This window comes from Dasypus novemcinctus, chromosome 18, assembly GCF_030445035.2.
Source record: "Dasypus novemcinctus isolate mDasNov1 chromosome 18, mDasNov1.1.hap2, whole genome shotgun sequence".
Classification (NCBI taxonomy): Eukaryota; Metazoa; Chordata; class Mammalia; order Cingulata; family Dasypodidae; genus Dasypus; species Dasypus novemcinctus.
Window position 1 is genome coordinate 80,387,620 of NC_080690.1, and position 61,863 is coordinate 80,449,482.

A 61,863-nucleotide genomic window follows, 5' to 3' on the forward strand; every position below is an offset into this window, starting at 1 on the left:
AACGTGGGAAGTGGTTGTGGCTCAACTGATAGAGCGTCTGCTTACCATATGGAGGGTCCAGGGTTCAAACCCAGGGCCTCCTGACCCGTGTGGAGCTGGCCCATGCACAATGCTGCTGTGTGCAAGGAGTGCCCTGCCACACAGGGGTGACCCTGTGTAGGGGAGCCCCATGCTCCAGGAGTGTGCCCCGCACGGAGAGCCGCCCTGTGCAAATAAAGCGCAGCTTGCCCAGAAGTGGCGCTGCACCCATGGAGAGCTGATGCATCAAGACAATGCAACAAAAAAAAGACAGGGTTTCCTGGTGTCACATGACAAGAATGCAAGCAGACACAGAAGAACACACAGCAAATGGACACACAGAGCAGACAACCGCGGGGGAATGGGAGAGAGATAAATGCAATAAATCTTAAAAAAAAAAATTCAGGTGTAGGGAGCTGACGTCTGGAAGCTGCAGACACATGCTTAAATGCCCCAGGGGCAGGGCTTTCCTAGCCATCAGCCCAAGATTATAGAAACCCCACCATGCACCCCAGTCTCTGGGTCCCCAACTTAGTGACCGACAGCTCAGGGCATGAGGGCAGGGAGGCCCCTTTAGCCACCTGCCAACCAACGGCCTTGGTTACACTCGCCAGGCTGCGGCCCGGAGCCCCACCCCACAGCTGGGGGCCCTGCCAAGTCCCAGCTCCCGTCCCTGCCAACGAATGTGGCCTTATCTGGCAGGAGGGTCCCTAACGTGATTAGGTAAGGTGGGCGGTGCTGGGCGGGGGTCCTGGTCCAGGGGGCGGGGTGTCCTGGTCCAGGGGGCAGTGGTCCTGGTCCACGGCTGGGGGTCCTGGTCCAATGGGTGGGGGTCCTGGTCCAATGGGCGGGGGTCCTGGTCCAAGGGTGGGGGCCCTGGTCCAGTGGGCAGGGGTCCTGGTCCACGGCTGGGGGTCCTGGTCCAAGGGTGGGGGCCCTGGTCCAAGGGTGGGGCCCTGGTCCAGTGGGCAGGGGTCCTGGTCCACGGCTGGGGGTCCTGGTCCATGGCGAGGGTCCTGATCCAATGGGTGGGGGTCCTGGTCCAGTAGGCAGGGGTCATCGTCCAGTGGGCGGGGTCCTGGTCCATGGCAGGGGTCCTGGTCCAGTGGGTGGGGGTCCTGGTCCAGTGGGCGGAGGTCCTGGTCCACGGCTGGGGGTCCTGGTCCAGTGGGCGGGGGTCCTAGTCCAGTGGGTGGGGGTCCTGGTCCAGTGGGCAGGGGTCCTGGTGCAGTGGGCGGGGGTCCTTGTATACGGCGGGGGTCCTGGTCCATGGCCCGTGGCCTCATGAGCAGACGGAAATCGGGACCCAGACCCGCAGGGAAAAGGCAGCGGAGACGTGACAGAGGAGGCCACAGGCCCCGAGCGCCAAGGCCGGCCTAGGAGCGGGGCGGGAGCCGGCGCCGCCGACCCCCTGATCTCAGACGGCGCCCGCAGCGCTGTAGACCCGGAGCCCCCGCTCACTCATGGGCTTCTTAGGGCACCCTGGGCAGCTAAGACCCCGTCCTCCCCGACAGTAGACCTTGAGACCCGGAATCAGGAAAACATCTGTTTATTCCAAAAAATACCCAGTTCCAGCTCCTCTGGCTGTCCTCACCGCGAGGGGGTGGGGTGGGGGTGGGGGTAGAGGGGTGGGGGGGGGTGGGGGAGGGGCGGGGAGGGGCTGAGGGGCGGCCGCGGGCGTCTGCGCGCGGCACGGGGGCGGCGTGGGAGCGCGCGTGCTTGTGCGTTGGGGCGGCGCGCCCTCGGCGAGGCCCCGCGCTGGGTGGGACCTGGCAGGCCGCGCAGCTGCGCCCTGGCCGCCCCCCACTATGGCTTCTTTGCGGGGAGGCCGAGGCCCCAGGGTCGGGCGCCTGGGGGCGAGGCGGGCGAGCACACGAAAGCGGAAAGGCCCTGCGCCCGTACGCTCAGGGATCCCAGAAAGCGAAGTGTTTCGCGCGGGGGAGTGGAGGGGCGGCCCGGCGTCCTGGGGCTGTCGCGGCGGCCTGAGGGGCGGGGCGGGAGGCGGGAGCAGCTAGAGCGCGGGATCGGGGACCTGGCCACGCGCGGCGAGTGCGGCCAGCTGCCTGCCCCAGGCTCCTGACAAGGGGCGAGCCGAGGGGCCGGTATTGGGGGGAGACGCACGAGGGAGGGGGACGGCCCAGGGGAAGGAGAAGAGGCCCCCCTCACACCTCGCCCCGGGGGCGAGGGGAGGGGGGCACGTAGCCCTTTAAGAGTAGGGGATGGCCGTCCCCCAACATGGCTATGTACAAAGAGGAGTGGGCGAGTTGTGCGTTGGGAGCTGGGGCCTCCCCAGAACCCTGAGGGCTCCCCAGTGAGTTAGGGAGACAGACGAAGGCGAGGACGCTTCTCGGCCACCGTGGGGAGAGGCGGAGCCCCTCTGCAGAGGGCGCCAACGGGGACTTTGCTCTCCTGGAGCCCCTGCCCTGCCACCAGGCCAGCAGGCATCATGGCAGACCCCAGGGGGTCGTCAGCTGTCAGCCCAGCCCACTGGGGTCAGGGGTCTCTGAGAAGAGTTTGGCACAAGCCAGTGGCGGTGTCCAGGGAGCAGGGACTGGGCAAGGGGCAGTGACATCACCAGCGGGCCGAGAGCCCCACCGGCAGGCATGGTGAGGCCGCTGTGCTGGCCATGTCACTGGTCAGACAGCTGGGCGAGGGGCAGTGACATCATCAGCGGGCCGAGAGCCCCACCGGCAGGCATGGTGAGGCCGCTGTGCTGGCCATGTCACTGGTCAGACAGCTGGGCGAGGGGCAGTGACATCATCAGCGGGCCGAGAGCCCCACCGGCAGGCATGGTGAGGCCGCTGTGCTGGCCATGTCACTGGTCAGACAGCTGGGCGAGGGGCAGTGATGTTTTCAGGAGGGCCAGGATGCCCCCACCATGGGGGTGACGGAAGGTTGGCCAATGGGAGGTTGGCCAAGGCCAAGTCTGGTGGGGTTGGCGCAGGCATTGCTGTAAGTCAGGAGTGAGGCAGTGACGCTGCCAAGAGGGCTAGAACAGAGACGCTATCATCGGCCAGGGAGGAGCTGCTCCCATCCCCTTCTGTTCTGAGGTTACAGGAAAATGGTGTGTTGTGCTGGTTCCCCTCAAGGGAACAACTGTAGGTACCACGTGACTCCACAAGACAACCGAAATACTGGTGCAGTAGGGCTTGGCCCCTAAAGATGATGGATCCTGGGAGGTGATGACACAGTGATTGAAGAGGGTTCTGATGACACCATGGTTGGTGGGGTCCTAGGAGGTGATGACACTACTGCTTCTCAAGGGTCCTGGAAAGTGATGACACCATGGTTGCAGTGGATCCTGGGAGGTGATGATACTATTGGCTGTCATGGGTCACAGGAGTGATGACACCATGGTTGGTGAGGTCCTGAGAGGTGATGACACCATTGGTTCTCAAGGATCCTGGGAGATGATGACACAATGATTGAAGTGGTCCTAGGAAGTGATGACACCACTGGTTCTCATGGATTCTGTGAGATGATGACACCATGGTTGAAGTGGATCCTGGGAGGTGATGACAGAATGATGGAAGTGGTTTCTGGGAAGTGAGGACACCACTGGTTCTCATGGATCCTGGCATGTGATGAAACAATGACTGAAGTGGGTCCTGGGAGGTGATGACACCATGGCTGTCGTGAGTCATAGGAGGTGATGACACCATGGTTGAAGTGGATCCTGGGAGGTGATGAAAGAATGATGGAAATGGTTTCTGGGAAGTGATGACACCACTGGTTCTCGTGGACCCTGGGATGTGCTGAAACAATGATTGAAGTGGGTCCTGGGAGGTGATGACACCATGGCTGTCATGGGTCATAGGAGGTGATGACACCATGGTTAAAGTGGATCCTGGGAGGTGATAATGCAATGATTGAAGTGGGTCCTGAGAAGTGAGGACATCACTGGTTCTCATGGACCCTGGGATGTGCTGAAACAATGATTGAAGTGGTCCTAGGAAGTGATGACACCACTGGTTCTCATGGATTCTGTGAAATGATGACACCATGGTTGAAGTGGATCCTGGGAGGTGATGACAGAATGATGAAAGTAGTTTCTGGGAAGTGATGACACCACTGGTTCTCATGGACCCTGGGATGTGCTGAAACAACGATTGAAGTGGGTCCTGGGAGGTGATGATACCATGGCTGTCATGGGTCATAGGGGGTGATGACATCATGGTTGAAGTGGATCCTGGGAGGTGATGACACTAATGGTTTTTATGGATACTGGGAGGTGATGACACCATCGTTGATGTGGGTCCTGGGAGGATACGACACTACTGGTTCTCAAGGGTCCTGGACGGTGATGACACCATGGTTGAAGTGGATTCTGGGAGGTGATAACACTATTGGCTGTCATGGCTCATAGGAGGTGAAGACACCATTAGTTCTAAAGGATCCTGGGAAGTGATGATACAATGATTGAAGTGGGTCCTGGGAAGTGATGATTCCACTGGTTCTCATGGATCCTAGGATGTGATGAAACAATGACTGCAGTAAGTCCTGGGAGTTGATGACACCATGGCTGAAGTGGATCCTGGGAGGTGATGACACCACAATTATGGGGATTATGGAAAATGAAAGCATCATCAATCCTAATGGGTGCTTGTAGAGGATGTCACCACATGGATTTTGGAAGATAATGGCATCATTGTTCATGGTGGGACCCAGAAGATGATGCCGCCATCAGCTATGGCGGATCACGGGACACGATGATACAACAGTTTTGGTGGGTCCTAGGAGATGATGTCACCCTCAGTGTTAGCAGGTCCCGGGAGAGGGCACCATCACTGTGGGGTACCATGGAAGATAGTGACAGCATTGGCTGTGGGGGTCATGGGGATGAAGACATGTTGGTCACAGGGGGTCCCAGGAGACGATGCCATCACCGGGCATGGCTGACATTTGACCCCAGGTGCCAGCCATCGTGAGCAGTGGAAGCGTGGCGTTGCTGATGACATCATCAGCAAGATCAATAAGGAGGCACCTCCCACCCCCACAGCAGGAGGACAGGACTTAGTTGACAGAGTGCTAATGTCTCTAGGTATGGCCAAAGAAGTGACCCCGATGCCAGGACTCTGGGAACCTGGTGACTCAGTCTGGAAGTGACATCACTGTCCAAGGGTGGGACCCAAGGAATCTGACAAGATCCTGTCCAGCATGTCCCTTGGGCCAGGGGAAGGAGGGGCCGAGTTAATGAGGGTGGACGAGGCCGGAACTCCGGTGACATCACCAGCGACGGCCCCCTGGGGGGGAGTGCGGTCTCTGGGGAGGGGACTCTTGGCGGTGACGTCCCAGCACTGGGGCCGAGCCTTGGGGTGGGGCAGCACTGCCAACAGCCTGCCCACAGACTGTCGTCCCTGAGAGCCGCCTCCCCTCAGGTGGCACCTCTGAACAGGACGCTTTCCACAGCGACGCCCCGACTTCTCACGCCCCGCGTGGCAGGGGCACCTCATGGCCCGATGGTGACACTGCAGAAGGGGCCTCATCCTGGAGACCTCTGATGGTGACATCACAGTCCCTCTGATGATGCCATAGAGCAAGGCACCTTCTCTGGTGACGGCATCACGGGAAGGAGACAGAGTCCCCATGACGGTGTCATGGAAAGAGGCATTGTCTCTCTGGGGGCGCAGCAGGTGAACTGTCCCCCCTGCCGCGCGCCCCGGGAGGGTGGCTTAGTCTGTGGAGGTGACGGCACAGGATGGAGGCACGTCCTCCATGGTGAAGGTACAGGAAGGGCGTCTGCTCCCCGCGGTGGCGATGTGAGAAGCCGCCTTGTTGCTGGAGCTGACATCATCAGGGGAGGCCAGTCTCTGCTGTGACATCACAGGACTGTCGCCAGCGACGATGTCATAGGACAAGGCGTTGCCTCTGCTCTGACATCACAGGGAGGAAGAAGACTTGGTGGTGACCTCACTGGCAGGCATCTTCCTCTGTGGTGGCATCATGGGAAGGGGGCCTTGCCTCGGACAGTGACGGCGCCCGGGCGGGAGACCGGTCTCCGGGGGCCAAGTTCAACCAAAGCGGCGACCTCAGAGGCAGGCCCTGGGCCGCGGGCGGCGGGGTGCCAGGCCCCTGCGGCCTCAGACCGTCACCTCGTTCTTGCTGGCCGTGCGCAGGTGCTGCGGCAGGTGGTGGCCGGGGATGAACTGCAGCTGCTCCAGGGTGCCCTGGCGCTGGAAGGGCGGCCGGTGCGCCAGCGCGCCCCCGCCCCCGCCCGCGTCGGACATCCAGGCGTGGTGGTGGTGCGCGTGCAGGCCCGCCGGCGGCGGCAGCCCGTGCAGCGGCGTGGGCGGCCCCCCGGGCCCCAGCAGCAGGTTGGAGTGGGAGGCGGCCAGGCCGGCGCGCGCGGCGGGCTCGGGGGGCAGCGCGGGGCTGCGCGGCGGCGACAGCAGGTGCTCGCGGCTCTGGCGCAGCGCCTCGGGCGACGACAGCAGCAGGTGCTCCTGCGACACGAGGCGCGCGCGCGGCAGCGTGAACTCGTAGCGCGAGGCGCGGCCGCCGTCGCCCAGCAGGTGCTCCTGCGACATGACGCGGCGCGGGTGCGGCGCGGGCGCCAGGCCCAGCTCCTCGGGGCCGCCCCAGGCGTCCAGGCGGTAGCCGCCGCCCGTGCCCGGGCGCCGCAGCGCGTGCAGGGGCAGCGTCCCGCGGGGCATGTCCGCGCCGTGCCGCCGCTTCAGGTAGGCCTCGTCCAGGTCCTTCTCGGCTGCGGGGGGAAGCCGCAGGCGTGGGGTCCCGCCCCCACTTCCCCCGGCCCTCGCCCGCCCCCACCCCCGCGCTGCACCCCTGTCCCCCCACGGGGACCCCCTCCCTGGCCACTAGCCCGGGCGGAGGAGTGGGTCCCAGGTTTTAATGCAGATTCCCAGGCCCCCATGGCAGGCGGGCGGGGGCGCCACGCCCCCTTTTCTCCTGTTCCTTTCCTTCATGTAGCAGTGTTTTTCAGACTCAGAAATGCAACCCGTTAGTGGGCCGTCTAGTCTGTTTTGCGGGTAGCGACCCCCAGTTTGAGAATAGAATAGACACTTTCAAAGGGTCCACAGAATAAAGGGGGCGAGGACTGGCTTGGCAAGCCTGCGCACCTCAGGTGTGCGTGTGGAACAACACACGGACTGGGATGTGTTTCAAGTGGTCCACCAAACCCGGGTGCAGGAAGGGCAGGCTGACAAGACGCTGCTCCTTGCTAAAGTGGGCGATGGGAACGCAGCGGTTCATTTCACACTTTTCTCTACTCCTGGGCACGTTTGAAAATGCCCAAAAGGGCATTCAAAATGCCTTTGTGATGATCATTTAAAAATGTGTATATGTTTGTGTCTCCCAGGTCGTCATAAACACCTAAAGGGTCTCTGGCTGAGTGCTCAGTTCAAAGTGTTCGAACATCACTCCACTGCCACAGGCGGCCGCTGCCCAGAAATGCCCGCCCCAGCCCAGTGATTGGCTCAGGGTCGCCGGCATGAGACCCGTCGGCGCCAAGGGCGTCAGGCCTGGGATTTTGCTGTAATCACTGAGAAGGAGACTCTTTTTTGCCAAGGCGCTAAACCGGTAGGACGCAGCCTGGCAATGCCGGCGGAGCTGAGAGATGTCCAGTCCTGGCCACAGGTTTGAGCTCCCGGACCCAGCCTCACCTGAAGCTCAGGACCTAAAGACTCTGTGTTAGCCAGCTTTTTTTTTTTTTCTTTTCTTTTCTTTGCATTTGCAAGTAATTCTGATATAAACTCGCCCCAGGTCATTCTGGAACAAATCTGGAGAAAAGCCTGAGGGAGGCTCTCCAGTGGGTGTGGCAGGCCCCTGTGCCCACCCTGCCCCCGCCCCAGGACTTACCCAACCTCTTGAGCGAGGAGTAGCGGTTGAGTTCCGACTTCACAGCGGCCTCATAGGAAGGCGGGAGATGCGAGAGATTGTGGAAGGACCGGGAACAGGAGAGGGTCGAGTAGTGCAGGGACGGGCTGGGCGGTGGCGCGGCCCTCCAGTCTGGGGAGAGGCGGCAGGCCGGGTCAGTGCAACTCTGCGCCCCCAGACCCGGCGTCCAGGCCCCCGGCCCCTCCTCCCTCACACCCCGGGGGGGCCTGGTGCCTCCTCCCTCAGACCCAGTCCTGGCTCCCGGGCGCCTCCTCCCTCAGACCCAGCAGTCCCCGCGGGAGCGCTTCGGGGAGTTGGAAGTCTGGATTGGCAGCCCTGTCCAAGCGCCAGCGGTCCCGGCTCCCCTGCTCCCGGCTCCCGGCTCCCTCTCCGCCCCGGGGGCGGTACCCAGCGTGGCTGCGTGGTGCTTGGGGCTGCTGACGCCGAGGTGCAGGTAGTTGTGGTGCAGGTTCTCTGCGGGGCAGAGAGGGGAGGCGCGTTACCGCCGTTGCCCGCGCGGCGTCCGGGCCCCGGGGCGCGTCCCGGCCCCGAGCTCGGCCCCCCAGCACCTCCTCGGGTCCCCACGCGCAGCCCGTGCCCTTGGACACGCAGGCACACAGGCACAGAGTGGGGGCACAGGTTCCGGGCTCCCGTCCGGCCATCCGCACCGAGCCCTCCTCGCCCGTGTCTGCTTGCTGCCCGGCTCGGTCCCTCCCACCTCCCGGGCCTCTGTCCCAGCCTGTCCTCTCCCTCCCGAATCACAAGACAAGCCTCTGGCCACCCGGCAGGTCCATCTCTTGTAACCGCCTCACCGGCCCCTGGGCCGGGCCCCAGCTGACCTCTGCAGCCTCATCTCCCCTCTGTCCCTCAAGCCAAACCGCTCCCAGGTCTCTGGACGAACTAAGGAGCCCAGCACCTGCCGCAGGGCCTTTGCACCTGCTGCTATGCTGCTCTCTGTCTTGAAGCCCTTCCTCACCTTCTTTGCCTGGAGGACTCCTACTCATGCCTCAAAACCCAGCTAAAACCTCTCTTCCTTGTTACTACACAAATCCCACCCCAGCCGCAGCTCAGGTCTTGTCCTCAGCCGCCTGCTGCATCAGCCCAGCCTCTCCATCCTCCCCCTTCCCCCAGGCTCCAGAGAGAAAGATCTTCCACTACTCCCCACCCTCTGCTCCGCTCTCCAACCCCCTCCATGGTCCCTCACGCCCTGGGGACAAAGGCAGCTCCCTCAGCCCAGTCTGGTGCTCAAGGCCCTTCTGGAGAGCCCTGCCCACCCTCCCCGCCGGCCCTGGCTCTCTCCAGCCCTCTGGAGGCGCATCCCCCAGACCCAGTGGCTCCTCCCGTCACCCTCCAGGCCTGTGCTCAGGCACTTCCTGGGAGAAGCCCTCCCCCTCTAAAGCAGGCAGGTCCCTTTACCAACCCCCTACAGCTCCCACCTCCCAGCAAGCAGGCCGCACTGGCTCCATGCTGCAGGCTCGCTCTGCGCTCTTGCCCTGGGGTTCCTGAGAGTCTCACAACCACCCGTTTTGCTCCCATTTGACGGGTGGGGAAGCCGAGGCCCAGAGAGGAAGCCCCTTGCCCCACGACCTCAGCCGCGGAGTCGGGAGTCCCAGCCAGGTGTGTGGCTCCTGGACAGCCCTGACTGAGGAGGAAGTGCCTCCTCAGGGGCCTGTGCTGCCCTGCAGGACATCCGAATCACCGCGCCACCCAGAGGCCCACAGGACGCCTGAGGGGTCCCCGCCTTGCCCAGGGGGCCCCCCTCCCTCCCCCGCCCCTGGCGCTGCGGGCGATGGATGCTCAGGGGGACGGAAGGGGGGCTGTGGGAGGGGGCCTCTCACCGAGGTTGGAGGGCTTCACGGTGTTGTAGAGGCTCTTGGGCGTCCTCGGGGGCAGGCTGTCGGGACCCCCGACTCCCGGGGTCAGGGAGCTGCTCCTGGCACGGTCGGGGCGGGTGCCTGGCCCGGCCTGGTGCCTCAGGATGTCCACCAGAGCCCTGGAGGAGGCAGAGGGGCGGTCAGCGGCCAGGGAGCGGGGGCGGGGGGGGGGGGCCGGTCTCTCACCTTTGTGGGAGATCTGTCAGCTGGGGCGGCACCTCGCCGGGGCCCCCCATTCTTTCTGAACCCCCACCCTTCTGAGGTCCCTCCACAGCTGGGGCCCCACCCCCAGCCATTCGTCCAGTTTGCAGGCCCCCAACCTGGGACCCACCCCATCGCCCTTCTCCCTGTCCTCAGCCGTCCTGTGCTTCTGCTGCGGGACCCCTTCCAGCCGCCCCGCCTCTCACCTGGGTCCCCGCAGCGGCCTCCCACCTGGTCCCCGCTTCCGCCCCCCTACGGTGGAACGCCACACGCACAGCCTGAGGGGCCTTTCAGAGCTGTCAGATGGCCTCACGACCCTGCTCGAGGGCCCGCAGCGGTCCCTGCCTGCTGCTCCGGCCGCCTCCTCGCCCGCGCTCCGGCCGCAGCGGCCCCTTCGCTGTCCTGCACACCCCCCGCCGCAGGGCCTTTGCGCGCCCTCCCCGGAACGCCCTGCCCGCGCAGGTCTGCGGCCGCTTCCTCCTGGTTTTCAAACGCCTCGGTTCAGCCAGACCGTCTCCATCTAAGCAGCCTCTGCCCCCTTCTCCGCTCTACACTGCTTTATTTTCTTCACAGCAGTTACCAATTCCCAAACTTCTATTGCCTATTTATAAAATAATTGCAGCCCGAATGGGTGGGGGCTATGATTAGTCCCATTGCACAGACGACGAAACTGAGGCACAGAGAGCTTAAGCAGCTCGTCCAGGGTGACACGGCTGGCAGGTAAGGCCCTTGCTCTGCCCACTGGGGTATCCTTGGCTCCCGGTCCCAGGAGGGGCGCCAAGGCCTGACCCTCACCTGGTGCCTGCAATTGGGGTCTCCGAGGGCGGGTTGGAGGCTCTCGGCCCCGCCCATCTCGCCCCGCCCCCGCGGCCCCTCCCAACCACGCCCCTGCCTCGAGGCCCCGCCCCGGCCCCGCCCCCGCCCTGCACGCACCTGGGCACGTTGATCTCCCGGTGCGCCCTGGGCGCGCGCGACGCCTTGCTGAAGGCCACTTTGGCGCCGACGCCCACGGCCAGGGCGAAGCTGATGACCCCGCACACCACGTAGGCCGTGCTGCCCCCCGGGCCCTCTCCGCCCCGGGCCCCGGCGCCCCCCGCCCGGCCCCCCTCCAGCCACCCGGCCTGGCCCGGCCCCAGCCCCCCGCCCGCGCCCCCGGCGCCCCCGGCGCCCCCGGCCAGCGGCGGCGGCGTGGTGGCCCAGCGCGGGGTGTCGTAGTTGGAGCAGGAGGCCTGCGCCAGGCGCATGTGGCGGTGCTCGCAGCAGAAGCGGTAGTGGCAGGTGCCGCAGCAGAAGCGGTAGGAGCCGGTGCTGCAGTTGAAGGTGGCGTCGTACTGGCCCATGACGTCGTAGTAGCCGTGGCAGAGCTCGGCCGGCGGCGGCGCCCGCGCCGCGCCCGCCCTGGAGCCGTTGGCCCCCGCGCCCCGCTGCGCCCGCGCCCGCGCCCAGCGCCCCGGTCAGGCGCCGCAGGTGCGCCAGCAGGGCGGGCAGCGGGCCCGCGGGCTCCGGGCTCGAGGCGTTGGCCGGGCGCGCCCCGCTCCGGCCGGCCGCGGCCAGCAGCAGCAGCAGGGTCCCGAGGAGCAGCGGGGCCGGCATGGGGGCGCGGGCGGGGGCGCGGGGCCGCCCGGGCTGCAGGGGGGGCCGAGGGGAGCGGCTGGGGCGGGGGGCGGGGAGAGGGAGATGGAGAGGCGCGTCGGGCAGGGGGCGGCGGAGAGGGGGCAGTGGGAAGGTGGCGGTGCCATGGGGGGGGCGGTGGCGAGGGGGGAACGGAAGTGATGACGGGCAGACAGCGAAGTCAAGGTGAGCGAGGAGTGGGGCAGAGTCCACGGCCAAGGTGGATGGGGCATGGGAAGCAGCGGAGAGGCGGGAGGGGAGGCGAGGGGGGAGAGGAGGGAGTGAAGGAGACAGATGTGGGGTGGGCGAGAGGGGCGGAGGCAGGGGTGGGGAAGGAGAGAAAGAAATGGGGGCGGGAGGGAGGAGAGAGAGAGAGACTGAAATTGAGAACTGAAGTGCACAGAGCAGGCGCGCTCCACCCCAGCCCGTTGGCAGTTTGGACATCTGGGGTGGGATAACTTCGCTGGCGGGGGCGCCAGGAGCATCTTCCCCGTCCCACCTGGGACCATTCAAAATATCTCTGGACACTGACAGATGCCCCTCCCCCCCGCCCCCAGTTGGGAACCTCGGGGTCGGTCTGCCCCTCCAACGCCTGTTTCTCACTGGCTCACACGCACGCACCACACTCCCGCGAATCGGACTGAAACGGTACCAGGCGCGGCCTGCACCGGCGGCCCGACACGCAAGCTCTCACCCAAGCCCCTCGGTGCCTCGGTGGCCCCATCTGTAAAGTGGGGGGAGCGACAGTTCTCACCGGGTGGCTGGGCGGACGAAGGCGGTTACAACGCGCCAGGCCCTTGGAAGAGCGCGATGGGGCGTCGGAAGGAGAGACGGCCGGGCCCCCACGGGACCCAGCAGATGGGGACACCGCCCGGCGCGAGGGCCTGGGCTCAGCGCGGTGGTCGAGGGCTCCAGGCGCCCCTCTGAGCCCACTTCTCAGCCCCAGACAGCTGGGGCGCTGGCTGAGAGCCACCGTGTCCACGGGCGAGCCCAGGGCCCGCCTGCTGAGCTGGGGGTCGCCGAGCAGAAGCAGATGTCAGCCCCCCGATGTGCACTGAGCCCCTTGGCGGTGCCTAAGCCCGTGCTGGGAGCTGGGACCGCCGTGGAGGGTTCCCCGCCCGCGTGGCCCTTCCGTTCTAGGTGACGGCAATGTGGTGCTGCGTTTTGAGGGCTGACTGGGAAATTACGAGGGAGGCCACGAGGAAATGAAAGGGGTGGAGAGGGATGGTGGGACAACGGAATATCCTTGGCATGTGTTGTTCTTTCCCATTTGGTGTGTGTCCAGGGACCACACAGCTTGTCAACAAAATCGCTGGGGTTGGGATGAGGAGAGGATGGGGGGCCTGAGTTTCCCCAAGCTTCAGTCAACCTCCACCCCTCCCCTAAGGGGCCTCAACTTCCCTTTTTTGGCTCCAGCTCGGCCCCTTCCCCTGAACTCCGGGTTGGAACAGCCCCTGCCTACCACACGGGCGTCCTAGAAGTGGCTTGTCCACACGGGGGAAAAGCTTGGTAGTTTCTCAGAGAGTTAAACACAGAGCGACACATGACCTGCCAGTTCCGTTTCTGGGAACATCCCCGGAGAAGTGAAAGCAGGGGCTGGGGCAGGCCCCCGCGCAGCTGAACAGTGCTCACTGCGGCATCGCGCACCGTCCCCACGGACGGCGGCAACCCGAGGTCCGTAGTGATGGACGGCCAAGAACGTGGTCTGTCCACACAGCGGGGTGTTACTCAGCCGCGAAAGGAAGGGAGTTCTGCTGCGTGGAACAGCGTGGATGAGCCCTGGAGGCACGGCCTGAGCGAGTGAGGCCAGGCGCAATCACGCCAACATCACGCGGCGCGATGCCGCTGATAGGACAGCTTCAGAACAGGCAAATCGGGCAGGGGCAGAGAACAGAGGCGCGGTTGCCAGGGGTTTGCCTGTTGAGGGGAGACGGGAAGTGACCGCTTCGCAGGCCGGGTCTCCTCCCGGGGGGCTGGATGGAGGCGGCGGCCGCGCCACATTGTGAATGAACGAAATGCCACTGATGTGGTACTCTCCCAAGTGGTAAATCTACTGTGTATTCTACCACAGGGGAAAACACACACGAGGTCAGATGCCGCCAGCCCTGCCCCTGCTCGCACCACCCACTGGCTTCCCATGGCATCCAGGAGCTTCGGGCCCTGTCCTTTTCCCTCCGCCCCCTTCCAGGCTCCAGGCCCAGGCAGTCGCCGCCCCAGCGCCTTGCCCCCCTGGCCCCTTGGCCCTGCTGGTCCCTTGGCTTGGGACACCCTTCCTCCTTCTAAAACAGCGCCCCAGGCCTTCCGTAGCCTCCACAGCCCACAAGCTCTGCGCCTGTGGGTTTATTTCCTGCCCCCCCCCCCCCCCCCGCTAGGCTGCCTGCAGAGGCAGCTCTTTTTGTCTGTCCTTGATCCTATGTCCACAGCACCCAGCATCTGTGCCTGACTCCTCGTAAGTGGTCAATACATATTCACTACATGATGAAGCTGAACCAGAGCATCTGCTCTCTCTCTCTCACAACATGCACACTTCCGACAAGGACACTGAGGTTCCTAGAGGACCCATCATTTGCCTGAGCCTCACACAGCCCAAGCAGTGGGTCAGGGCTTTGACCTTCGACCTCTGGGCACACCCATCCATCGAACACGGATACTTCATCCCATGCACAGGAACGTGGGTTGACATGCACACGTGTGTGTGGTGATGCAGAGATCCCTTCACTCATCGAGGGCCACCATGTATGGTTGGGCAGGTTGTGCACTGCACAAGGGGATCGGCTGAGGGGGTGAGGGACGCTGAAGTCAGCCCCGTTCTCCTCCCAGAGGCATGCCTGGGGGGTGGGGAGCTGCCTCTTTCCAGGGGAAGGCAAGTCCTCTCCAAACTCACACAAGGGAGCTGCCTACTTCTCTGCTCGCCAAGCCCCAGGTGCAGGGAGCTGTGCCGGGCCGGGGGTGCTGCCTCTGTCTCACGCACAGAGGCCCTGTGGACTGGCAGCTCACCCGCTCCCTCCCGCCGCACCAACCCTCCGGCCTGGCTCTCAGAACTCAATTCCCCCTCTGCGAACAGGGCCCCGCGGGCTCCTCCAGCTGCGCAGAGTGAGGGAGCTGCACCTGCAGGCCACTGGCAGCTCCGCGGTGTGGGCACGGGGCATCCGGACGCAGCCTCGTGCACGTGCGTGCACACAGCCCCACCCCGGCTCTCCGCGGGTGCACACCTGCCCAGGCTCGACAGCCCTCCTGCAGACAAGGTGGCTGTCCAGACACAAGGACACATGGGGGCCGGGTCTTCCCTGAACTCACACACAACCACCCCTGGACACACAAGAGCTTGCAAGCGCGATGACCCAACCCAAGGACACCCAAGGTCCCGACGACCAGGGCAGCCTGCTCCCACGCGTGCGCACAGGGCTCCACGGGAACACACAGCCACGAGACCCAGGCCCGCCCTGCGACGCCGGGACACGCCCCGAGCACACCCACCCAGGTCCTGGCGGGGGAGGCACACGTGGACACACAGCCGCACACACCTCGGCAAGCTGGCCCCGGCCCCCGGCTCACAGGCACCGAGGCTGCGCTCCCCCAGGGAGGCAGGGGGCCCAGAGCCCCAGTCTCCTCGCTGCCCGCACCCCAAACACCCGCCAGCACAGGGCAGGGGGTTGGGGGGTCACCCCCACTCTCCCTGAGCCCAAGACCTGAGGGAACAGAGACCCGGGGAGTCAGCCTGAGGGAGGGTCCCCCCAGCAGGGAGACCACCGACCCGACACCTGCTCCCCTGCACAGCACTAGACCCCACAGCCACGACCCTGCCAGCTGGCAGGAGTGGAGTGGGCTGGGTGGGCCAGGGGGAGGTGGTCCTCGCTGAGGGTCTCCTGGTGGAGGAGAGGGAGACCAGCCAGGGAGAGGACCAGGAAGAGCGCCTGGGCGAGTGGGGTGGGGGGAGTGGGTGCCCAGGGAAAGGGACAGAGATTCTGAAGGCGGAGGGACTGAGGGTGGGGACGGAGGCCCAGGGAGAGAGGGCGGGGCTCCAGGGAGAGGGGGCTAGAGAGCAGATGGGGGGGGGACAAAGACCCGGAGCTGGAGAGACAGACTCAGGGACCCAGGGGTCAGCAGCCTGTGGGGTGGCAGAGCGCAAGGCGCTGGAGGGCGGACCGTGCGTGGCGCGGAGGCAGAGGGGGGGCGGGGTGTCAAGTGGGCAGCGAGGGGAGGGGGCCGGGGGTGGCAAACGGAAGGGCTGAGAGGTCTGTTTGGGGCGGAGATGTGGCAAGCGGATTGGGGTGGGGGTCCGGAGTGGGCGCGGGCAGGATCCCAGTTCCGGGTGCTGGCCACGGGCGGGGTCCGGGGAGGCGCTAAGGGGCGCTGAGTCCCACCTGCGGCCAAGGAGGCGGGACGGCGGGTGGGAGCGACCCTCCCCCGCCACGCCCCAGACTCCGTCCCAGCGCCTCCACCCCCGGGGGGGCGGGGGCCGGTTCCTCAGATCTCTGCGTCCTGTGGTCCTGGGACCCCTGACCAGGCCTCCCGCTGTGGGCCCCGCCCTGGGCCCCCGGCCCTCTTCGTCCCCCAGGGGCTCTGCCCTTGGGCGCCTGAGCGCCTCCCGCGCCTCGTGGGAGCCCGGCATCTCTCGCCCTCCGGCCCTCAGGGTCTCTCACGCGGCCCCTGTCTCAGTTTTCCGGGCACCTTCGTTTTCCAACCCCCACCCCGCGCCTCTGCCTCTCCGGGCCTCCCCCGTGCGTCTCCACCGCCGCGCCTCTCTCCACCTCCCACCCCTCCCACCCCATGGCTCCGTTCCAGGGCTGGGGTCTGCATCTCCCTGCGCGGACCCCCGCTTCCCCTTCCCGGGCTCCCCACGCTCGCTCAGGCCCGGGCTGGTGGGGGGGCGCTGCGGCGGGAGCTGTGTGTTCCCAGCGCAAAATAGACTTCTGTTGCCATGGCGACGCCAGAGCGGCCTCCGAGACGCGAAGCTTCAGGCTGGGGGTTGAGGAGGGGGGCACCTGGATCCCGGAAGGCGGGGGCCGGGGGCGCCGACGCCCAGTCCCAGGGGCTCCTGGAGGAGGAGGGCGACTGGGACTCCCAGGTCCTCGGGGAGAGGGGTGCTGGGCGATCGGAAGCGGGCGCCCACGGGACCGGCCCTCTGGGGAGGGTCTCGGACCCCGGGGCCGGCGGTGGGGGCTCAGATTCCCACCTGGGGGCGGACTGGCTGAGGGCGCCGGCGCCTGGGTCCCCGGGGACTCGGCTGTCTGCCTGAAGTCCCCAAGGTTAGGGGACCGGGCACTGCGAATCCCGGGGGGCTGGAGACCCTGACTGAGGGCTGCAGAAACCAGAAGCCCCAGTGGGTCCCGGACTCTTGCGTCTTGGGGGACCGGGGACCACTTAGCCCTTCCCATTCATTCATCCATCCATGCGCACACCGGGCTCTTCCTTCCTCCCCGGCCCCGGGTCCCCGTGCCTCAGTTTCCCCTCCGCGCCGGGTGCGGACGCGCTCACCTCGCTTTCCGGACGCGGGACCCGCGGGGAGTCGGGGAGCCGGCGGCGTGGGGGGCTGGGGGCGGCCGAGCGAGCGCGTCTGCTCGGCGGCTGGGCTGGGCGGGTGCGCGCGCCGCTTAGGGGGCGGCCGGCAGCGCGTGGGGAGACCCCGGCCGCGGTCCTCTACGTGCAACTGCGACTGGGGCCAGCCCTCCGCGTTGCCTCGCGCCGGCTCCGAGCTGGGAGAAGCGCCGCCCCCCTCCCCACCTGCCGAGGACCCTCTTCCCGCCGCCCGCAGCCCCCAGTCGCCCCCGGGTCCCCCCGCACGCAAAAATGGTTCGGCCCACAGCCACAGCAGTGTTTATTCTGCGAGTCGGGGTCCCACACGGTCGGTGGCACTCCCTCCCTCTCCCGCCCGGTGAAGTGGCCCGCGGCCGAGCTCCGCCCACAGCCCGGCTCAGCCAACCCCTCCCAACTTCCAGGAGCCGAATTTGCATTTCCGGGAACTGGCGTCCAATGACAAGGCAGCACCCCGCCCCCCTGCCCGAGGGGGCGGTACTCCCAGCGGACTGCACCACTCCTGGGAGGCAGGGCCGGGGGAAGCTCTTGCGCTGAGGTCCGGGGGACAGGAGGGCGGCCTCCCCGCAAGGCAGGGCCGGGGGTCACCTGAAGAGGGGGTTCTGGCCTTGGAAGAGGCCCAGCAGCCCGCTGTCCGGGGCGGGCTCCTTGATGACCTTCCGGATCTGCAGGGGGAGGAAGGGGTCAGGAAGAGTGCAGGGTCCCCATCTCCACGATGGCAAATCCGAGGATGTGTCTGTCTGTCTCCCTTGCTCTCCCGGTGCAAGTGGCCCACCCAGCCGCCCACTCTCCTCAAAGCTCCGTGGGCCTGCTGGGCCCTAACGGGCTGCCATCTTGGACGCCTGGACCACCAGGCTCTCAACTCCCCAACCTCCAGCCCAGACCGCAGCCCGAACTCGTAGACGGCCCCTGCACCCCACATTCCCCACCTCCCCCACCAAGCCCAAATCCTGGGAAGCCCCCTCGGGTCTGACTGCTCCCAAACACCCCTCAGTCCCTTCATCAGCAAGTCCCGCCACGTTTACTTCCAGAAGAACAACAAACCAAACAAAACCCCCAAAACTTGCGAGCTCCCTGGCGCCAGCCCCCACGCTGGGATGCCTGCAGGCGCCTCCCCACGGCCTGCCCCAATCCACTCGCAGATGTCCCCTGCGCAGAGGTCCTGACGGCTAAAATCCTCAGTCTGTGCCAGGCCTTGGCTGGGAGAGGCAAGCTCAGCGCCCCTCAGTGCCCGTGACCCGGCGGGGGCTCCCTGGGGAGCACTGAGCGCCTGGAGGCGCCCCCACCTCCTCCGCTGGCTTCCGTTTCCTCAGCCCCGCCCGGGAGGGCAGACCCCGGGAGGGCAGGCCCGTGCCCGCCTCGCCCACTCTGCATCTCGGGGTCTGCCACCACGTCTTGCTGAACTGACCTAAGAGGAGGGCCGGGAGGGTCAAGCCCGCGGGTCGGCACTACCCCGAGGCTAAGGGTCTGAAGCAGGGGGCTGCCTGGCTGGGCCCGACTCTTCTTCTCCGGGTGCCTGCAGGGCCCGCCCCTGCCCCTCACGCCTCACCCTAGGACCCTTCCCCAGGACCCTCCGGGCCTCCGCGGCACCGCCCCCCGCCCCTGCTGGAGCCTTCCGGAGCCATCTTCCCCTGAGGCCTAACCCGCAGCCTCTGCCATGGGAACAAAGCCGGCCGGGGGTCGACCCCGGGCCTGTGCTCCCAGGTGACAGGTGTTCAGAGGACACCTGCTGGATGCAGGAGGCGGCGGGGTGGCCCGAGGTGGGGGGGGGGTGGGAAGCTTACCTCGCTGAACTGGGGGTGGGCGGCGTCCCCCACGAGCTGCAGAATGAGCCCTTCGCTGGTGGAGAGGAAGGCGCCGCTCTGCCGCATGCGCGACAGGGCCACGAGCCGGTCCACCTGGCTGCGGGCAGGGGCGGGGGCGAGTCAGCGCGGCGGCCCGCCCGCCTCCTGCCTGCCTCCCCTCCCTGCCCGCCGGAGGCCCCTCACCTGCGGGAGGAGCAGGCGTCCACCACCACGTGGACCTGCAGCCCCCGGTCCAGGAGGTCCAGGGTCGTGTTCTAGGAGCAGAGAGGACGGGGACCCAGGCAGGGCGGGGTGGGGAGGGAGCCTAGGTCAGCACTGGGGACCCCGGAGGGTGACGAGGGAGGCTGGCGTGGGGCCAGGGTCCCCGGGGGAGAAGAGGCTCCTAGGTCGGGGCAGGGGCCCAGGTGAGGGCGGGGTGGCAGGCCAGGGGTCAGGACGGGGTCCCGCCGGCAGCCGGGCGTCTGGGTCAGGACGGGGCGGGCCGGGTCTCACCAGGATGCAGGCCTGCGCCTCGATGCCGCAGAGCAGCACGGAGCGCAGCCGGGGCCGGGCGTCCAGCTCCTGCTGCAGCGCGGGCACCATGCTGAAGCTCGTCTTGGGCACGGGCCGCAGCCCCTCAGCCCCCAGCTCGGGCACCGTGGGGCCCAGGCCCTGGGGGTACTGCTCTGTCAGCACGGCCGGCACCGCCAGCAGCCGGGCCACCTGGGAGGGCGAGGGGACCAGGCGGCGGTCAGAGGGGCCCAGGGGGCGGGGCCGGGCCGAGGGGGCGGGACAGGGGCCCAGGGGGCGGGGCCGGGCCGAGAGGGAGGGACCGGAGCGGAGGGGGCGGGGCCGGGCCGAGGGGGAGGGACCGGAGCGGAGGGGGCGGGGCCGGGCCGAGGGGGAGGGACCGGAGCGGAGGGGGGCGGGGATGGGGCTGAGGGGGCGGGACCGGAGCTGAGGGGCGGGGCCGGGGCTGAAGGGGCGGGACCGGGGCTGAGCCGGGGCTGAGGGGCGGGGCCGGGGCTGAAGGGGCGGGGCCGGGGGCTGAGGGGGCAGGACTGGGGCTGAGGGGGCGGGACCGGGGCTGAAGGGGCGGGGCCGGAGCTGAAGGGGCGGGGTCGGGGCTGAGGGGGGGCCCGGACCGGAGCTGAAGGGGCGGGGCCGGGGCTGAGGGGCGGGGCCGGGGCTGAAGGGGCGGGGCCGGGGCTGAGGGGCGGGGCCGGGGCTGAGGGGGGGGCCGGGGGCTGAGGGGGCAGGACTGGGGCTGAGGGGGCGGGACCGGGGCTGAAGGGGCGGGACCGGAGCTGAGGGGCGGGGCCGGGGCTGAAGGGGTAGGGCCGGGGCTGAGGGGGCGGGACCGGGACTGAAGGGGCGGGGCCGGGGCTAAGGGGGCGGGGCCGGGGCTGAGGGGGCGGGGCCGGGGGGCCGGGATGGGGCTGAGCGAGGAGGGGCAAGGACTGAGGCGGTGGGGCACGCGGCCGGGCCGGCCCCACCTTGAGCATGCGGGCCGCCACGCTGACGATCTGCGGGAAGTGCACGATGGTGGACCGGAACTTCTCCTGCATGTCGCACAGGAACAGGATGGACGAGCCGGGGTGGATTCGGCCCAGGCCGGGTCTGACAGCCGCCATGTCCTGAGGGTGGGCAGCAGGGTCCTCAGCGGGTGTCCGGGGTCCAGCCCTGGAAGCCCGGGGCCCACTGTGCTCTGCCTCTCCTCCCCCCAGGCCTCTCCCCTCTCCCAGCCCCTGACTGCCCTGCAGGCTCAGTTGTCCTCCCCCGGGGGCAGGGAGGGCCCCTAAGGGCAGCCCCATGCTGACCTTCCGGCAGGTGCCAGCCCCTTGCTGGGCGGGGCATGAGACCCAGGGCTGTGTTCCCACTGCCTGGGGCCGGGATGCACACCTGGGGCCGGTGTTCCCACTACCTGGGCTGGCTGGGCTCGCTCATTTGCTCTTCACTCGCTGTCTGTCTGTGGGGGAAGGCTGCCCCTGGGGCCTGGGTGGAGGGCAGGCACTGGGGCAGGGTGGGGAGGGGGGCGCCGGCTAGGGAGCTGCTAATTTTTAAGCTGGGTGGTAAGTGCTTATTACGACTTTCAACTGAACACACAGCCCGTAGACAATGCTGTGTGCCTGTGGTGGAGCTGAAAGACCCACTGGCTGGTTACAAGGCTGAGCTTTGTGTTAGGTGAATTTTTATCTCAATTAAACAACAAATGGACCGCGAACTCCCCCTAAAACAAGGCCCACAGTGAAGCAGTGGGGCACGTAATCACTCCTGGGGTAAGTGCTGGGGCTTCGAGGGAACCTGCTGTGCCTCGGCAGGGTCTGTGACGTTCTCCCCCCGAGGAAGCAGACAGGGGAAAACGACGCTGGGAAAGCACCAAGCTGACGGCCATTAAGCCCCGTGGCCGCTCCCTCGCCCACAGGCTCTGCCCCAGCTCCAGCCCGGCCCACCTCAGGTCTCCTCCACCCGGGCAGCGCGCCCAGTCTGCTCCTCGGCCAGGGTCACTGCCTTGGGTGGCTCCCCCAGCTCACCCCCCACCAGCCCAGCACCAAAGGACATTTCTGCCGTGCTGGGGGGGAGGTGAGCAGGTGCTTGCAGGTGTTGGTGCCTGAAAGTCCGAAAGCCCGGGACTGAGCCGACAGGCACTCCCCCTCGGGCTGGCAGTAGACGACAACCAAGGAGGGCTGTGTGGCCACAGTTCTCAAAATTATGAATGCCCAAACCCTGTGACCCAGGAAACCCACTGCTAAGTATTTATCCCGCAGAAATATGTGGAAACGACCCAAGAGCTTTCATTACAAGACTCTTGGGCAGAGCCCAGGATTAGAAATAAATCGAAATGTTCAGTTAGGGTTCTGGTCAGATAAATGATGGCAAAGGCATAGTGTGGAATTCTTTGCAGGTGGAAAAAAAAAATCACAAGGAAGCTTTTGTGCCATTAAAGAAATAGAATATGTGGGCCCTAGCTCATATCTAGATCTGACATCTTTGGCAGGCCCACAAAGAACAGGTGTCTACAGCCAAGACAGGGGTCACCTCTGGGGGGCAGTGTTGGGAGAGGAGAGGGGGGAAGGTGGTTCTTGGGGTGCTGGGGATAGTTGTCTTGATCTGGATGCTGTGTCCCCTGGGGGTGGGGTGGGGGGGTTCGCGTCGTGGAAATCTACTTGAGCTGTAGAGCTGGGATTTGCACGTTTGGCCGGACATGTGATAGGCTTCTAGAAAAAAGTTTTCAAAATACAAAAATAAAATGAAGAGACTGGACGGGGAGGCCTGGGAGGCCGGTGGTGTGGGGCAGGCGTCCAGGTAGGTAAGGGGTGGTGGGGAGACTTGGGGGTGGGGGGGCAGAAGGGGCGGGGCTGGGGAAGAGGGGCCGGGGCCCTGGACTAACGGGGTCCCGGGAGTGGAAAGGGTTTTAGGGAGCAGAGGAAACAGCTGGGTCCTGGAGAGGGTGTCAGGGGCGGGGGAGCCGGGGCTGCAGGCCGGCTTGGCGCGCCGTGGCCGGGGCAGGCCGGGGACGGAGCCGTTGACTGCCCCCGGGCCGACCCCCCACCTCGCGGAGCCGAGCGAGCACCCCCGGGCTGCGCGGGCTGCGCGGGCTGCGCGGCCTCCGCGGGCCTCGGCGTCCCGGGCGCGGCGGCCACTCACCTCGGGCGCCGGGACTCCAGCCGCCAGCGTCCTCCGGCCGCTCGCCCGCGGCGACTTCCCTCCTCGGCCCGCCCCGCCCACCCGGGCGAGCCGCCCAACCAGCGCTCGCCCTGCCGGGGCCCGCCCACTTCTCTCGACCAATCCAGGGGCCGCGCCGCGGGCCGTCCGTTTTGGGGCGTGATTGGCGCGGGGAGGCTGCACGTGCGACCAATGGGGGGCCGTGGAGGGCGTGAGTGGCGGGCGCCGGGGCGGGGCGAGGCGGGGTCGGGGAGACCTGGACGCCTTAGGGGAACGTCCCCTGCGCTGTCGGCCTCTCTCGGCGTAAACGGGCCTAGCGGCTGGTCCGGCCTCAGTGTCTCCACCCGCGCGTAGACCGAGAGCCCGGGAGCCGCCTCTGGCCCCACTTCCACCGTCCCAGCCGTCCCCTGCAGCCCCCGCGGCCGCCTCCTGCGCCCCAGCGTGCCGCCTCAGGGCCTTTGCACCGCCGGGAGCCCAGCCCCGGGCGCGGCCGGCGCCTTCTTGCCGTCCACGGCCTGCCCCGGCCACCCGGGGTCAAGTGGCCGTTCCAGCAGGCCTCTGCTTTCTTTTCTCTACAGCAGCAACTGCAATCTGAAATGGCCTTGATTTTAAGAGTGCATTTGGTTTACTCCTTTATTGTCAGCCGCACCCCCACCCTTCACCCCCCAAATTGTGAGCTCCCCGCGGGCAGGGGGCTTTGTCTTGTTCACCGCGGCTCTGCAGTGCCTAGCACTGGGCCTGGCCCGTAGCAGGTGCTGGACACATGTTTGGGGGGAAGTGGGGCCAGATGTCCTCGGGCAGAGAGGAGCCAGGGCGAGGGGAGCTGGCGCGCCAGGAGCCCCAGGAGACGAGGGAGGGAGGAAGAGAGCAGCAGGGCGAGGGCGACCCCGAGCCGAGGGCAGGCGCTGGGCCTGGAGAAGGCCCCGGGCGGAGGTCTGCGCTGGGCTTCTTTTGCCGGACACAGGACAGGGGCTCATGGGTGGGGCTGCACGGCGGTGGCGGAGGGGCTTGTCCAGGCCGGGCTGGGTGGTGCCTCGGCGTCACGGGGAGCAGGTCCCCCAGCCCTCGGGGACCCCCTGGGAATCCCAGGTCCAAGGCCCCTCCCACGCGCCCACCCAGTCCCAGTCGGGAGCCTCGAGCTCGCCCCCTCCCCCCAGGGCCTGCTGGGCGGGGGGCCAGGGAGCCAGGCAAGGCGCGCCGGGGCTGAGGGCCCGATGGGACGGGTCGGCGGGCGGCCGGGGGGCAGCGGGGGTCGGGGGTCGTGAGGGCGGGTCCGCGGCCCCAGAGGGACCCTCTGGGGTGAGCGCGATGTCCCCGAAGAGGTCGAGGGCGGAGGCGTGCAGCGCCGCGAGGCTCAGGCCCGGGCGGGCAGGGGGCGCCTCCCTGGGGGCCGCGGCGCGGGCCACGCCCAGGAACGGGGAGGCGGGCGGCGGGGGCGGCCTTCGCGGCCGCGGGCTGCGGGGCGGCGCCTCCTGGGACAGGATGGACAGGGCCAGGCGCTGGGTGGCCGCCTCGATCTGGGCGAACTGCCTGCGGAGAGATGCGCACTGCTGGGCCGCGGGGCGCGCCTTCCCGCGCGTGTCCTGACCCGCGGAGGCCCTGAGCAGCTGCGCGGGTTGCGCACTGCGCCAGGGCCTGCGCGCGCATGTTTCACAGCGTAGGTTTATTAGGACCTGGTGTCAGCGTATAAAAGTAAAAAGTGTCCTAAGGGCACCTTCTTAAAAATTTTTTAAATTATTTTTTTAAATTCAGGCCAGGGCTGCTTGGGCTGGTGGTCCTGTACTTTTGACCTCTGCCCGCCTCTCGGCCTCTCCATGGCCCACCCCTGGGGGCGGGGCCTCCGGCGTCTCCTTCCTGGGGCCAGCAGTGACCACTGAGCTGCTCTCCCCGCTAACATCCCCTCAAGCAGCTGGAATCACCTTTTAAAAAATAAATCAAGGGGGCTTGGGAGTTGCGGCTTAATAGGTACCGAAGTTTCCGCCGATTGCGGTGATGAAAAAGTTCCAGGAATGGTTGGTGGTGATGGTGGCACAATGCTGTGAGTGTAATTAATGGCAATGAACTGTGTGCTTAAAAATGGTTAAAATGGCAAATTTTATCATATATATAAAATTACATATAATATATAAAATATATAAATATATGTAATTTTTAAAAATTTTGCAAAAAGAATCAAAAGACAACCAAGAACATTGAAAGCTTTAAGTCATACAAATAGCTTTTTTAAAAAAATCAGGGAGCAGATGTGGCTCAACCAGTTGGGCACCTGCCTCCCACATGGGAGGTCTCGGGTTCGGTTCCCGGCCTCCTAAAGAAGACGAGGAACACAGCGAGCTGACGCGAGGGGCTGGAGCAGTGAGCTGATGCAATGAGATGAGAGGTGACACAAGGAGAGACCAACAAGCAAGGACTGGATGCGGCTCAGGCAATTGCTCGCCTCCCTCCCAGGTTTGGTTCCTGGTGCCTCCTAAAAGAAGATGAGCAGACACAGAAAGAGCACGCAACGAGCAGACAGCAAGCACAAGTGAGAGGGGCGTAGAAATAAATAAATCTTTTGAAAAAAATTAGATCACAGCCCGCTGCTGCCCAGAACCTTCCAGGAGGTTCTCACAACCACACTGAGAACAAAACCTACACTTCCCTTTTCTTTGGAGGTATGGGAGGATTGAACCCAGGACCTCATAAATGCAAAGCAGGCACTCAAACCACTGAGCTACACCTGCTCTGCAAACTCTGTGCTCTTGAGATGGCCTCATCCCCTTCCTCTCTTTCTCACCTTACCTTTAACTTTACATCCTTAAACACAATGTGGCCCCACTGTCCCATTGGCCACAGGACCTTGGCATATGCCGGGCCCTGTGCTTTGTATAGCTGTTACCACCTCACCCAGCGCCCCCGGGATTCCTTTTCCATTTGTGCAGCCTGCCTCCCCGCTGCTTTCACCCCAACCAGCCTCTGTGTCCCTTTGTTGGTGGCAGCTGCTGGGCCTCCAGAGCCTGCTCTGCCTGTGCTCACAGACGACCGGAAGGGCCTGGGAATTTCTGTCCCTCCAGTGGCAGCTCATACCCAATGCCAAGGAGTGTGGGCGAGTAAGCACTCCTGCCTCTTGCCCCAGACTGGGACACACTCAGAGGTGGGACTTCTGTTATTTCCATATCACCTGGCAGGTTTTTACCAAAGTCACCTCCCCAGAACTTGGCTTGATAGTGCACCGGAGCAAGTAAACATGACCTCAGGCTGAGAAAGTGAAAATCTGCCCGACCTTTTCTCAGGCTGGATTAACATGCACAGATAAAGTAAGCTGCAAAGTTAGCAGGGAATAATAGTTCTCCCAAGGACAGACTGAAGAAGGAAACCGTTCTAACGACCGCTTTCTTTGAGGGGCTACTGCTTTCTGGAAAGCTCTCCCTGGAAAACTTGGTTAAATTCATCAACGGGGCAGCTTTGCTGTTTGAAATGACGGTCAGTGGAAACGGGGCATCCGCCTCCTGCCTGGAGGAGCTGTCGCTTCCACACAGAGACGTTCCTCCCGCTGGAGAGCCGAGCTTCCCGCAGGGGCTCTGGACAGCTTTCCACCTGCTTGCAGTTTTCAAGGACATGGGAAGCTGGAACCGCTTGGCAGCCCCGCCTGAGGCCGATTGCTTACACGCAGCCAAGCACGGCTCCGCTTAAATTTCACCCTTAAGGCGTGTGGGATGTTCTTTTGGGCTGACAGAAATGTGCTGGCACCAGGCAGAGGGAGGGGCTGCTCGCACGCACGGAGCACCACGGAATCACACACTTTCAAGGGGCCCCTTCTAGGTTGTGTGAATCGAGACAATTATAAACTGTACGCTGTGATGGTTAAGCTAATGTGTCGACTCTGCAGGTAATTGTGCCCGGCTGTTTGGTCAAGCAAGCACTGGGCTAACTGTAATGCAAGGGCATTGATGGACTTTAGTCACCACTGACTTTACTGCAGTGGTAAATCATAGGTAGCTGGTTATAGTTATATCAGTCAGGGAGATTGCCATCAGCAATGAGTGAATGCCTTAAAAGAGGAAGTGATTCCAGCACTGAGAATTTCCCAGCTCGTCTTTGGACAGCCAGCATCTCCCAGAACTCGTCAAGAACCTTCACTGGACTTCCATCGCAGCCCCTGGTCGCACCTGCCTGTGGAACCTGGACTTGTGCGTCCCCACGGCTGCGTGAGAGACTCTTATAGAGCCGCATACTATTGACAGATGTCTCTTGTTGATTCTGTTTCCCTCGAGAACCCTGGCTGATACATATACTTTATACATTAATGAAAAATTCAGACAAACCTCAAAGGCCCGGGCGTCCCCTCCTGGCCCTCTGCTCTGTCTGTCTGGCCCGTCTTAGGCTGCCCAGCTGGGACACCCGTGCCTCGCCCTCCTGTACGCCTCTCTGCTGCTTCCACATGGAGAGCTGGGAAGTAAACTTACTGCAATTTCTCCACATAAGCAGCTCTGAAATTCTCACAATAATTAAACTCGTTTCCTATTCGTCTAATTTCAGACATTTCCTCTTTGCAGGTAGTCCCCTGAAGGGTATTAACCAGACCTGCTCAGCTTTGCTCACCGGAATAAGATCACGTCTCAAAGCCAAACCAGACAGAGTGGTGCGAATCTGTAACGTTCCCCAGAGACACGAAGCTTGATACCCTCCAGGGGTTGTCTGAGAGAGGAGCCCCGGGACCTGGCAACTGCATAACTGTATTAAACTGCGGGTTATTAGCCGCCCAAGTCGAGACGTGCTGGAGACAACGCAGGCTGAGGAACGACCCCGACGCCCCTGGCGAGACCCCGCTGGTGGCTTTTCCGCTCCCTCGCCCTCTCCTTGCTCTAAGAGGCCCTGGCTCCCGTTCTCGCTTTGCGCTGGTTTGGGGACGATCCCCCTGTCCCTGCTTGGGCCCTCGCAGTCAATCCCCTTCCCCCGCGTTTCTCCTTCGTGGCGCTGCGCGGGGCGGCCCTTCCGTGGGCGGCAGCCGCGCTGACGGTGGCAGGGTCGGTTTTGGGGGACCCTCATCGATAGGTGACTCCCACAAATTCCCGTGGCAGGGCTGCTTCCGAGAGCCCCCCTGAGCCAGCCTCCCTCTCCCCGTGTCGTCTGGTCCGCGCTGCCTCGGGGCCCCCACCCTGCCCAGGGAGCCCGTGACGGGGTCTCTGGGGACTGTTTCCGGCCCGGGCTGGGCCCGCCGTGGACCGGACCCTCCCTAGGGGGGCCTGCGGCCTGCGGCCCCTTCCCCGCGAGCCCTGGCGCCTCGCCGGGCAGGGGCTTGGGAGTGGCAACTGCGAGACGCTGCGGGGGCCAGCAGGGCCGGCGAGGCTTCGGAATTGAGATCTGGTTCACACACCATAACGCCCGCCAGGTCGGGCAACCCTCTAATTCCGGAACATTCCATCACCCCAGCCGAAGCCCCACCCCCAGAGCGCACCCCCAGCCCCTGCCCAGCCCCTGGCACCACCGGTCTTCCTCCTGTCCCTGCACATTTGCCTTTTCTGGACATTCACGTACATGGCAGCAAACCCCAGGGGCCCTTGTGCCGGGCTTCTCTGACCCAGGGTCTCGTCTTCGGTCCACCCACGTTGTACCGTGAAGCAACACTCCACCCCTTTGAAGAGGGACAAGACTTGTGTCCTTTCCACAGCACAGTTCCCAGGGCAGAGGAGCAGTTTCTTACTTTTTTAGGGACAACAGACGTACACTTGAGTGGGTAACATGAACTAGCCTTGATGAATTTTTCATTTGTGTACGCTTGAGTAATCACCTCTCCGATTAAGCTGTAGAACCTTTCTAGACCCTGGAAGACTTTTGTTCTCCCCCAGCCAACCCGCCCGCGTAGGGTTGTAAGATTTAGCAGCTAATGAAATATAGGGGGTCCCGTTAAATTCGCATTTTGGATAAACGACAGATTATTTTTTGCTAAGTAAAAGTATATCCCATGCAATTTGGGGGATATACTTATACTCAAAATTATTCGTTGGTTATCTAAAGTTTAAATTTCACCGGGCATCCTGCGTGATAATCGGCAGATACATAGAGATAGCCGCTGTCCCATTTCCTATCACTGTAGGTTTTTGCATTTCCTGTAAGTTATATGGATGGGATCACGCTTTCGGGTCTGACTTCCGCCCCTCGGCATAAAGCGGTTGTACCTCTCGGCAGTTCATTCTTTTCTAAACGTGGATTGTATATACACACACCCTGCACCCACCAAACCCACATGCCCCGCCCCGTCACCTCCGATCTGCCCCCTGTCTCTGCGAACTGGCTGTTCCTAGCCATCTCCTACAAGTGACCCCGCGCAGTATTTGTCCTACGTGTCTTGCCTGTTTCACTGAGCATAATGATTTCCAGGTCTTCCATGTTGCAGTCCGTCTCAGAACTTCATACTTTTTCATGGTCGAATAATATTCCATTGTTGTACGCCTCACATTTTTTTACCCATTCATTCGCTGATGGGCACTGGGGTGATTCCAGTGTGGGGCTGCTGTGAATGATACTGCTGGGAGTATCGCATACAAGTATCTGTTTGAGACCCTGTTTCCACTTTCTTTGGGTATAAAGCTGGGAGTCGACTTGCCAGGTCATTTGATTTTTGTTTAACCTTTGAGGAACCGCCACACCGCCTTCCACAGCAGCCACGCCATTTTGCATTCCCACCACCGAGGCACTAGAGTTCCAAAAAAATTCTCCGTATCCTCTCCAGCGCTTGTTTTTTGTGTCTGTGTGTTTGTGTAAACCATTATCTCATAATGGGTTTGAGTTACATTTCCCTGATGACTAAAGAAATTCATTCCTTTTTATCACTAGGCAGTACCTCAATTGGTTTATCCTCTGAGGGACAGTTTGGGGTCCTATGAATCAAGTTGCCGTGAATATTCCTGAACATAAATGGGTTTTGAAGCAGAGGGAAGGAAATAGGAGAGATTGAAGATGGAGACCCAGTGCAGAAGGGGGGCCGGTCTGTGGGATGGCCGGCCCATTTCCTCCCACAAGTCAGGGTCTTGGGAAGAAAGAGAGAGGGAGCGTGTGTGTGGGCAGGGCTGGGGTGGGGGCTGTTCTAGAATGGGGGGCAAACTCCCTGTACAGGGTCAGACTATCAATATTCTAGGTTTGTGGGCCATGTGGCCCAGCCTCAGCTACTCAATTACACTGTTGCATCCTGAAACCAGCCCGAGACAAGACATGCACAGTGGGGTGCCTGTGGCTCAATGACACTTTATTTCCAGAGCAGATGGTGGGTGGGATTTGATTCCCGGGCTGTGGTTTGTCAACCCCTGTCTACGTCAGAAGAGACAGTGCAATGTGATTGGATCTTGGTCTGAACAAACAAGTGGTTGAGCACCTGCTTCCCACATGGGAGGTCCCGGGTTTCGTTCCCGGTGCCTCTTGAAAAACCAAACCCAAACCAAAACAAACAACAAACAAACATATGAAAGAACCAACTCAGGGGAGCCGATGTGGCTCAGTGGTTGAGCCCCAGCTTCCCACATACGAGGTCCCAGGTTCAATCCCCTGCCTCTGGTTCCTAAAAAAAACCAAATACATTTGGGGGGCAATTGGGGAAATTTGAATATGTACCAGCTACTAGATGATGTTAGAAAATCATTCTTAAGTTTATAAAGTATGACAGTTGCATCGTGGATGTGTGCTGTGCTTGGAAGTACGTGTCTTGGGGTGACACATCATGATATCTGTAATGTACTTAAAAATTCCTCAGCAAAAGGAACCACCGTTGTGGGAAACTGGCTTACCTGTTTGCTATCGTAAATGTTACACCTGTTAAATGTAGCAGTTGTTAGATGTTGCAGTTGTTCCCTGTTATTGTAAATGATGTTGCAGTTCAGATAGCAAACAGCTGCTTGGTAGCTTCCCAACAAATGCGATGGGACAACTGGGTGGAGGCTCTCGGTTCCAGAAGCTGTGAGTCCCCTGGTCCCGGGTTTGTCTGCCCTCTTGTGTCCCTACCTTTACTTCTGTGCTGTCTTGCCTTCAAGCCAACCTATTGTGAGCTGAAAGCAGCAAGTGGCGCCCAACGTGGGGCTGGAGGGGAAGAAGAATCGCTTGGAGGGAAACTAAAGGTGTTCTTCTGTGCGGAGCCCCGAGTGGTTTGGGAGGCCTTCCAAGTCCTCGGTGGGTGAGGACGCTCTCGGGTATGCTAGCAGGGTAACGATGGGAAACGGAGACAGGTCAACAAAACATTGCCCGTATGTCAGTCTCCTAAAACAGCTCCTTAAAGCAGGAGGAGCCGAGGCCAGTGAGCCTCAGAGTTTAGAACTCTTACAGATTATAGAAGCCACTTTGACTATTGTTAATCTATTTTAGAACCCTTGCAAACAAGATGAGGAAGAGAAAAACAAAAATAGAGAATGTAAGGAAGTTTCTCCTACTGAATTTTTTGATGATACTTAATCTGAAGTTGTTTTGCCTTCAGCTCCTTCATTAACTGACTTTAGAAAGTCACTTTCCTCCCCACTGACACCTCCTCCCCTCCTGTACCCAGAGATGCTCAGCCAAAGCTGTCAGCTTTACAAGAGGGCATTTTACAGGCTGGAAGGGAGGGCGTTGGAGGCGCTTCAGTGCCCTTTCCGGTCACCATATGAGAGAGAGTAGTTCCTGGAGTGGATCCTCAAAACCCAAATGGGGTTCACGAGTTCACTCATGAACTCTTCTCATTTAAAATTTTGAAAGAGTTAAAAGCAGTAGTGCAACATTATGGTCCAAATTCTCCTTTCACCTATGGAACGGTGCAGGGGCTGGCTGGAGGCTCTAGGCCGGTCCCAGCTGACTGGTCTGCATTAGCATGCATCAGCCTCGCATCTGGAGAGGTTTTACAGTTCAAAACCTGGTGGACGGATCATGCAGAGACTCGGGCTGCTCTTAATAGAGCCCATAATATCCCCATTTCCTCGGATCAGTTATGGGGGTGGGAATCGGGTGGGAGCAGACCAGCAGTTAACAATGGATGATCGAGCCACCACACAGGTCCAGCGCTGTTGCTTAAGAGCCTGGGAAAAGATTGAGGCTAAAGGCCAGCCTCCAGTGTTATTTCAGAAAATACTACAAGGACCTAAAGAGCTCTACCCTGACTTTATTGACTGGTTACAAGAGGCTATCCAAAAACAGGCTACTAACTTGGAGGCTGCTGATGCTATTTTGCAGCTAATGGCTTAAGAAAATGCCAATCGGGATTGTCAGAAAGCTCCTGGGATGATGAAGGGTAAAGTGGATTCGACTGATCTATTAAATTGTGCCAGGATGTGGGGACGGAGGGCCACCGCACTCCAATGATGGCTCAGGCTACAGCAGGGATGAAAATCAGTAAGAGATTCTCTGGAAAATGTTTTAATTGTGGAAAAATTGGTCACACGAGAAGATTGTTGGAAAAGGTCTGAGGGAAAAACAATGCTCAGAAACGACCTGAGCTGCGTCCCCGCTGTGGTAAAGGAAATCACTGGTCTGGCCTGTGTCGTTCTAATTACCATAAGAAAGGCACGTCCTGGTCGGGAAGCTTCCAGCAGCCCCCCCCATCCCCGCTCCAAAAGGAGGCCTCCCCGGTCCAGCAGAGCGATCCCGGCCTCCCCGAGGCTCCGCAGGGCCCTGGACTTAATCCCCGCCACAGCAGGAAGTGCAGCCGTAGATGCTCCTGAGGCAGAACCTGTCATTCTGCTTCCAGGAGACACCCCCGTCCATGTGGAAACAGGAACAAAGGGACCTTTGCCAGCTGGCCTGGCTGGACTTCTGGAGAGAAGCAGGCTGCCCACAGGGAGTTAGAGGGCGTACGGGAGTAACTGACGGTGACTATCCAGGAGAGGTTGTTTTGTTTTCATGCTGATTCTGATGGGGCCTATGTAGCCCAATTAATAAAATTAGTGCAAAATTTTTATCAAGGTGTTAAAAGGAATTTTCGGTTTTGAATCAATAGCGTACTCCAGAACTTCAGGTCTTAGTGTGGTCTTAACACATATTTTTTGGATTACTGCTCTTCAACTGTCGGTCTAAACTGCTAAATAAGAGCATAAGTGCATTCACGCTGCTCAGGTTATCCTAACTGGCTGCTGATTACTAGTAAGTGTTTCCAAGAACAAGCTTGCCTGTTACAGCAACATGATTCCAGAAGAAATCCTAAAAGCAGTAAAATCTGAGATGTGAAATGATGGAGAGCTTAAAAACAGCTATACCAGAAAAGTAAGAATTATGAGTCAATTGTAAACTTTGTTTCTGTTGGCGTGTTGTAATTTTTTTGTGTTTGTTTGTTCAATGTCAATGTATATTTTATTTTATTTTGTTTTATTTTTTAAAATATTTATTTCCCCTTCACCCCCACCCCACAGCCCCAGTTGTCTGTGTCTATTTGCTGCGTCTTTTTCTTTGTCCGCTTCTGTTGTCAGTGGCATGGGAATCTGTTTCTTTTTGTTGCGTCATCTTGTTGTGTCAGCTCTCTGTGTGTGCGGCACCATTCCTGGGCAGGCTGCACTTTCTTTCGCGCTGGGCGGCTCTCCTTACGGGGCGCACTCCTTGCGCATGGGGCTCCCCTACGCGGGGGACACCTCTGCATGGCATGGCACTCCTTGCGCGCATCAGCACTGCGCGTGGGCCAGCTCCACACGGGTCAAGGAGGCCCGGGGTTTGAACCGCGGACCTCCCATGTGGTAGACGGACGCCCTAACCACTGGGCCAAGTCCGCTTCCCTCAATGTATATTTTAATACCTCTGGATGGTATAAATAAAAACTTCTGAAAGAGCTCTATTCAAATGGCCAAAAAATTAAATAAGTGCTTATATTATTACCCAAGTTTGAAATGTTAATGAGATCTCTATAGTTGTATAATAGAAATGTATATAGTTGATTAATAGAATTACTATAAGTCTCTTCATAAAAAAAATAGTTTTTGCTTAAATTGAGATGAATAATTTTCTTCATAGGATAAAATGAAAAATGTAAAAGTTAAGCAAATATTGAAAAAGGTAAAAAGTTTTTTGGAATGCTAACTGAAATTTAATAAGATGTATTTTGTCCTGAAATAAAATGGTTAGTTTTATAAGATCAGAAAATGGAAATATGCAGAACAGAACTAGTATGCATATAGCAAGCTATTAAAGTATTGTGGTAGCATTTAGTGAGATAATGTGTTTTGTAAAAAGTAAAACAAACCTGAATGAATACAAAAAGTGCAAAAACTGTGTGAAAAGGTCAACAGTGGACTTTTGCAGTTCTTTAAGGTTTTCTGCCCTGGCCTGATGGCGATGAATCCTGCTGCATAGAGGAAGCCTGTGGCAGTGACCCTACTGAGAAACATCAGAGACAATGGTATTTTAAAAGCCTGGAACAGGCAAACAATTGAGACAAGCTGAAGGTCGCTGCTGCTTTATCAAATTCTTAAATGTTTGGTTGGATAAGACAAAACTATACCCTCTGCTGTAATTGATAAAGTACAATGTGTTCTCCTGTTAATGGAGTTTGTAATATGGTTGGAACGCTAAGTCTTTTATCCCTCACTGAGATGTGTTAATGGGGAAAGGTCCTTCATGGGAGCAGGGGGACCTCCAGCAGGCTGCTTTAAACAATGAAAAAAAATTAAAAAAAGGTAGATATTGACTTAGCCTGTGAATTGGATGTGGCCAGTACCAATATTGGGTTTGTGGCAAAGGCAAGATTCTAATTGAGTACCCCTCGGGTTTTAGTCACAATTGTGGGAAGGGGCTATAAGTACAATATAAAAAAGCAATTGTGTGCAGCATAGGAGGCCCTGCTGAAAGTGAAAGGCTTAACCCACTAGCGTCTGCTCACTCTGAAGACTGCCATCCCTATCCAGAGGTGGATTGCAAATACGAAAAGCAAGACAGAAACGATGGACTGTTGTGACTCACTCTCCGTGGGGGAGAGCTCTGTGGAAGGACATCTGGGACGCCTGCCAGCAGAGACAGGCCACTGTCTGTCGCGTCCCTGCCCCCTCCTCTAACACCCCTCTCAGGACTGTTGAGGCAGACGCCTCATGAAGATGCAGAGCCATGAAGTTGGGACCTGAGAGGAAGCAGAGTGGCTCCACCGGAAAAGTGAACGTCATGAGTACCAGACCTTGGGGTGCCTGGCGCAGCAGTTCCCACTGTCTGCTGTTCACCAACAGCTTGTGGCCTTAGTGCTCACGTCCATGACTGGGACATCAGCACCCTCCTGCTCCTGGAAGGGGCAAAATATGCTTTCACTGCTACAGACCCTGCCTCGGGACCCTTAGAACAAGCCAGCTATTGGCTTCTGCATGAAAAATGAGTCCTCACCATGATGGACTAGGTTTCTATTCAGCACTGAGCTGTGGCCCCGGGTCCAGTGAAGAGGCTAAGAGCAGGAGCAAGAAGGTATTGGAGTTATGGGATAAACTTCCAGCTGCCCCACAGCCCGAAACGGGGAAGTAGGAATTTGTCACTGCCCATGCCTCAAACTATGCAAATTGGGGGAAATGAGGTCATTTTTGATCAAGTACTGGCATATATAGCCTTGCTGGTAGGAAATCTTAAGCCTATGAGAAATGAAAGTTTAGCCATTAAATGTGCTAGTTGGAAGTCTTATTGTTTGTGGTTGTATAATCTACGTACTTATGGATTATGTATAAAATGCTTGAATACTAATCAGAACTTTAATAATGAAACATATGGTATACTTAATTGATTTGATGAGCTGTAAAGTGATATATAATCTGTCTTGATGTAAATCTCTTGTTTTAAGTTTGAACAATCCTGGGACTGAATATATTGGGGGGGGGAGAAAAAAAAAGTATTATTCAAACCTAAAAGTGAAAATATCATGCAGGAAGCTTTATTAATCAGTGAAACGTCATTTGTGTAGACTTTGCAACTTTGCAAAAACAGAAAGGGGGAAATGTTGTGGGAAACTGGCTTACCTGTTTGTTATTGTAAATGTTACACCTGTTAAATGTAGCAGTTCTTAGATGATGCAGTTGTTCCTTGTTATTGTAAATGATGTTGCAGTTCAGATAGCAAACAGCTGCTTGGTAGTTTCCCAATAAACGCGATGGGAAAACTAGGGTTGAGGCTCTCGGTTCCAGAAGCTGTGAGTCCCCTGGTCCCATGTTTGTCTCCCCTCTTGTGTCTCTACCTTTATTTCTGTGTTGCCTTCCCTTCGAGCCAACCTATTGTGAGCCGAATGCAGCAAACCACAGCTTTCCCTGGATCCGGCAGATGCACCCCGACCACTTGCCCAACAAAAAAGTTTAGGTAGAGCCAGTGGGCTGGGGGGGGGGGGCGGTTATGGGCGCAGAATGCCTTGGGTGGTGGCATTAAGGGACTGCCTTATCTATAGAGAATTAAAAAACAAAAGAACCAAGAACCGCAAGTCAGCCTGCTTCTTATCTTCTCCACGTGCCTTAAATTTATTATGGCTGAGTGCCCCTTCCCATGTACGAGGTCTGGGGTTCAATTCCCAGTACCTGATTTAAAACTCTGCGGCTGTCCATGTCTATTTCTCTTCAATGCCATTGAATCGTACCTGTTAAAATGGTTAAAAGGATGAGTGTTGGGAAACGGACTTTGGCCCAGTGGTTAGGGCGTCCATCTACCACATGGGAGGTCCGCGGTTCAAGCCCCGGGCCTCCTTGACCCGTGTGGAGCTGGCCCATGCGCAGTGCTGATGCGCGCAAGGAGTGCCCTGCCATGCAAGGGTGTCCCCCGCGTAGGGGAGCCCCACGCGCAAGGAGTGCGCCCGTAAGGAGAGCCGCCCAGTGTGAAAAGAAAGAGCAGCCTGCCCAGGAATGGCGCCGCCCACGCTTCCCGTGCTGCTGACGACAACAGAAGCGGACAAAGAAACAATGATGCAGCAAAAAGACACAGAAAACAGACAACCGGGGGAGGGAGGGGAATTTAAAAAAAAAAAAAAAAAAAGGATGAGTGTTGTGTTTCACGTATTTACCACAACAAAAACTATCTGGCTGTTAAATAAACTAGTGGGACCCTCTGCCAGGGGCTCTGTCCTGGGGTCAAGGAGGATGTCTGTGCCCTGAGGGCACTGGCGGAAACTTGCAGAAATGGGAGGTCAGGTTAAGTGAGAGAGAGAGAGGGAGAGGGAAGGAGGGAAACACAGGCACAGAGACTGATTTCTGACAACCAAATGCAGTGCATGGTCTTTGATTGAAACTTGGTTTGAGCAAAGCAGGTATAAATGACACTTTGGAGATACCTGGGGCAATCTGAGCATAGATCCAGGAGGAGATAATCAGGAAGCTATGTTTTGTTAGGTACTGAGATCCTGGGGTTATGCAGGAAAATATCCCGCTCCTTCAGAGATGCACTCATCAGCATCTTCATCATTATCATCTCTGTTGTCATCTACATCATCAGCATCATTATAAACATTTCCACCAAATCATCACCATGATCATAACCATCACCACCATCACTAACAACACTGCCATCATTGTCATACCATCACCACCTTCACCACCTTCATCACCACCACCACCACCACCACCACCATCACCACCTTCACCACCATCACCACCACCATCACCACCACCACCATCACCATCACCACCTCCACCACCACCACCATCACCACCTTCACCACCACCACCACCACCATCACCACCTTCACCACCTCCACCTCCACCTCCACCACCACCACCACCATCACCACCACCACCACCACCACCACCATCACCACCACCACCATCACCATCACCACCTTCACCACCACCACCACCATCACCATCACCACCTTCATCACCATCACCACCTTCACCACCTTCACCACCACCACCACCATCACCATCACCACCTTCATCACCATCACCACCTTCACCACCTTCATCACCACCACCACCTTCATCACCAGCACCACCATCACCATCTTCATCACCACCACCACCTTCACCACCTTCACCACCACCACCACCACCACCACCATCACCACCACCACCTTCACCACCATCACCATCACCACCATCACCATCACCACCTTCACCACCACCACCACCATCACCACCACCACCACCACCACCACCATCACCACCTTCACCACCTTCATCACCTCCACCACCACCACCACCTCCATCACCACCATCACCACCACCACCATCACCACCTTCACCACCACCATCACCACCTCCACCACCACCACCATCACCATCACATCATCACCACCACCACCATCATCACCACCACCACCATCACCACCACCATCACCATCACATCATCACCATCATCACCACAACCACCACCACCACCATCATCACATCACCACCATCATCTCCATCACCATCATCTCCATCACCACCATCACCACCACCACCACCACCACCACCACCATCATCTCCATCACCACCACCACCACCACCATCACCACCACCACCACCATCATCTCCATCACCACCACCACCACCACCATCACCACCACCACCACCATCACCACCACCATCACCACCACCACCTGCACCACCTTCACCACCACCACCATCACCACCTTCACCACCATCACTACCTTCATCACGACCACCACCACCTCCACCTCCACCACCATCACCACCTCCACCACCATCACCACCACCACCATCACCACCATCACCACCACCACCATCACCACCACCACCACCACCATCACCACCACCACCACCATCATCTCCATCACCACCACCACCACCACCATCACCATCACCACCACCATCACCACCACCACCTGCACCACCTTCACCACCACCACCATCACCACCTTCACCACCATCACTACCTTCATCATGACCACCACCACCTCCACCTCCACCACCATCACCACCTCCACCACCATCACCACCACCACCATCACCACCACCACCATCACCACCACCACCACCACCACCTTCACCATCACCACCTTCATCACCATCACCACCTTCACCACCTTCACCACCACCACCACCTTCATCACCACCACCACCATCACCACCTTCATCACCACCACCACCTTCACCATCACCACCTTCATCACCACCACCACCTTCACCACCTCCACCACCATCACCACCACCACCACCACCTTCACCACCACCTCCATCACCACCTCCACCACCATCACCACCATCACCACCATCACCACCACCACCTCCATCACCACCTCCACCACCACCACCACCACCATCACCACCTCCACCTCCACCACCATCACCACCATCACCACCACCACCTCCATCACCACCTCCACCACCATCACCATCACCACCACCATCACCACCACCACCTTCACCACCTTCACCACCACCACCATCACCACCTTCACCACCATCACTACCTTCATCACGACCACCACCACCTCCACCTCCACCACCACCACCACCTCCACCACCATCACCACCACCACCATCACCACCACCACCATCACCACCACCACCACCACCTTCACCATCACCACCTTCATCACCATCACCACCTTCACCACCTTCACCACCACCACCACCTTCATCACCACCACCACCATCACCACCTTCATCACCACCACCACCTTCACCATCACCACCTTCATCACCACCACCTCCATCACCACCTCCACCACCATCACCATCACCACCACCATCACCACCACCACCTTCACCACCTTCATCACCACCTTCATCACCACCTTCACCACCATCACTACCTTCACCTTCACCACCTTCATCACCACCACCAGCACCACTTTCACCACCACCACCTTCATCACCACCACCACCACCTTCACCACCACCATCACCACCTTCATCACCATCACCACCTCCACCATCTCCACCACCACCACCACCACCTTCACCACCACCATCACCACCTTCATCACCACCACCACCACCACTTTCACCACCACCACCTTCATCACCATCACCACCTCCACCACCTCCATCACCTCCCCCATCACCATCACCTTCACCCTCATTGCTACCTTCACCACCACCCTCACCACCGTCACTACCACTGCTTTCATCCCCACCACCTCCCCCCGCCCTGGGCTCCAGCCACGCTGGCCTCCTGGGAGCCTCTAACACATGGCGCTGCCTCAGGGCCCTTGCCCGGCTGCTCCCCCTGCCCGGATGTGCGCAGGGTGCCCTTCCCCCTGCCTCGAGTGGTTGCTCCAATGCCACCTTCCCCAGGAGGCCTCCCCCAGACGCCTCACCGCCCCCAGCACTCCCTCCTGCCCTCCCTGCCCTCTGCTCTGGTTCTCGCTCTCTAGCACTTATCACTTCTAACATATAATTTTTCCTATTGAGGTAGAAGTCCAGAACATGAAATTAACCTTTTGAAAGGGAAGAATTCGTTGGCCGTTAGTAGATTGACAACGCTGTGCAGCCATCACTGTCCAATTCCGGAACATTTCCATCACCCCAGAAGGAAACCTTGTTCCCCCTCTCCCGTTCCCTGGCAACCACCGCTCCGCTCTCCAGCTCGGTGGCACTGCCCCTCCCGGACACTCCCCGCAGCTGGAAGCCTGCGTAGGTGGCCTTTTGCGCCTGCCTCTTTCCCTGGGCGCCCGGCCTCCGGGATTCATCACGTCGCTGCATCCTCTCTCCCCCACCCCAGAGTCCCAGGGAAGGAGCGCTCCGGGAGGGCCGGGAATTGTGTCTGCTTTGCTTTCTGATGAGTCTCTGGGAGCTGACAGGGGCCTAGTACACAAGAGGTGCACAATAAGTGCGCGTTGAATGGAGCACGCGCGAGGTCCCGGGGTCCACGCTCATGCCCCTGGTCTCCCGCCACCCCTCTCCCACCGGGCCCCCCTGCCGCGTGCCCCCGGCCCTCACCTGCAGATCTGGTTGTGCAGGAACCTCCTGTGGTTGGGCCTCCTCTTGGGGGGCCTCCTCCGGGGGGCCTGCAGGGCCCGCAGCACATGGGCGGCTGCCCCGCTCACGAAGGCACACAGCTCCCGGGGCCCAGGCTCGGGGACCCCCGGGGCGGCGGGGACCCCGGGGTGCATGGCTGGGGCGAGCCGGAGAAGCTCCCGCTGATCAGAAAGCGCCCCCCCCCGCGTGGCGGGGAGAGAGGGGCGGCGGGATGGGCTTGGGGGGCGGTTTGGGGCAGGCAGGGTGCCCGGGATTGGGGCGAGGCCTCCCTCCCGCGTCCCTCTGTCCCTGGAGTGGACGCCGAGGGCCCGGCAGGTGGAGGGGCTGATATAGGAAGGCAAGGGGGCTGCGGAGAGGAGGGGGCTTCTGTGCGCCCCCAGATGCCCAATTAGCACATAGCTGGACCTGGGATCCGCGCGGCCGCGTGCGGCTGGGGGCGCAGGGGACTGGCGCCTGGAGATGGCCAATTAAAGGGACAAAGGCCTCGTTAGGGCGGTGAGGCCAGAAGCCAGTCAACCGCTGCGATTAGCGTCGAGGGCCCTTAATTGGAGCTGTGGGGAGGGGGCACGAAGGCTCGGGTGCGGGCCGCAGGGCGGGAGACCGTCCCCGGGGGAGGGCTGCCCGCTCCGCCCCAGGCCCAGCGTCCTTGGGGGAAGCCGAGGCCCGCCGAGGGGCAGGTGTCCGCCACGGCAGTGGCGGGGGGTTGGTTTCTGGGTGTCGTCCCCGAGCAGTGGAGCCGGCAGGGGCGGGCAGGGGTACGTGCGCGGGGCCCGCTTGCCCGGGGCGTGAGCCGATGGCCTCTGGCCTGGCCCTGCTGAGAGGCGCGGGAACCCCCGGGCAGGGCGCCCCCGAGGCCTGCTGCTGAGGCGCTCGGGTGTCCGGACGGCAGGGCAGGCGCTGGGACCGCGGCAGGGGAGCGGGTTCCCGGCTCTGCGGGCGGCTCTCCCTGGCCCCGGCGCGAGGCCGCGGCGCTCCGGGTTTCCCCGTCATGTCACCTCCTCTGCGGCGGCGCCTCCCGGGCCCCCGGGGCCTCTGGGCGCGGGCGGACGACCCTGCACCTTCACCAGCAGGGCGCCCCTTGAGCGCAGGCACCGGCTCAGGGGTCCTGGCACCACGTCCCCGGGGGCCATCTTTCCACCGTCGCCCCGAGCTGCCTGCGGTTATCCCGCCGCGGCCGGGGCTGTCCACCGCCATCCCGCCGGGAGAGACGCAGACGTTTCCCGGGCCCGAGGGCCCCAGGTCCTGAGCCCGGCGCTGCCCCACCCCCAGCGCAGCCCTGGAGGGGAAACTGAGGCCCGAGGGGCCCAGCTCAGGCCCGCCCCCCCCCCGGGTTGCACCATTGCCGGGGGTCTAGCCCCCAGCGGCTCGGGGTCCTCCCTGGAGGAGGGAGGACGGTAGGGAAGGAGGCCCACCGGCCCCCAAGTCCTCCTTGTGGGGGGGGGGCTGCCGGGTCTGAGAGCCCGGGTCCCTGAGGGTGCTGGTGGCCGCCGCCTCCCCTGGGGGGGCTGGCCAGGGCGCCCAGGCCTGCGCGGGAGTGGGCCCGGCATGCTGGGCGGGTGCCTGGGTTCAAATCCCAGCCCTGCAGCCAGCGGGCGGAATGGCGTCCCCACCCAAAGGAGACGGGAGGACGCCCCGGCCCCCGGGAGGGGGGCCCTGCTTGGGAAGACGGCCTTTGCAGACGTAATCGGGGGGACGGGTGGATTTAGGGGAGAGCCTAAAGCCAGGGACAGGGTCCCCATAAGAGACGCGCAGAGGCGAGGAGAAGGCCGCGGCAGGGCCGGAGGGGCGGCGGGCTCGGGAACCCGAGGGAATGCATGTTCCCGGCCGTCCAGCGGGGCGCGTCAGGCCGTCCAGCGGGGCGCTGACGCACCGTGGCGCCAGGTGGCGGGCGTCGTCTGCGGGGGCTCAGCCTCCCTCGTCCTCCCAGGCTCCGCGGGCCCAGCCTCTTCCCAGCTCGGCTGGAGGCTGGCCGAGGGCTCGCCGCTCTCCGGGCTCAGGGGCTCTGCTCCCCCACAAGGCAGTGTAGACCCTCAGGTGAGCGGCCGGGCTCGCTCCCCGGGGCTCCAGCTGCAAAATGAACAACGCTCTCCTCTGCCCCCTTTTTTTTTTTTTAAAGATTTCTTTCTTTATTTATTTATTTCTCTCCCCTTCCCCCCTCCCCACCCCAGTTGTCTGCTTTCTGTGTCTATTTGCTGTGTCTTCTTTGTCCGCTTCTGTTGTTGTCAGCAGCATGAGAATCTGTGTTTCTTTTTGTTGCGTCATCTTGCTGTGTCAGCTCTCCCTGTGTGGGGCACCATTCCTGGGCAGGCTGCGCTTTCTTTCGCGCTGGGTGGCTCTCCTTCCGGGGCGCACTCCTTGCACGTGGGGCTCCCCTATGCGGGGGACACCCCTGCGTGGCAGGGCACTCCCTGCACACATCAGCACTGCACATGGGTCAGCTCCACACGGGTCAAGGAGGCCTGGGGTTTGAACCGCGAACCTCCCATGTGGTAGACGGACGCCCTAACCACTGGGCTAAGTCTGCCGCCTCCTCTGCCCTACTGATGCGGTCAAATCAAAGCCCTGATCTGAATTTCTTTTTTAAGATGTATTGTATCTATTTCTCTCCCCTTCCCCCCGCTGTCTGCTCTGTGTCCGTTCCCTGTGTGGTCTTCTGTGTCCGCTTGTATTGTCAGGTGGCACTGGGAAACCGCATCTCTTTTGTTGTTGTTGTCACCTTGCTGCGTCAGCTCTCTGTGTGTGTGGTGCCTGGGTGGGCTGCGCTTTTTTCACGCGGGGCGGCTCTCCTTGCAGGGGGCACACCTTGCACGTAGGGCTCCCCTACTCGGGGTGCCCCTGCGAGGCACGGCACTCCTTGCACACGTCAGCACCGCGCGTGGGCCAGCTCACCACACGGGGCAGGAGGCCCTGGGTTGGAACCCTGGACCCCCTATATGGTAGGTGGACGCTCTATCAGCTGAGCCACGTCTGCTTAATTTAATCAAGTAAAAGTGAAACCTCTGAATTTAATCCCACCCCCTATGCCTAGAGGAACAGACCAGTTTACAAACATAATCCAGTATCTCTTTTTTGGAATTCATAGTCAATGCTGAACTGCCACAGAGCCTCAAGCAGCGACTTGCTGCGTGTGTGGCCTTGGGCAATCGGTTTGGCCTCTCTTGGGTCAGAGATGCCTCAGTTTCCCCAGCGTCCCTGGTCCAGCAGAGGTCCAAGTTGCAGGAAAGGGGCTTCCGCAGAGCCTGAGACGCAGCCAGCACCCACCGAGGGTTAGTGACGTGACAGGGTAGGGGTGACCTCCAGACCCCCGCGCCCGCCTCGCTTCTCTGGGGACATGCTAGCTCCAAACTGCGTCCTGCGTACGGGGTTGACTGTGGGGCGATGGGGACGGCTGGAACTGGACAGGCCGTGGCTGCACCACGTCGCGGGGCCCTGAGCGCCCCTGGGTGGTTCCCCTTAGAATGGTTTTGTCTTCTGTGAATTTCATCGCGCCTGAAACACAGTGGAAAGCACAGCAGGACCGCAGGACTCTGTAAAGCTGTCCTCGGTCACTAAATATTAAATATTCAGGCGTACTGTTTCCAAGAACCCTCATTATAAACAGCTTTTTACGCCCCCAACGATACCCCGATACGATTAGCGGCGACGAGCGCTCCCAGGCTGAGGAGGCCGGCGCCGGGCTCAGAGCACGCAGCCGTTCCTCTCCAAGGGGGGCTCGCAGGGCCGGGTGCAGCGTGGGAACGCGGGAATGTGGGACGTGGGGAAAGAGGATCTGCCGGCCCGGCTCGGGCGGGTCCTCGCGTGAGCCTGGGACCCACCCGGGCGCAGGCTCCGTCCTGGAACCCTGGCCCTCCCGGGACGTTTCCGGCGCTGGCGCCATGGGCAGCTGGTGTCCCGAGGCCGGGAGCCTGCAGGGCCGGGGGCAGCCGGGCAGGGGGCCCGTCCAGCAGCCCCACGCCCAGGAGGCGGCATGGACACCAGGGCGGGAGCCCGGGGGCACTCACCTGTCTGTCTGTCCTCGGGGCATCCAGGGCCTCTGGCTGCCCCTCGTGCCCCTCACGCCCTTGACTCCCCCCCTGCTCCCCTCCCCCGGCCCGGGGGCTTCTCTGGCACGCCCTGGTCCGGCTGCTTTTCTCTCTACCGTTCCTGTCTCCTCCTGGGCGTCGCTCCTCCGTCCCCTTGACCGGCTCTGGAGGCTCCCACTGGCCGGCGCCGTCTCAACTCCGAGGCTTCTTCCTGGCTTCTCTCTCGCCTCCATGATTCTCTCTCTGTCTTGGCCAGGGCAGGTCATATGTGTGAGTGTGTCCAGGTGTGGGTCCTGGGCGTGTCCACGTGTGTCCAGATGTGGGTCTTGGGTGTGTCCAGGTGTGGGACCTGGGTGTGTCCAGGTGTGTCCAGGTGTGAGCCTGGGTGTCTGGGTGTGGGTCCTGGGCGTGTGCAGGTGTGTCCAGGTGTGGGTCCTAGGTGTGTCCAGGTGTGGGACCTGGGTGTGTCCAGGTGTGGGACCTGGGTGTGTCCAGGTGTGTCCAGGTGTGTCCAGGTGTGGGACCTGGGTGTGTCCAGGTGTGTCCAGGTGTGAGCCTGGGTGTCTGGGTGTGGGTCCTGGGCGTGTGCAGGTGTGTCCAGGTGTGGGTCCTGGGTGTGTCCAGGTGTGGGACCTGGGTGTGTCCAGGTGTGGGACCTGGGTGTGTCCAGGTGTGTCCAGGTGTGTCCAGGTGTGGGACCTGGGTGTGTCCAGGTGTGGGTCCTGGGCGTGTCCAGGTGTGAGTCCTGGGCGTGTCTGGTGTGGGTCCTGGGCATGTCCAGGTGTGTCCAGGTGTGGGCCTGGGCGTGTCTGGGTATGGGTCCTGGGCGTGTCCAGGTGTGTCCAGGTGTGAGTCCTGGGCATGTCTGGGTGTGGGTCCTGGGCGTGTCCAGGTGTGTCCAGGTGTGGGCCTGGGCGTGTCTGGGTATGGGTCCTGGGCGTGTCCAGGTGTGTTCAGGTGTGGGCCTGGGTGTGTCTGGGTGGGGGTCCTGGGCGTGTCCAGGTGTGGGCCTGGGCGTGTCCAGGTGAGGGGCCTGGGCGTGTCCAGGTGTGGGCCTGGGCGTGTCTGGGTGTGGGTCCTGGGCGTGTCCAGGTGTGTTCAGGTGTGGGCCTGGGCGTATCCAGGTGAGGGGCCTGGGCGTGTCCAGGTGTGTCCAGGTGTGGGCCTGGGCGTGTCTGGGTATGGGTCCTGGGCGTGTCCAGGTGTGTTCAGGTGTGGGCCTGGTGTGTCTGGGTGGGGGTCCTGGGCGTGTCCAGGTGTGGGCCTGGGCGTGTCCAGGTGAGGGGCCTGGGCGTGTCCAGGTGTGTCCAGGTGTGGGCCTGGGCGTGTCTGGGTGTGGGTCCTGGGTGTGTCCAGGTGTGTTCAGGTGTGGGCCTGGGCGTGTCCGGGTGTGCTGGCTGTAGAGCCTGAGCACGTATGTGTTTTGGGAGTTGGCTCAGGGTTTCCCGCCCTCCTATTTTCTAGCTTGTAGGCCCAGGGGGAGGGTCCAAGGTCCCAGCCAGGCCAGGGGCATTGGGTGTGGACCCCCAGGTCTCTGGGCATCCCCAGGGGCCAAGAGCAACGCCAGCTGGCAGCTTCGGGTCCCACTGTGGCCAGCCCTGGACCAGGGCCTCGGAGCATCCACCAGGGGACGCCGCAGGGGACGCCGATGACCGGCTGGTGCGGGGAGGCCCCGCTGGGGCCGCAGCAGGTGGGGGGCCGGGCCAGGCGGGGCTCTGGGGCCGTCATGAGCACCACACACAGCCGGGGCTGCGCGCCCCTGCGCCTGCTGAGGACCCGTCACGCACTGGTGCCGCGGCCCCAGCTCTCACCCCTACCCAGCCCTTTAGTCACTAGACAAACACTGAGCACCTACTACGTGCTGAGGCTGAGCAGGTAGCACGGAGCAAGACAGGCACTGCTGGGCCTGTAAGAGTCACCCTGGGCGAACAAGGCACCTGCTCAGACCAGGCTGTGAAGGCAGTAAGACGACTGGACGGTGTCGAGGAGGCTGCGGGGGGTGCCCGCCCAGGTGGGGGACCTCTCCGAGGGGGTGACAACTGCCCTGCGTCGTGATGGGGGAGGAGGCCGCCAGGAGCTTCCCGGGCAGCGGGCTGTGCTGGTGCAAAGGCCCCGAGGCAGGAGCAAGCGTGGAGGGAGCAGGTGCCGTCAGAGGAGCAGAAGCGGCCAGGTGCGCGGGGCCTCAGGGGCCAGGCCGGAGTTGGGACACGCAGGCAAGAATGACAGGGAGCCATGGAGGGACCGGGGCAGGGGCACCCACCTGCCGCTTCCCGAATGTGGAGAGCCTCAGGACCTGTGCTGTCTGAACCCCCACCAACCTCCCTCCAATCTGGGGAGGGGGACCCTGAGGTGTCAGGGCCAGGCCACGGGCACAGAGGGGGCTTTTCCCTCTCTGCCCCCACCTGACTCTTCTCCCTTCTCCTACCCAGTCCCAGAGGAACTTCGTTTCCTTTAAAATTTGTTATAAAAGTGTACAGATGGCAGGTCACAATGTATCACATCGATGCCCGCCCAGAATAAGCGATGCCAACCTTGCAGTGTTTGCTTCATACCCTTTCTTCTAAGAAGAGGCAAGTGCTAGTCATCTATGCTGCGTAACAAATTGCCACAAATACCATGGCATTTTGGGAACAGTGTAACTATTGTGTGATACCGTATTGGTGGGTACATGACCTTATGCGTTTGTCAAAACCCACAGAACTTTACAGGACAGGGAGTAAAAAAAAAAAAAACTACTCTGTGGACTTGGTTACTAAAAATGCGTATCAAGGCACAGATTGGAATTAATATACCACACTAATGCAAGATGCCAATGATAGGGGAAACTGTGTGTGTGAGGTGGGCTTAATATGGAAATGCTCTGTACTTTCTCTGCAAGTTTTTTGTTTTGTTTTTAGAAGGTACCAGAGAGTGAACCTAGGACCCTGTACATGGGAAGCAGGTGCTCAACCTGAGCTACACCCACTCCCCAGTGGGCAAGTTTTTGTAAACCTAAAATTGATCCAAAAATGAAGCTTATTACTAAAAGAACAAAAACAAAAACAAAAACCCCACTAACTCCCTCTCGGTTTCAGGGGGCCAGAGGTCGAGGCATGGGATATCTAGGTCCTTGGCCCAGAGTCTCGCAAGGCTGCAGTCATAGGTCAAGGCTGCGGTCTTGTCCGAGCTTTTGGGGTCCTCTTCCAAGCTCACATGGCAGAATTCTGTGGAACTCGTTGAGGACTGCATGTTCAAGGCCAGCAAGAGGACACTGCTGCGTCACGTTTTCAAGGGCTCACCTGATTAGACCAGGCCCACCCAGACCAGCCTCCTTTTGAGGAACTCTGGATCAAGGGACTGGGAGCTTTAACGGCCTCTGCAGAACCCCTTTGCCTTTGCTGCACAGCACAGGCCCTCGCAGGAGTGAGGCCCGTCGTAGCCACAGTCTACCTGTCTTCAGGGCTTGAGTCCCTGCAGGTCATCCGAGAAGGGGCTGCTCTCAGGGATTCCGTGTGTATCTGTCCTCGTCCGCATATCTGTACTTAAAACAGAGTGGTTTGGGGAGTGGATGTGGCTTAAGCAGTTGGGCACCCGCCTCCCACACGGGAGGTCCTGGGTTCGGTTTCCAGTGTCTCCTAAAAACAAACAAACCAATCTGAACAGATGACAAGCGCAAACAACAGCAACAAACAAATGACCGAACCATCTTAGGGGGAAACCCCAAAACAGAGTGGTCTGTCTTCCCTGTGTGCCTGGCACCCGGAGTTTCGTCACCTCCTCCAGGGAGCCTACCCGGCTCCACCCAGGCTGGGCAAGGAGCCTCCTCCGGCCCCCCTGGGCGGCCTCCACGGAGGCTCGACAGGCTCAGCGGCTCGGTCCTGTGCTGTTGTCTCTTTGCCACACTTGGGCTCTGTGCTGGCCTTTCTCTGGCCCTCTCGGACGGGTCCCTCCCCTTCCATGTGAGAGGCCTCCCAGGACAGGGTCTGAGCCAGCGCTGGGGTTCCAGGCACACACGGGAGACCCAGGAGATGCCAGAAAGATGCCTCCTCAGCCCGTGGGAGGCGCGCCCTGCCATTGGGGGTGGCCCCCCACAGTTCACCACTGCCCTCTCTCCTTAACGGGAAAGCGACGGCTTCAGTCCCCGGCCTGGCAGTCCAGCCCTGCTCCAGACACCTCGTCCAAACATCTCCCCCACTTCGCAGAGACGGGGCAAGGCGGATGCTGGGGGGGCACCCTCCACCCCCGCCCTTACACCGCGGGTCTCCAGTGAGCCTGGGCTGCGTCGTCACCAAGGCGGGTGATGGACCGCGCAGCCAAAGCCGGATCCAGCCTCCACCCGCGGGAATCCCCGCCCTCGCCCCCTTCCCCAGGAAAGGGGGGTGGGTTGGAGAGCCAGGCACCCTGGGGGAGCACTGTCCAGGGCACAGCCCACCCGACCAAACCCCTCCCCGTCCTGTGGTAAAGGCGGGCAGGGCCACCCCAGAGCCCTAGTTCTGCAAAACAGCCCCCACCTTCCATAGAATGGGTGGCAGGGCTGGGGGGGTAGAGGAGATGGGGCATCTCGAGGGCCCTGAGAGGAAGAGGGTCAGGGCCCCCCAGCTTTCACCCAGAGACGTTTCCTCTGCTCCGCCTGCCCGCGAGGGGGGTGGGTAACCCCGCGCCCAAGGCTTGGCCAGGAGGCTGCCTCCGGGCTGGGGGCGGGAGGGACCCTTTCCAGGCATTTTAGAGAATGGCTTGGGGATGAGGGCTGGGGCGGGGGGTTGGGTAGGTCTCAGGAAACGACAGCCCCGACCCCTGGCCCCGGGATGAATGGGGCACCAGGAGCGATGGAGGCGGGAGGCTCCATCTGGGTGGGGTGAGGGGAGCTGGGAGGACAGGGTGCTGCTGGGGCCTGGAGCTGGGCGGATCAGGGGACCACGTGGTTCAAACGCCAGGGCTTCCCCCACGCCACCAGCCCCTGACACTCCTTGTCCAACTCATTTTCCGCTTTGCTTTCCTCCCAGACACTTAGCGTCCCGTAACAGGATGCGTACCAGGCATCGTGTTTATTGCCCCCACCACGCGCCCCATGGAGGGTTCTGTCAACTGCCAGGGCGCAGGCCTTTTTAAAAAATATTTATTTACTTATTTCTCTCCCCTTCCCCCCACCTACTCCGGTTGTCTGTTCTCTGTGTTTATTTGCTGCGTCTTCTTGGTCTGCCTCTGTTGTCAGCGGCACGGGAATCTGTTTCTTTTTGTTGCGTCATCTTGTTGTGTCAGCTCTTGGTGTGTGTGGCACCTTTCCTGGGCAGGCTGCACTTTCTTTCGCGCTGGGCGGCTCTCCTTACAGGTGCACTCCTTGCGCGTGGGGCTCCTCTACGTGGGGACACCCCTGCGTGGGGCAGCACTCCTTGTGCGCATCAGCACTGCGCATGGGCCAGCTCCACACGGGTCAAGGAGGCCCGGGGTTTGAACCGCAGACCTCCCATGTGGTAGACGGACGCCCTAACCACTGGGCCAAGTCTGCTTCCCGGGCCCAGGCCTTTTGTCTGCTTCCCTCCCCACCCGTCACCTTTGTCCCCATGTACCCAGGACCCAGGACACCACCTGGGGTGGGGGCTGCGGGTGCCCAGAGCCTGGCACCAGCACCCCTGACTGGTGTGATCTGCCCGCGTCTTTGGCTCTTGGAGTCTCCAGTGCGAAGGCCCCTTGAGGGGCGGGCGCAGGGCTGATACCCAGGGCACACAACCCCTCGCCTGCCCCCAGGGATTCCTCCCTGGCTGGACTGGGCTCAGGGCTGGAGGTAACTGCTGGCTCCCTGGGGCTGTCGCTGCTGTTCTGAAAACAAGCCTGTCGAGCTCTTTTCAAAGAGCAGCCAGGCCCAGGGGTGGGAGCCAGGGGCTCCGGCCTCTGCCCCTCCCACCTCCCGCAGAGCCCCGTGGAAGGGCTCCTCTCACGACTGCAGACCCCAGTGGCCTGAGGTGATGGGGTCGGCGTGCCTGTGAGCCAGCTGGGCATCCCAGCGTGGCTCCGCCCCCGGGGGTGAGGTTAGGGAGCTGGGACCTGGCGTGGGGGCCTGGTGGGGAGCTGCGGATGCAGGGGGGACGGGACCCAGGGGGCAGAACTCTCTCTCCGGCCTCCCTCTTCTCCTCTTTCCTCAAGGCGAAGGGTGCTCCTCGGGCGTCTCCTCCCTGACGTGGGGTTGTTCGGTTACGCTGAGCTTGGTGCCGAGGGTTTCCCACGCATGGATTCACAGAGACATCACAATACCCTGCAGGGCCCGGCAGGGTGGGAATCAGCGCAGGTCAGCTGGGGCTGGGACTTCCAGCCTGCCTGGAGGGTCTTGGGAAACGGCACCAGCGGCTGTAAAATCAGCACCCACTCAACAGTCCAGTACCCTCCGACTGACCCTCATGCTGCAAGCCCGGGACAGGTGGGTGGACAGGCCCAATCCTGCTGTCATGGAACATAGGGAGAAGGGCAGCTGACCGAGTAAGGAGGGACCCCGCTTTCCAGCCAAGGATGGGGAAGGGCTCCAGGGGGCTGCTGGTATGAGGAAGCAGCATCTCCAACGGCCCCGCCCGGGGGCCCGCAGGCATTGCCAATCCAGGTGATTCTGCTCCCCAGGGAATACGTGGCAATGTCAGGACACACTTTGGGTGGTCATAAGGGTGTGTGGAGGCTACTGACTTCCGGTGGATGGAGGCCAGGGGTGCTGCCCCACATCCTACAATGCACAGCGCAGCGCCCACCACAAAGTTACTGCGCCCCAAAGAGCACTGTGCTGCCGTGGAGAAGCCCTGCTTTGCAGAACCCCGAGGGAGCAGGGGCTGGGGGCGGAGGGGCTCCCAGGGAAGCTGCGCAGCTCGGTCTTGCCCTAAGGCTGCGTCGGGAGGCTCCCGATTCCCTGGTGCCCCTGGCAGCCTCCTGCACGGGACCGGGGCTCCGGAGGGCGGGGTCAGGATCCCCGCTTCGCCCGGGGCCCCACTGCAGCCGCACTGGCTTGGGCCTCAGTTTCCCCGTCCTCCCCGGAACGGCGCTACCCCGAAGGGACTTCTCTAGGGACGATAAAGAATGGATATTAATGTAGAGGAACGTACGAACCGGCGTCCCCTCCCAGCCCGGCGGGAACTACAACTCCCAGCATGCCTCGCGCCCGCCCCCGCCCGTGAGCGCCGCGAGGCCGCCGGCGGCCAATGGGAGCCCTGGGGGGCGGGAATGCGCGCGCGGCGTCGTGACGCGAGACGGCGACGTCGGGGTTTGTGTGCGCGAGAGGCCGCCGATAAAGGTTGGGTGCCTCGCGCCGGGGGCCGTTGGGAGGGAGCGCGCCCCCGCCCCCCTCCCGGCCCCCAGTCCTGCACCGCCGCTGCGGGGGCCCCGCCTTCCCGTCGGCCCCCGCGGGGAGGTCCCGGGGCTCCCCCCACCTCGTTCCCCCGGCCGGGGCCGCAGGTGAGCGACCGGAGGGGCTGGGGGAGGAGGGACCGGAGGGCGGAGACGTTGGGAAGCGGTGAGCGTGAAGCCGGAAGGGACGCCTTAAAGGGAAGGTCTCTATTTCACCCCCGACTTGGGCCGCTCGGCCGGCTCCGCCCTCTTAAAGGGCAAGCGGCTTACTTTGCAGAAGCGTGCCGTGCAGAAGCCTCCACCCCGCTCCTTTTTCTGTCTAAGAGGGAATGATCCCGCCAAAGGCCACTGACAGTTTCCCAGGCGCTGAAATGGAAGCTCCTCAAGCCTGGTTGCTTCAAAGCTACCCTTAGCTTAGCACACGAAAGGTGGAGCTGGCCTCGCTTCGGGAGCATCCTCTTAAAGGGGACGTGCGGCCGAGGAGAGGGTGTGGCCCGGGCTTGGAGGGGTGCCCTTGACTTTGTCGGAGGGGCCCCGCCCTTGGCAGGGCCCGGGCCTGGTGCTTAGGACCACGCCCGGCCTTCCCAAAGGCTCGTGCGGCTCCTTGCGACAATTAGTCTCCTGGAAGGGGTGCTTATGTCTTTGAAGGGAGTGCTGGGAGCCTCTCGAGGGGAAGCCCGGCCTTTGTTCATTCAAGCATATTTACTGAGCGCGAACTCTGTGCCAGACGTTGTTCTAGTTGCTGGGAGGCAGCAGTGGACACGGCAGAGGTCCCTGCTTTCCTGGCGTGCACCTACTCCGATGGGGGGACAGCTAGTAAAACAGGGAGCACCGACGTCATTTCGCAGCGGTTCCCAACTGGGGTCGGGTTTGCCCGCCTGGGGCGACATTTCAGGAAAGACTTGGAGGAGGAGTGAGCTTGGTGGAGAGTGGAGAGAAGGGCTTGCCAGGCGAGGGCCAGTCTGCCAGGGTCTGGAGACGTTTCGGGTTGTCTCGCCTGCGGGGGTGGGGAGGGGTGGGGCGCTCCTGGCATCTAGTGGGTGGAGGTCAGGGATCCTGCTCAACATCCCACGATGCACAGGACGTCCCCCCCCCCCAAGAAAGCCTATGCGGCCCCAAACGCATATAGTGCAGGAGTTGAGAAACCCTGATTATATAGGACGCTAGAAGGCGACAAACGCTACTGAGTAAAAAAGTAAGGCGGGGCAGGAGAAGGGAGCACTGAAAGGGGTTGTGGATTTAAGTGGGAGAGCCCCGGCCCGTCTCACCAAGGTGACATTCAGCCGAGACTTGGAGGTGCGAGTCCGCAATGTGCAGTCAGGGAGGGCGCCCTGGGCCAGGGTCTGGGGCCTGAGGGGGAGTGCGAGCCTTGGCCAGGCCTGGCAGCTGGAGCGGCAGAGGGACCGGAGACCATCAGGGGGACACATCAGGGGCCCCGGGGCGAGAGGCCAGGGCGTCTGCCCGCCCCGGGAAGGACCTGCCTTCTGCCCCGGGCTGGGAGCTGTGGAGGGATTTTGAGCTGAGGATGGAGGGGCCTGAGCTCTGCGCTGCCGGGTCTCCTGTAGCTGCTGTGCTGGGGATACCCTGGGGAGACGAGGGCTGTGAGGTTGTTGCAGCGCTGAGGAGTGGGCAGCAGTGGCAGGGGGGACTTGGTGGGAAGGGGCCAGGTCCCAGGGGAGTAGTTTGGTTATAGGGAGTGGGAGAAGGAGAGGGTCACAGAGGACCCCTGGTTTTGGCCTGAGTGCCTGGAAGAACAGGGATGGATAGAGCTGCCGATTCCCAGATGGGTGGAGTTGGGGTTTTCTGGGTGGTGGGAGAGCAGGAGCAACCATCTGGAGTTATATCCTGGGCATGTTCCGTTTGGGGTGTCAATTAGACACCCCAGTGGTGTGTTGGGGGCAGCCTGGAGTTGGAGGAGGCGTTTGGGCAGAGGCAGTCACCTGGAGCACCCGTTTATAGGCCGCAGAGGTGCAGAACTGGGGGGTGCTCCTAGGGAGAGTGCAGGTAAAGGAGGGGGCCCGAGCACCCCCGAGCCCTGGGCCTCCCTCACTGGGAAGTGGAGTGGGGGGACGGCCCGGAAAGCGGGTTGTCCTGGAAGCCACAGAAAGGAGGGTGAGGAGGGAGTGACCAGAGAGAGGTGCTGCCGAGGCAGCTGGAGTGGGTGGGGGCCTTGCGAGAGCGGTCTTGCCCCCAGGCTGTGAGCAACAGGAGCCCGGCTGGGCGCCGCCAGGTGGGCAGGCAGGTGAGGGAGGTGCAGGGCGCCCTGCCTGGGCCTTGCGGCCTTCTGCTCCAGATCGTCCTTTGCTGGGGGCCCTCCTGTGTCCTGTACCATGTTGAGCAGCGTCCCTGCCCCGCCCCCAGTTGGAACAACCGAGCGTGTCTCCAGACACTGCCCAGGGTCAGGGGGCACAGCCGCCCCGGTTGAGAAGTCGAGGTCGGGTGTGGTGGGGGTACCTGTGAACACCTGTTCTCCCGTTGCCTTTATGGCTAGTGAGATCCTCAGTGGCTAAGAGCAGGCTGGGAAGAGGAGCTGGAGTGGGGGAGAAAAGCAACATGTGGCCGTGGCGGGCGATGGGCGGGAGCCATGCAGCCTGTCCCGGGGCAGCCCCCTCCCCCCGTGGCTGCCGCGGCAGTCGAGTGGGGCCAGGAGTGAACCCTGTCAAGAGGTGAAGGAGGGAGGCCAGCGGCTGGCAGGTCTGTGGGCTCCCGGGGTGTTGGATGTGGGGGTACCCAAGGGGCGTGGCCAGCAGGCTGGTAGAGGCCACTCGGGAAGGGTCGGGTGTGGCACCTGGCGCGTGGTCACCCTGCCTCTGGAGGGTGCAGCCTAGGCCCTCCCAGCCCCCCGCCTGCCCAGCCACGCCAGCCCCCTGGGCAGATGGCCAGCTCCCCCGGCGGTGACCTGCCTGCCCCAGCCAGCGGCACCCTTGGCGGGGGAGGGCATCCTACCCGCCAGTGCCTGGGCAGAGGTGCGGGCGCACCCCCGGCCCCGGCCCTGACCCGGCTCCCCCGCCAGGTGTGATGGTCGGCTCCCACGGCGACATGGCGCCCGCCTCCACGGCCGAGGGCACGGGCGACAAGCCGGGCCCCGCGGCGCCCACGGCGCAGTACGAGTGCAGCGAGTGCGGCAAGGCGTTCCGGTGGTCCTCGCGGCTCCTGCACCACCAGCGCACGCACACGGGCGAGCGGCCCTACAAGTGCCCCGACTGCCCCAAGGCCTTCAAGGGCTCCTCGGCCCTGCTCTACCACCAGCGGGGCCACACCGGCGAGCGGCCCTACCAGTGCCCCGACTGCCCCAAGGCCTTCAAGCGCTCGTCGCTGCTGCAGATCCACCGCAGCGTGCACACTGGCCTGCGCGCCTTCTCCTGCGCGCAGTGCGGCCTGGCCTTCAAGTGGTCGTCGCACTACCAGTACCACCTGCGGCAGCACACCGGCGAGCGGCCCTACCCGTGCCCCGACTGCCCCAAGGCCTTCAAGAACTCGTCCAGCCTGCGGCGCCACCGGCACGTGCACACGGGCGAGCGGCCCTACGCGTGCGGCGTCTGCGGCAAGAGCTTCACGCAGACCTCCAACCTGCGGCAGCACCAGCGCGTGCACACGGGCGAGCGGCCCTTCCGCTGCGCGCTCTGCCCCAAGACCTTCACGCACTCCTCCAACCTGCTGCTGCACCAGCGCACGCACGGCGCCGCCGCCCCCGCGCCGGGCGCCCCCGCCGCGCCCCAGCACCGCTGCGCGCCCTGCGGCAAGGTCTTCGCGTCCGACGCCTACCTGCAGCGGCACCTGCAGACGCACGGCCCGCCCGCGCCGCCGCCGCCGCCGCCGCGTGGTCCCCGAGCTCTTCCTGGCCGCCGCCGAGACCACGGTGGAGCTGGTGTACCGCTGCGACGGCTGCGAGCTGGGCTTCGGCAGCGAGGAGCTGCTCCTGGCCCACCAGCCCTGCCCCGGGCCCGCGCCCGCGCCCGCGCCCTCCGCCGCGCCCGCGCCGGTCCCCGGGGCTGAGCCGGCGCCGGCCCCCGCGCCGCCCGCGCCCGCCGCCCCCCGCCGCGCCGGGCTTCGCCTGCCTCCCCTGCGGGAAGGCCTTCCGCAGCGGCGCCGGCCTCTCCCGCCACCAGCACGGCCACGGGCCGGCGGGCGGGCAGGCCTTCCGCTGCGGCAGCTGCGACGGCGCCTTCCCGCAGCTCGCCAGCCTCCTGGCGCACCAGCAGGCGCACGTGGAGGAGGCGGCGGCCGGGCGCCCGCCCCCGCAGGCCGCGGCGGCCGAGGTCACCTGCCCGCAGGAGCCCCCGGCGCTGCCCGCGCCGCCGCCCGCCGCCGCCGAGCGGCCGTACCAGTGCGCCGAGTGCGGCAAGGCCTTCAAGGGCTCCTCGGGGCTGCGCTACCACCTGCGGGACCACACGGGCGAGCGGCCGTACCAGTGCGGCGAGTGCGGCAAGGCCTTCAAGCGCTCCTCGCTGCTGGCCATCCACCAGCGCGTGCACACGGGCCTGCGCGCCTTCACCTGCGGCCAGTGCGGCCTCACCTTCAAGTGGTCGTCGCACTACCAGTACCACCTGCGGCTGCACTCGGGCGAGCGGCCGTACGCCTGCGGCGAGTGCGGGAAGGCCTTCCGCAACACCTCGTGCCTGCGGCGCCACCGGCACGTGCACACGGGCGAGCGGCCCCACGCCTGCGGCGTCTGCGGCAAGAGCTTCGCGCAGACCTCCAACCTGCGGCAGCACCAGCGCGTGCACACGGGCGAGCGGCCCTTCCGCTGCGCGCTCTGCCCCAAGACCTTCACGCACTCCTCCAACCTGCTGCTGCACCAGCGCACGCACTCGGCCGAGCGCCCCTTCACCTGCCCGGTCTGCGGCCGCGGCTTCGTCATGGCCGCCTACCTGCAACGGCACCTGAGGACGCACGCCCCCGCCCACCCGTCCCCCGGCGCCGCCGCCCCAGGCCCCCAGCCCCCCGCCCCGCTGGCTGCCGCCCCTGCCCCGCCTGCCACCCAAGATGTCCACGTCCTCCCTCACCTGCAGGCCACGCTGTCCCTCGAGGTGGCGGGGGGCACAGGCCAGGCCCCACCACCGAGCCCCGCAGCCCCCAACTCGCAGACGTTCCTGCTGGTGCAGACCGCCCAGGGCCTCCAGCTGATCCCCAGCAGCGTGCAGCCCCCCGCCCCGCCACCCCCACCTGCACCCCCCAAGCTCATCCTGCTGCCTTCTCCTGCTGCTGGTGGCGGGGGCGGCCGCGCACGGCCAGGCCCCCAGGTGGTGGGGAAAGCTGGCCAAGGGGCTGGAGTGGTTTGGCTACCAGGCCCTGGGGGGCTGGGGGTGCAGGGAGGGAGCAGTGTGGGGGCTGGTGGGGGAGGGCAGAGCCTCATCGTGCTGCAGAATGTCGGGGGTGGGGAGGCAGGGTCCCCGGAAGTGAGCAGGGTCCAGCTCCAACCCCTCCGGCCAGCCCAGGAGGTGACGACGGTGCAGCTGCAGCCAGCCCGGGAGGTGACCACTGTCCAGCTGCAGCCGGCCCGGGAGGTGACCACGGTGCAGCTGCAGCCGGCCCAGGAGGTGACCACTGTCCAGCTGCAGCCGGCCCAGGAGGTGACCACCGTGCAGCTGCAGCCGGCCCGGGAGGTGACCACGGTGCAGCTGCAGCCGGCCCAAGAGGTGACCACGGTACAGCTGCAGCCGGCCCGGGAGGTGACCACTGTGCAGCTGCAGCCGGCCCGGGAGGTGACCACTGTCCAGCTGCAGCCGGCGCAGGAGGTGACCACCGTGCAGCTGCAGCCGGCACGGGAAGTGACCACTGTCCAGCTGCAGCCGACCCAGGAGGTGACCACCGTGCAGCTGCAGCCAGCCCGGGAGGTGACCACTGTCCAGCTGCAGCCGGCGCAGGAGGTGACCACCGTGCAGCTGCAACCGGCACGGGAAGTGACCACTGTCCAGCTGCAGCCGACCCAGGAGGTGACCACCGTGCAGCTGCAGCCAGCCCGGGAGGTGACCACTGTCCAGCTGCAGCCGGCCCGGGAGGTGACCACGGTGCAGCTGCAGCCTGTGGCAGGCCAGCTCTCCAGCTCCAGTGGGGGAGCTGTGACTGCTGAGGCCCCCAACCTGCTCGTGGTTCAGAGTGGGGCCGCGGAGGAGCTGCTTCCAGGCCCTGGTCCGGGGGAGGCGGGGGACGGGGAGGCCAGCGCCGGTGTGGTCCAGGACGTCCACTTTGAGACGCTGCAGACAGAGGAGGGGCTGCAGAGCGTGCTGGTGCTGAGCGGGGCCGACGGCGAGCAGACCCGGCTGTGTGTGCAGGAGGTGGAGACCCTCCCCCCTGGGCTGGCCGAGCCTCCGGCCCCGGGCCCACCAGGGCAGAAACTCCTCATCATCCGCAGCGCGCCCGCCCCGGAGCTGCTGGAGAGCAGCAGCATGGGCGGGGGTCCCGCCACCCTGCAGCTGCTGGCCCCCGCCCCGCCCGGCCCCGCCTCGGGCCCTGCAGGCCTCCCCTCGGCTCCCGCCTCGCAGATGGTGCAGGTGGTCCCTGCCGGGCCCGGGCCTGGGGGCGTGGCGCAGCCGGGCCTGCCGGCCATCCAGATAGTGCAGACTCTGCCCGCGGTGCAGCTGGTGCACACGTTTTGAGGAGACCTGCTGGTACCCAGCCCCGTGGCGGGCCTCGGCTGCGCTCGAGGCGACGGGGACGCAGGCCGGCTTTGCTAATAAAGACCTGGACGCTCCTTTGGTGTTTGTTTTGTTTTCTTTTTTGGTGGGCTGCAGCAGAAAGGGGCGATGTCACGGCAGCAGCGGCCCTGGAGCGTGGAGTCTTAACTCTTGCCTCTAGGTGCGCAGGTGGCTCGCTTTGAGTCTTGGGGCCGCTCCTATGTGGGGCCGTCCCCCCGCCCCCGGAAAAAGAGGGGCACCGGTAACTGCGGTGCGAAGGCGTCCTGTCAGCGACCTGGTTCTGCCACTTGCTTATTGGAAATCACCCCACCCCTCCCCGCATCTGGAGAATGGGTGCGGGTGGGCGCTTGTCCCTAGGGCTGCCGGGGCCCCGCCCCTCCGCCGCGGCCCCGCCCCTCCGCCGCGGCCCCGCCCCTCCGCCGCGGCCCCGCCCCTCCGCCGCGGCCCCGCCCCTCCGCCGAGGCCCCGCCCAGGTAGGCCGCAAGGCGCGCCTCGGGCGCAGGCCCTGTGGCGGCGCTCGGGTCGCCTAGCAACCGGGCGCGGGGACGCGCGGGCTCCGGCGCCTTCTCCCGCAGACCCCAGCCCTGATGACTCCCCCGCCCGCGGCAGGGCCACCTCCCTGCCCTCGCCCCCCACCCGGGGGCTCCCCGCCTGGAAGCTTGGCGACGGTTGCTAAGGCCCGGTGCAGGCCCCGCCCCGCCACGTCACTTCCGCCGGCGACCCTTCCCGACCCTGCTGCCCCCAGCCCTGTCACGGGATCGCCGGGACCCCGCGGAGGTGCCCGGCAGCGCTCGCTCCTGCGGCGCGGGCCGGGGCCGGGGGGTGGTGGGCCGGCCGGCGTGGGCGAGGGGCCCTGCGGCGAGGGGGGGGGGCGGGCCCGGGAGCCCCGGCCCTGGGAGGCGTCGGCGGTGCGCCCCACTCCGGGGGCTTGGGGAGGACGGGGCGCTCGGAGGGCGCCCGCGCTGAGCCGCGCTCCCCGCAGGTCCGCGCTCCGCGCGGGCGCGGGCTGCCATGGCGCCCGGCCACCTGTCGGTGCGGGAGATGCGGGAGGAGGACAAGGCCCTGGTGCTGGAGATGCTGAAGGTGAGGGCCCGCGGGGCGCTGCAGGCGGCGGGAGCCGGCGGGGGCCGCCGCCTCGACCCTTCCCGCCGGCCCCTTCGCCCGGGGCGCCCGTGGGGGCCGCGCCGACCGCATCCTCGGCCTGGCGCAGCCGCCCCCGCCCCGGCGCCCGGCACCCCGCAGAAGCCACTTCCCTGGTGCCCACTTCCGTGCCTGGACCGCGCCGGGCGCCCCCACCGCTTCCGGTTCACCCACTCACTCATTCAGTCACTGCCTTATTCATTCGCTCATGCACTCGTCCACTTACTGACCAATCCAATTATTCGCTCATGCGTTTGTTCATCCACTCGCTAATTTACCGGTGTATTCATCCACTCATGAATCGTTCCATAATTCATTGTTCGTTCACTAATTCGCTCGTTTATTCCTCCCCTCACTAGTCATTCATTCACTCCCTCACTTTCACTCCCCGGTCACTCATTCGTTCATCATGGCTTCATTTATTCACTCATTCTTTGGCCCATTCTTACCACTTGTCACTCATTCATTCCCTCCTTCCTTGACGCGGAGGCGCTCATTCACGCACTCATTCCGCTGTCCATTCCTTCACTCGTTCCTGCTCTCAACTGCGCTAAAGTTGACTAATTCAGTCACTCGCTCGCGTGTGCCCATTTGTCCGCTCCCTCATCCATCCAGCGCCCCGTGCCCTGTGGGCAGCGCAGACGTGTCCCTGCCCGCTCTTCCCTCTCGCCGGGGGGCCCTGCAGGCCGATTCTGCTCTCGCCCCTCCCGCCCGCAGGCCGGCGTCAAGGACACGGAAAACCGCGTGGCCCTGCACGCCCTGACGCGGCCGCCCGCCCTGCTCCTCCTGGCGGCCGCCAGCAGCGGCCTGCGCTTCGTCCTGGCCTCCTGCGCGCTGGCGCTCCTCCTGCCCGTGCTCCTGGCAGTGGCGGCCGTGAAGCTGGGCCTCAGGGCCCGCTGGGGCTCGCTGCCCCCGCCGGGCGGCCTGGGGGGCCCCTGGGTGGCCGTCCAGAGCTCCGGCGACGTGTGCGGGGTCCTGGCCCTGGCCCCCCGCGCCAGTGCGGGCGGCGGGGCGCGGGTCACCCGCCTCTCGGTCTCCCGCCGGCACCGCCGCCAGGGCGTGGGCACAAGGCTGCTGGCCTTCGCCGAATCCCGGGCCCGGGCCCGGGCTGGGGGCCTGGGCGAGCCCCAGGCCCAGCTCGTGGTCCCAGTGGCTGTGGCGGCCTGGGGGGTGGCCGGGATGCTGGAGGGCTGCGGCTACCAGGCCCAGGGGGGCTGGGGCTGCATGGGGTACACGCTGGTGAGAGAGTTCTGCAAAGACCTGTGACTCCAGGCTGCCCACGCGCTGGGCCGGGGGCCCTCGTTCCCGTCCCCACAGTCCCCCAACCTGCCCTGGGCTCAGAACCCCGAAGCCACGGAGTTCCCGTGCCCGCAGCGGCTAGCGTGCAGCGTCTGAACCGCCGAGCGTGGAATCCCTCTTTTCCTCCGGGCTCTTGGGGCCCCCCCAAAGGTCAGCCCGCCCGCCCTCGCCTCGGATTCCGCCTGCGCTGAGAAATCTGCCCGGTCCATCCGCCCGCAGAAGCCCAGCTGGTGCCGCGCCACCAAGACTGAGAAATTTGGGGGGCAGGAGGCTGAGCGAGGAGGCCCCCCAAAAGTTAGGTGGCAGAGGCCTCTTTAGAGGGCCTGTGGCCTGTCCGGGAGGGTGCAGGGCAGGGCCTGGGGTGGGGTGGGGGCCCTCAGGGAAGCTGGGGGGCTGAGAGGGGCCAGCGGCCCCTCCCTCTCCCCAGCCTCCAGGCCATCTGGTTTTTCACTCGTTTCTGAATAAAGCTGGAGACTTGCTGTGTGTCCTTCCCCGTCCCTGATGCCTTTCCCAGCCTGTCTCTGAACCCCCTCCCCACCGCCACCCCCTCTGTCTGGCTCCTCCTCGCCCCAAGTTGATGTTAATTGTCGGTGGCGGGCCGGGCCGGGAGAAGGGGGCCGATGAGCTCACTGCAGCCCCCAGCCAGCCCTTCTGACTCACGCGCCCCATTACCGAATTCTTTCCACCTCCCAGCTGCCTGGTGTAGTGTGCGAGGGTGTGTGTGTGTGTGTAAGAGGAGGCGTGGAGCGGGGAGAGCCCCACGTCCCCATCCAAGCCTTGACCGCGGCCTTCCCACCCCTCTCACCCCCGGCTCTCAGTTCTCCCCCTCTGGGGTGACCCCTCCGATGGGGGAGCGAGGGCTTATCATTCAACTCTACCAGGGGTCGGGGGCGTCTCGGTCTCCTTTCCTCATCCCAGAAGTCCTTCCTCGTGTCTGGCTGCGAGCCCTCTGGCTGCACCGGGATCCCCAGGCGGAGCCAGCCCCGGCAGTTCGTGTTAGTTAGCGGCTCAGCCCCCCACCCCCGTGGTCAGCCCGCTCCCCCACTGGCCGGGCAGCCCACTCCCCCACTGCCCGCCCGTGCTGCCACACTTGCACCGGTGCTGCCCCTCCGGCCCCTGCCACCCGCCCGTCCTGCAGCTTCAGAGCCGCC

At 62.9% G+C, this 61,863-nt stretch overlaps 6 protein-coding genes across 7 annotated transcripts in view; 3 read left to right on the forward strand and 3 right to left on the reverse strand.

The window, feature by feature from the left end:
* Positions 1-306: 306 nt before the first annotated feature.
* Positions 307-11,519, reverse strand: SHISA7 (shisa family member 7). Its single transcript, XM_058280851.1, is given in 6 exon segments — positions 307-6,721; positions 7,834-7,983; positions 8,260-8,325; positions 9,690-9,844; positions 10,860-11,347; positions 11,349-11,519. Coding segments are annotated over 6 exon segments (1,653 nt in total). The 3' UTR covers positions 307-6,098.
* Positions 11,520-17,524: 6,005 nt separating this feature from the next.
* On the reverse strand, positions 17,525-22,573 carry ISOC2 (isochorismatase domain containing 2). The gene is made up of 6 exons (XM_058280853.1): positions 22,505-22,573; positions 20,353-20,493; positions 19,370-19,579; positions 19,061-19,131; positions 18,857-18,974; positions 17,525-17,737 (listed from the first exon to the last, which is right to left on the reverse strand). Exons 2-6 carry the CDS (start codon positions 20,488-20,490, stop codon positions 17,657-17,659), a joined length of 618 nt encoding a protein of 205 aa, XP_058136836.1. The 5' UTR covers positions 20,491-20,493; positions 22,505-22,573; the 3' UTR covers positions 17,525-17,656.
* A 989-nt stretch (positions 22,574-23,562) lies between these two features.
* On the reverse strand, positions 23,563-40,448 carry C18H19orf85 (chromosome 18 C19orf85 homolog). Its single transcript, XM_071209456.1, has 2 exons — positions 40,276-40,448; positions 23,563-24,052 (listed from the first exon to the last, which is right to left on the reverse strand). The coding sequence occupies exons 1-2, from the start codon at positions 40,446-40,448 to the stop codon at positions 23,563-23,565; spliced, it is 663 nt and encodes a 220-aa protein (XP_071065557.1).
* An 11,122-nt stretch (positions 40,449-51,570) lies between these two features.
* On the forward strand, positions 51,571-58,329 carry ZNF628 (zinc finger protein 628). Its single transcript, XM_058280852.2, is given in 4 exon segments — positions 51,571-51,743; positions 54,649-55,453; positions 55,455-55,656; positions 55,658-58,329. Coding segments are annotated over 3 exon segments (3,579 nt in total). The 5' UTR covers positions 51,571-51,743; positions 54,649-54,653; the 3' UTR covers positions 58,235-58,329.
* Positions 58,330-58,748: 419 nt separating this feature from the next.
* NAT14 (N-acetyltransferase 14 (putative)) lies at positions 58,749-61,191 on the forward strand. 2 transcript variants are annotated; one of them, XM_004478952.2, is made up of 3 exons: positions 58,749-59,050; positions 59,256-59,356; positions 60,131-61,191. In XM_004478952.2, the coding sequence occupies exons 1-3, from the start codon at positions 58,861-58,863 to the stop codon at positions 60,677-60,679; spliced, it is 840 nt and encodes a 279-aa protein (XP_004479009.1). In that variant the 5' UTR covers positions 58,749-58,860; the 3' UTR covers positions 60,680-61,191. The 2 variants fall into 2 exon arrangements, with proteins under 2 accessions (XP_004479009.1, XP_004479010.1); XM_004478953.5 differs by lacking the exon at positions 58,749-59,050 and having other exon boundaries at positions 59,087-59,356.
* Positions 61,192-61,557: 366 nt separating this feature from the next.
* SSC5D (scavenger receptor cysteine rich family member with 5 domains) overlaps positions 61,558-61,863 on the forward strand; it is a 24,268-nt gene continuing 23,962 nt past the window's right edge. Inside the window, exon 1 of the mRNA XM_058279181.2 lies at positions 61,558-61,711. Coding sequence (XP_058135164.1) covers positions 61,558-61,711 — 154 coding nt within the window. The remainder of the gene's footprint in view (positions 61,712-61,863) is intronic.

Bases quoted from the DNA above. Each gene is read 5' to 3' on its own strand.
- C18H19orf85 (XM_071209456.1), bottom strand. From the start codon at position 40,448: ATGCACCCCGGGGTCCCCGCCGCCCCGGGGGTCCCCGAGCCTGGGCCC. The intron at 24,053-40,275 runs GTGAGGGCCGGG...ATCTCTCCGCAG, and splicing joins CTGCACAACCAGATCTGCAG to GCAGTTCGCCCAGATCGAGG.
- NAT14 (XM_004478952.2), top strand. From the start codon at position 58,861: ATGACTCCCCCGCCCGCGGCAGGGCCACCTCCCTGCCCTCGCCCCCCA. The intron at 59,051-59,255 runs GTGCCCGGCAGC...CGCTCCCCGCAG, and splicing joins ATCGCCGGGACCCCGCGGAG to GTCCGCGCTCCGCGCGGGCG. The intron at 59,357-60,130 runs GTGAGGGCCCGC...TCCCGCCCGCAG, and splicing joins TGGTGCTGGAGATGCTGAAG to GCCGGCGTCAAGGACACGGA.
- ISOC2 (XM_058280853.1), bottom strand. From the start codon at position 20,490: ATGGCGGCTGTCAGACCCGGCCTGGGCCGAATCCACCCCGGCTCGTCC. The intron at 19,132-19,369 runs GTGAGACCCGGC...CTCTGCTCCTAG, and splicing joins AGGCGCAGGCCTGCATCCTG to AACACGACCCTGGACCTCCT. The intron at 18,975-19,060 runs GTGAGGGGCCTC...CCCTGCCCGCAG, and splicing joins GACGCCTGCTCCTCCCGCAG to CCAGGTGGACCGGCTCGTGG.